General features: G+C 51.5%; 3 pseudogenes; 2 read left to right on the top strand and 1 right to left on the bottom strand.

The window, feature by feature from the left end:
- The first annotated feature begins 35,213 nt into the window (after window positions 1–35,213).
- Window positions 35,214–36,488, top strand: LOC143386914 (ubiquitin-like protein ISG15 pseudogene; annotated as a pseudogene).
- Window positions 36,489–38,486: 1,998 nt separating this feature from the next.
- Window positions 38,487–41,723, top strand: LOC143386911 (agrin-like; annotated as a pseudogene).
- Window positions 41,724–48,103: 6,380 nt separating this feature from the next.
- On the bottom strand, window positions 48,104–51,331 carry LOC143388184 (serine/threonine-protein kinase ULK1 pseudogene; annotated as a pseudogene).
- Window positions 51,332–63,034: the final 11,703 nt, after the last annotated feature.

Here is a 63,034-nt window from a genome sequence, read left to right as displayed (position 1 = left end):
GGGGTGGGCAGGGAGTGCCGAGGAGGTCTCTTGTTGGCCATGGGGCAACACTGGACTGGGCCGGGCATACAGAGGAGGTCTTTTGGGGGCCATGGGACATCAGTGGGCTGGGCAGGGAGTGCCGAGGAGGTCTTCTGGGGGCCATGGGACAGCACTGGGCTGGTCAGGGAGTGCAGAGGAGGTCTCCTGTGGGACATGTGGCAGCACTGGGCTGGGCAGGGATTGTACAGAAGGTCACCTGGGTTCATGGGTCACCACTGGGCTGGGTAGAGAGTGCAGTGTAGGTCTCCTGGGGACATGGGTCACCACTGGGCTGAGCAGAATGTGCACAGAAGGTCATTGGTGTCATGGGTCACTACTGGGCTGGGTAGAGAGGGCAGAGAAGGTCTCCTGGGGGCCATAGGACAGCGCTGGGTTGGGCAGGGAGTGCAGAGGAGGTCTCCTGGGGGACATGAGACAGCACTGGGCTTGGCAGGGAGTGCAGAGGAGGTCTCATGGAGGCCATGGGCAGCACTGGGCTGGCCAGGGAGTACAAGGCAGGTCTTCTGGGGGCCATGAGACAGCACTGGGTTGGCAGGGTGTGCGGAGGAGGTCTCCTGGGACTCATGAGAATGCACTGAGCTGGGCAGAGTATACAGAGGTGGTCTCCTGGGGGCCATGGTACAGCACTGGTCTGGGCGGGGAGTGCAGAGGAGGTTTCCAAATGAGCCATGGGACAGCACTGGGCTGGGCACCGAGTGCAGAGGAGGTCTCCTGGGGGCCGTGGGACAACACTAGGCTGTGCAGGGAGTACAAGGCAGGTCTCCTGGGGGCCATGGGGCAGCAGTGGACTGGGCAAGGAGTGCAGAGGAGGTCTCCTGGGGGCCATGGGACAGCACTGGGCTGAGCAGAGAGTACAGAGGCTGTGTCCTGGGGACCACGGGACAGCACTGGGCTGGGCAGGGAGTAGAAGGCAGGTCTCCAGGGGGCCATGGGACAGCGCTGGGCTGGGCAGGGAGTGCAGAGGAGGTCTCCTAGGGGTCATGGGACAGTACTGTGCTGGGCAGGGAGTGCACAGAAGGTCACCTGGGCTTATTGGTCACCACTGGGCTTGGTAGGGAGTGCAGAGAAGGTGTCCTGGTGGTGATGGGTCACCACTGGGCTGGGCAGAGAGTGCAAAGAAGGTAAACTGGGGTCATGGGTCACCACTGGGCTGGGGAGAGAGTGCAGAGATGGTCTCCTGGGGGCCATAAGACAGCACTGGGCTGGGCAGGGAGTGCACAGAAGGTCACCTGGGGTCATGTGTCACCACTTGGCTGGGCAGGGAGTGCAGAGGAGGTATCCTGGGGGCCATGAGTCATCACTAGTCTAGGCAGGGAGTGCAGAGGAGGTCTCCTTGGGGCCATGGGACAGCACTGGGCTGGGCAGTGAGTGCAGAGGAGGTCTCCAAATGAGCCATGGGACAGCACTGCGCTGGGCAGGGAGTGCACAGAAGGTCTCCTGGGGTCATGGGTCACCACTGGGCTGGGCATGGAGTGCAGAGGAGGTCTCCTGGAGGCCATGGGACAGAACTGGGCTGTGCTGGTAGTGCAGACGAGGTCTCCTGGGGGCCGTGGGACAGCAGTGGGCTGTGCAGGGAGTACAAGGTAGGTCTCCTGGGGGCCATGGGACAGCGCCGGGCTGGGCAGGGAGTGCAGAGGATGTCTCCTGGGGGACAGGGGACAGCACTGGGCTGGGCAGAGAGTATAGAGGAGGTAGCACTAGGCTGGCCAGGGAGTACAATGCAGGTCTCCTGGGGGCCATGGGACAGTGCTGGGTTGGGCAGGGAGTGCAGAGGAGGTCTCCTGGGGGGCATGGGACAGCACTGGGCTTGGCAGGGAGTGCAGAGGAGGTTCATGGGGGCCATGGGACAGCACTGGGCTGGCCAGGGAGTTCAAGGCAGGTCTCCTGGGCTCCATGGGACACCGCTGGGTAGGCAGGGAATGCAGAGGAGGTCTCCTGGGAGTCATGGGACTGCACTGAGCTGGGCAGAGTGTACAGAGGTCGTCTCCTGGGGGCCATGGGACAGCACTGGTCTGGGCAGGGAGTGCAGAGGAGGTTTCCAAATGAGCCATGGGACAGCACTGGGCTGGGCACGGAGTGCAGAGGAGGTCTCATGGGGGCCATGGGACAGCACTGGGCTGTGCAGGGAGTACCAGGCAGTTCTCCTGGGGGCCATGGGGCAGCAGTGGGCTGGGCAGGGAGTGCAGAGGAGGTCTCCTGGGGTCCATGGGACGGCACTGGGCTGAGCAGAGAGTACAGAGGCTGTGTCCTGGGGACCACGGGACAGCACTGGGCTGGGCAGGGAGTAGAAGGCAGGTTTCCTGGGGGCCATGGTACAGCGCCGGGCTGGGCAGGGAGTGCAGAGGACGTCTCCTGGGGACATGGGACAGCACTGGGCTGGGCAGAGTGTGCAGAAGAGGTCACCTGGGGGCCATGGGAAAGCATTGGCCGGGGTAGAGAATTCAGAGGAGGGCTCTTGGGGGCCATGGGACAGGACTGGGCTGGGCAGGGAATGCAGAGGAGGTCTCCTTGGGGCCATGGGAAAGCACTGGGCTGGGCAGGGAGTTCAGATGAGGTCTCCAAATAAGCCATGGGAAAGCACTGGGCTGGGCAGGGAGTGCAGAGGAGGTCTCCTGGGGGCCATGGGCCAGCACTGGGCTGGGCAGGGAGTGCAGAGGATGTCTCCAAATGAGCCATGGGACAGCACTGCGCTGGGCAGGGAGTGCAGAGGAGGTCTCCTGGATGCCATGGGACAGCACTGGGCAGGGCAGAGACTACAGAGGAGTTCTCTTGGGGGCCATGGTACAGCACTGGGGTGGGCAGGGAGTGCCGAGGAGGTCTCTTGGCGGCCATGGGGCAGCACTGGGCTGGGCCGGGAGTACAGAGGAGGTCTCCTGGGGGCCATTGGATAGCAATGGGCTGGGCAGAAAGTACAGAGGAGGTCTCCTGAATGCCACGGGACAGCAAGGGGCTGGGCAGGGAGTACAGAGGAGGTCTCCTGGGGGGCATGGGACAGCACTGGGCTGGGAAGAGAGTATAGAGGAGGTTTATGGGGGCCATGGGACAGCACTAGGCTGGCCATGGAGTACAATGCAGGTCTCCTGGGGGCCATGGAACAGCGCTGGACTGGGCTGGGAGTGCAGAGGAGGTTTCCAAATGAGCCATGGGACAGCACAGGGCTGGGCACGGAGTGCAGAGGAGGTCTCTTGGGGGCCATGGGACAGCACTGGGCTGAGCAGGGAGTACCAGGGAGGTGTCCTGGGGGCCATGGGGCAGCATTGGCTGGGCAGGTATTGCAGAGGATGTCTCCTTGGAGACATGGGACAGCACTGGGCTGGGCACGGAGTGCAGAGGAGGTCTCCAAATAAGCCATGGGAAAGCACTGGGCTGGGCAGGGAGTGCAGAGGAGGTCTCCTGGGGGCCATGGGCCAGCACTGGGCTGGGCAGAGAGTACAGAGGAGGTAGTCTGGGGGCCATGGGACAGCACTGGCCGGGGCAGAGAATACAGAGGAGGTCTCTTGGGGGCCATGGGACAGGACTGGGCTGGGCAGGGAATGCAGAGGAGGTATCCTTGGGGCCATGGGAAAGCACTGGGCTGGGCAGGGAGTTCAGATGAGGTCTCCAAATAAGCCATGGGAAAGCACTGGGCTGGGCAGGGAGTGCAGAGGAGGTCTCCTGGGGGCCATGTGCCAGCATTGGGCTGGGCATGGAGTGCAGAGGAGGTCTCCAAATGAGCCATGGGACAGCACTGCGCTGGGCAGGGAGTGCAGAGGAGGTCTCCTGGACGCCATGGGACAGCACTGGGCAGGGCAGAGACTACAGAGGAGTTCTCTTGGGGGCCATTGTACAGCACTGGGGTGGGCAGGGAGTGCCAAGGAGGTCTCTTGGCGGCCATGGGGCAGCACTGGGCTGGGCCGGGAGTACAGAGGAGGTCTCCTGGGGGCCATTGGATAGCAATGGGCTGGGCAGAAAGTACAGAGGAGGTCTCCTGAATGCCACGGGACAGCACGGGGCTGGGCAGGGAGTGCAGAGAAGGTCTCCTGGGGCCACGTACAGTACTAGGCTGGGCAGGGAGTGCACAGAAGGTCACCTGGGGGCCATGGGACAGCACTGGGCTGGGCAGGGAATACAGAGGAGGTCTCCTGGGGGCCATGGAACAGCACTGGGCTGGGCAGAGAGTGCAGAGGAGGTCTCTTGGCGGCCATGGGACAGCACTCGGCTGGCCAGGGAGTACAAGGCAGGTCTCTTGGGTGCCATGGGACAGCGCTGGAATGGGCAGGGAGGGCAGAGGACGTCTCCAAATGAGCCATGGGACAGCACTGGGATGGGCGGGGAGTGCAGAGGAGGTCTCCTGGGGGCCATGGACAGCACTGGGCTGAGCAGAGAGTACAGAGGAGGTCTCTTGAGGGCCATGGGACAGCACTGGGCTGGGCAGGGAGTGCAGAGGAGGTCTCCAAATAAGCCATGGAAAGGACTGGGCTGGGCTGGGAGTGCAGAGGAAATCTCCTGGGGGCCACGGGACAGCACTGGGCTGGGCAGGGAGTGCAGTGAAGGTCACTTGGGCGCCATGGGACAGCACTGGGCTTGGCAGGGTGTGCAGAGGAGGTTTCCTGGGGGCCATGGGACAGCACTGGGCTGAGCAGGGAGTACAGAGGCGGTGTCCTGGTTGCCATGGGACAGCACTGGGCTGCCAGGGAGTAGAAGGGAGGTCTCCTGGGGGCCATGGGACAGCTCTGGGCTGGGCAGGGAGTGCAGAGGAGGTCTTCAAATAAGCCAAGGGACAGCTCGGGTCTGGGCAGGGAGTTCAGAGGAGGTATCCAAATGAGCCATGGGACACTACTGGGCTGGGCAGGGAGTGCAAAGGAAGTCTCCTGGGGTCCATGGGACAGCACTGGACTGGGCAGGGAGTACAAGGCAGGTCTTCTGGGTGCCATGGGACAGCCCTGGGCTGAGCAGAGAGTACAGAGGAGGTCTCCTGGAGTCCATGGGACAGCACTGGGCTGAGCAGAGAGTACAGAGGAGGTCTCCTGGAGTCCATGGGACAGCACTGGGCTGGGCAGGGAGTGCAGTGAAGGTCACCTGGGCGCCATGGGACAGCACTGGGCTGAGCAGAGAGTACAGAGGAGGTCTCCTTGGGTCCATGGGACAGCACTGGGCTGGGAAGGGAGTGCAGAGGAGGTCTTCTGGGGGCCACGGGACAGCAGTGGGCTGGGCACGGAGTGAAGAGGAGGCCTCCTGGCAGCCATGGGACAGCACTGGGCTGGGCAGAGAGTACAGAGGCGGTCTCCTGGGGGCCATGGTACAGCTCTGGGCAGGGCTGGAGTGCAGAGGAGGTCTCCTGGCGGCCATGGGACTGCACTGGGGTGGCCAGGGAGTACAAGGCAGGTCGCCTGGGTGCCATGGGACAGCGCTGGGATGGGCAGGGAGTGCAGACGAGTTCTCCACATGAGCCATGGGACAACACTGGGATGGGCAGGGAGTGCAGAGGAGGTCTCCTGGGGGCCATGGGACAGCACTGGGCTGGGCAGAGAGTACAGAGGAGGTCTCTTGGGGCAATGGAACAGCAATGGGCTGGGCAGGGAGTTCAGAGGAGGTCTCCAAATAAGCCATGGGAAAGGACCTGGCTGGGCAGGGAGTGCAGAGGAAATCTCCTGGGGACCAGGGGACAGCACTGGGCTGGGCTGGGAGTGCAGTGAAGGTCATCTGGGCGCCAAGGGACAGCACTGGGCTGGGCAGAGAGTACAGAGGAGGTCTTTTGCGGGCCCCGGGACAGTATTGGGCTTGGCAGGGAGTTCTGAGGAGGTCTCCTGGCAGCCATGGGACAGCACAGGGCTGGGCAGAGAGTACAGAGGAGGTCTCCTGGGGGCCATGGGACAGCACTGGGCTAAGCAGCGAGTACAGAGGAGGTCTCCTGGGGTCCATGGGACAGCACTAGGCTGGGCAGGGGCTGCAGAGGAGGTCTTCTGGGGGCCATGGGACAGCACTTGGGTGGGCAGGGAGTTCTGAGGTCTCCTGGCGGCCATGGGACAGCACTGGGCTGGGCATAGAGTACAGAGGAGGTCTCCTGGGGGCCATGGGACAGCACTCCGCTGGGCAGCGAGTGCAGAGGAGGTCTCCTGGCGGCCATGGGACAGCACTGTGGTGGCGACAGAGTACAAGGCAGTTCTCCTGGGTGCCATGGGACAGCGCTGGGATGGGCACGGAGTGCAGAGGATGTCTCTGGGGGCTTTTACACAGCACTGGGCTGGGCAGGGAGTGCAGTGAAGGTCTCCTTGGTGCCATGGGACAGCACTGGGCTGGGCAGGCAGTGCAGAGGAGGTCTCCAGGGGACCATGGGACAGCACTAGGCTGGGCAGAGAGTACTAGGGAGGTCTCCTGGGGGCCATGGGACAGCACTGGGTTGGGCAGGGAGTGCAGAGGATGTCTCCTGGGGGGCATGGGACAGCACTGGGCTTGGCAGGGAGTGCAGAGGAGGTTCATGGGGGCCATGGGACAGCACTGGGCTGGCCAGGGAGTACAAGGCAGGTCTCCTGGGGGCCATGGGACAGCCCTGGGTACGCAGGGAGTGCAGAGGAGGTCTCCAGGGAGTCATGGGACTGCACTGAGCTGGGCAGAGTGTACAGAGGTGGTCTCCTGGGGGCCATGGGACAGCACTGGTCTGGGCAGGGAGTGCAGAGGAGGTTTCCAAATGAGCCATGGGATAGCACTGGGCTGGGCGCGGAGTGCAGAGGAGGTCTCCTGGGGGCCATGGGACAGCAGTGGGCTGGGTAGTCAGTGCAGAGGATGTCTCCTGGCGGCCATGGGACAGCACTCGGCTGTCCAGGGAGTACAAGGCAGGTCTCTTGGGTGCCATGGGACAGCGCTGCAATGGGCAGGGAGTGCAGAGTACGTCTCCAAATGAGCCATGGGACAGCACTGGGCTGGGCAGGGAGTGCAGAGGAGGTCTCCTTGGGCCCATGGACAGCACTGGGCTGGGCAGAGAGTACAGAGGAGGTCTCTTGGGGGCCATGGGACAGCACTGGGCTGGGCAGGGAGTGCAGAGGAAGTCTCCAAGAAGCCATGGGCAAAGACTGGGCTGGGCAGGGAGTGCAGAGGAGATCTCCTGGGGGCCACGGGACAGCACTGGGCTGGGCAGGGAGTGCAGTGAAGGTCACCTGGGCGCCATGGGACAGCACTGGGCTGCGAAGGGAGTGCAGAGGAGGTCTTCTGGGAGCCACGGAACAGCAGTGGGCTGGGCACGGAGTGAAGAGGAGGCCTCCTGGCAGCCATGGGACAGCACTGGGCTGGGCAGAGAGTACAGAGGCGGTCTCCTGGGGGCCATGGTACAGCTCTGGGCAGGGCAGGGAGTGCAGAGGAGGTCTCCTGGCGGCCATGGGACTGCACTGGGGTGGCCAGGGAGTACAAGGCAGGTCACCTGGGTGCCATGGGACAGCGCTGGGGTGGGCAGGGAGTGCAGACGAGTTCTCCACATGAGCCATGGGACAACACTGGGATGGGCAGGGAGTGCAGAGGAGGTCTCCTGGGGGCAATGGGACAGCACTGGGCTGGGCAGAGAATACAGAGGAGGTCTCTTGGGGCAATGGAACAGCAATGGGCTGGGCAGGGAGTGCAGAGGAGGTCCCCAAATGAGCCATGGGAAAGGACCTCGCTGGGCAGGGAGTGCAGAGGAAATCTCCTGGGGACCACGGGACAGCACTGGGATGGGCAGGGAGTGCAGTGAAGGTCACCTGGGTGCCATGGGATAGCACTTGGCTGGGCAGGGAGTGCACAGGAGGTCTAATGGGGCCATGGTACTGCACTGGGCTGGGCATAGAGTACAGAGGTCTCCTGGCGGCCATGGGACAGCACTCGGCTTGGCAGCGAGTGCAGAGGAGGTCTCCTGGCGGCCATGGGACAGCACTGTGGTGGCCACAGAGTACAAGGCAGTTCTCCTGGGTGCCATGGGACAGCGCTGGGATGGGCACGGAGTGCAGAGGATGTCTCTGGGGGCCATTTCACAGCACTGGCCTGGGCAGGGAGTGCCGTGAAGGTCTCCTTGGCGCCATGGGACAGCACTGGGCTGGGCAGGGAGTTCAGAGGAGGTCTCCTGGGGGCCATGGGACAGCACTTGGCTGGGCAGCGAGTGCAGAGGAGGTCTCCTGGCTGCCATGGGACAGCACTGTGGTGGCCACGGAGTACAAGGCAGTTCTCCTGGGTGCCATGGGACAGCGCTGGAATGGGCACAGAATGCAGAGGATGTCTCTGGGGGCCATTACACAGCACTGGGCTGGGCAGGGAGTGCAGTGAAAGTCTCCTTGGCGCCATGGGTCAGCACTGGACTGGGCAGGGAGTGCAGAGGAGGTCTCCTGGGGGCCATGGGACAGCACTGGGCTGGGCAGAGAGTACTAGGGAGGTCTCCTGGGGGCCATGGGACAGCACTGGGCTCGGCACAGAGTACAGAGGAGGTGGTCTGTGTGCCATGGGACAGCACTGGGATGGGCAGGGAGTGCAGAGGAGTTTTCCACATGAGCCATGGGACAGCACTGTGATGGGCAGGGAGTGCAGAGGAGGTCTCCTGGGGGCCATGGGACAGCACTGGGCTTGGCAGAGAGTACAGAGGAGGTCTCTTGCGGGCCATGGGACATCAATGGGCTGGGCAGGGAGTGTAGAGGAGGTCTCCAAATAAGCCATGGGAAAGGACCTGGCTGGGCAGGGAGTGCAGAGGAAATCTCCTGGGGGCCATGGGACAGCACTGGGCTGGGCAGGGAGTGCTGTGAAGGTCTCCTGGGCGCCATGGGATTGTACTGGGCTGGGCAGGGAGTGCAGAGGAGGTCTCATGGGGCCATGGGACAGCACTGGGCTGGGCAGAGAGTACAGAGGAGGTCTCCTCAGGGCCATGGGACAGCACTGGGCTGGGCAGGGAGTGCAGAGGAGGTCTCCTGGGGGCCATGGGACAGCACTGGGTTCGGCAGAGAGTACAGAGGAGGTAGTCTGGGGGCCATGGGACAGCACTGGGCTGGGCAGGGAGTGCAGAGGAGGTCTCCAAATAAGCCTTGGGAAAGGACTGGGGTGGGCAGGGAGTGCAGAAGAAATCACCTGGGGGCCACAGGACAGCAGTGGGCTGGGCAGGGAGTGCAGAGGAAATCTCCTGGGGCCACGGTACAGCACTGGGCTGGGCAGGGAGTGCAGTGAAGGTCACCTGGGTGCCATGGGATAGCACTGGGCTGGGCAGGGAGTGCACAGGAGGTCTAATGGCGCCATGGGACAGCACTGGGCTGGGCAGAGAGTACAGAGGAGGTCTCCTCAGGGCCATGGGACAGCAGTGGGCTGGGTAGGCAGTGCAGAGGATGTCTCCTGGTGGCCATGGGACAGCACTCGGCTGTCCAGGGAGTACAAGGCAGGTCTCTTGGGTGCCATGGGACAGCGCTGGGATGGGCAGGGAGTGCAGAGTACGTCTCCAAATGAGCCATGGGACAGCACTGGGATGGGCAGGGAGTGCAGAGGAGGTCTCCTGGGGCCCATGGACAGCACTGGGCTGGGCAGAGAGTACAGAGGAGGTCTCTTGGGGGCCATGGGACAGCACTGGGCTTTGCAGGGAGTTCTGAGGAGGTCTCCTGGCAGCCATGGGACAGCACTGGGCTAAGCAGCGAGTACAGAGGAGGTCTCCTGGGGTCCATGGGACAGCACTAGGCTGGGCAGGGAGTGCAGAGGAGGTCTTCTGGGGGCCACGGGACAGCACTTGGCTGGGCAGGGAGTTCTGAGGAGGTCTCCTGGCGGCCATGGGACAGCACTGGGCTGGGCATAGAGTACAGAGGAGGTCTCCTGGGGGCCATGGGACAGCACTCGGCTGGGCAGCGAGTGCAGAGGAGGTCTCTTGGCGGCCATGGGACAGCACTGTGGTGGCCACGGAGTACAAGGCAGTTCTCCTGGGTGCCATGGGACAGCGCTGGGATGGGCACGGAGTGCAGAGGATGTCTCTGGGGGCCATTACACAGCACTGGGCTGGCAGGGAGTGCAGTGAAGGTCTCCTTGGCGCCATGGGACAGCACTGGGCTGGGCAAGGAGTGCAGAGGAGGTCTCCTGGGGGCCATGGGACAGCACTGGGCTGGGCAGAGAGTACTAGGGAGGTCTCCTGGGGGCCATGGGACAGCACTGGGCTCGGCAGAGAGTACAGAGGAGGTAGTCTGGGGGCCATGGGACAGCACTGGGCTGGGCAGGGAGTGCAGAGGAGGTCTCCAAATAAGCCTTGGGAAAGGACTGGGCTGGGCAGGGAGTGCAGAGGAAATCACCTGGGGCCATGGGACAGCAGTGGGCTGGGCAGGGAGTGCAGAGGAAATCTCCTGGGGCCACGGGACAGCACTGGGCTGGGCAGGGAGTGCAGGGAAGGTCACCTGGGCGCCATGGGATAGCACTGGGCTGGGCAGGGAGTGCACAGGAGGTCTAATGGGGCCATGGGACAGCACTGGGCTGGGCAGAGTACAGAGGAGTTCTCCTCAGGGCCATGGGACAGCACTGGGCTGGGCAGGCAGTGCAGAGGAGGTCTCCTTGCGGCCATGGGACAGCACTCGGCTGGCCAGGGAGTACAAGGCAGGTCTCTTGGGTGCCATGGGACAGCGCTGGGATGGGCAGGGAGTGCAGAGGACGTCTCCAAATGAGCCATGGGACAGCACTGGGATGGGCAGGGAGTGCAGCGGAGGTCTCCTGGGGGCCATGGACAGCACTGGGCTGGGCAGAGAGTACAGAGGAGGTCTCTTGGGGGCCATGGGACAGCACTGGGCTGGGTAGAGAGTGCACAGAAGGTCCCCTGAGGGCCATGTGACAGCACTGGGCTGGGCAGGGAGTGCACAGAAGGTCACCTGGGGTCATGGGTCACCACTGGGATGGGTAGAGAGTGCAGAGAAGGTCTCCTGGTGGTCATGCGTCACCATTGGACTGGGCAGAGAGTGCACAGAAGGTCACCTGGGGTCATGGGTCACCACTGGGCTAGGTAGATTGTGCAGAGAAGGTCTCCTGGGGGCCTTGGGACAGCACTGGGCTGGGCAGGGAGTGCACAGAAGGTCACCTGGGGTCATGGTTCACCACTGGGCTGGGCACAGAGTGCAGAAGAGGTCTCCTGGGGGTCATGGGACAGCACTGGTTTAGGCAGGGAGTGCAGAGGAGGGTTCCAAATGAGCCATGGGACAGCACTGGGCTGGGCACGGAGTGCAGAGGATGTTTCCAAATGAGCCATAGGACAGCACTGGGCTGGGCAGGGAGAGCAGAGGAGGTCTCCTGGGCGCCATGGGACAGCACTGGGCTGGGCGGGGAGTGCAGAGGAGGTCTCCACAAGAGTCATGCGACAGCACTGGGAAGGGCAGGTAGTGCACAGGACGTCTCCTGCGGACAATGGGACAGCACTGGGCTGGGCAGAGAGTACAGCGGAGGTCTCTTGGGGGCCATGGGACAGCACTAGGCTGGGCAGGGAGTGCAGAGGAGGTCTCCAAATGAGCCATGGGAAAGCACTGGGCTGGGCAGGGAGTGCAGAGGAGATCTCCTGGGGGCAACGGGACAGCACTGGACTGGGCCTGGAGTGCAGAGAATGTCTCCTGAGGGCCATGGGACAGCACTGGGCTGCGCAGGGAGAGCAAAGGAGGTCTCCTGGGGGCCATGGTACTGCACTGGGCTGGGCATAGAGTACAGAGGAGGTCTCCTGTTGGCCATAGGACATCACTGGGCTGGGCAGGGAGTGCAGAGGAGGTCTCCTGGCGGTCATGGGACAGCCTTGAGCTGGCCAGGGAGTACAAGGCAGGTCTCCTGGGTGCCATGGGACAGCGCTGGGATGGGCAGGGAGTGCAGAGGAGGTCTCCAAATGAGCCATGGGACAGCACTCGGATGGGCAGGGAGTGCAGAGGAGGTCTCCTGAGGGCCATGGGACAGCACTGCGCAGGGCAGGGAGTGCACAGGAGGTCTGCTGAGGTCATGGGACACCACTAGGGTGGGTAGGGAGTGCAGAGGAGGTCTCCTGGGGGCCATGGGACAGCACTGGGCTGTGCAGGGTGTGCAGAGGAGGTCTCCTGGGGGCCATGGGACAGCACTGGGCTGGCCAGGGAGTACAAGGTACGTCTTCTGCGTGCCGCGGGCAGCGCTGGGATGGCACGGATTGCAGAGTAGGTGTTTGGGGGCCATGAAACAGCACTGGGCTGGGCAGGGAGTGCAGTGAAGGTCTCCTGGGCACCATGGGACAGCACTGGGCTGGGCAGGGAGTGCAGAGGAGGTCTCCTGGGGGCCATGGGACAGCACTGGGCTGGGCAGAAAGTACAGGGGAGGTCTCCTGGGGGCCATGGGACAGCACTGGGCTCGGCAGAGAGTACAGAGGAGGTCTCCTGGGGGCCATGGGGCAGCACTGGGCAGGGCAGGGAGTGCACAGGAGGTCATTTGTGGCCATGGGACAGCACTGGGCTGCTCAGGGAGTGCAGATTAGGTCTCCTGGGGGCCATGCGACAGCACTGGGCTGGGCAGGGAGTGCAGAGGAGGTCTCCTTGGGGCCATGGGACAGCACTGGGCTGGGAAGGGAGTGCAGAGAAGGTCTCCTGGGGGCCATGCGACAGCACTGCGTGGGCAGGGAGTACAGAGGAGGTCTCCTGATGGTCCACACGACAGCACTGGGCTGGGCAGTGAGTGAAGAGGAGGTCTCCTGGGGGCCATGGGACAGCACTGGGCTGGGCAGAGAGTACACAGAAGATCACCTGGGGTCATGGGTCACCATTGGGCTGAGCAGAGAGTGCACAGAAGGTCACCTGGGGTCATGGGTCACCACCGGGCTGGACAGGGAGTCCAGAGGAGGTCTCCAGATGGTCCATGGTACAGCACTGGGCTTGGCAGGGGATGCTGAGGAGGTCTCGTTGTGGGTCGTTGGACAACAGTGGCTTGGAAGTCAGTGCATCATTGTCTCCTGATGGGCCATGGGATAGCACTGGGTATTGAGTGTAGCCGAAGTCTCCTGGTGGGCTGTGGGTCAGGGTGAGGCTACACAGCATATGCAGGGACACCTCCGGAGGGCTGGTAGCAGCTGAGCATGGTGCAGGGTGGAGCAGAGGGCATAAGTGGCAGGCACAGCATGACACATGTGGCACTTGGACCAGAGAGAGCCAGGCAGAGCTGTGGCCAGGGACTTGGCCTCTGCCCCAGAATAGGGACCTGTGCTTCTGAGTTCATCTCACTCTGCTGAGACCAGCATTCCCGGTGCTGCGCTGCACTTGTTCCACCTCCCTTGCTTGCACATTCATCTGAGTTCAGTCATCTTCCAAGGCTCTTCCTCCCAACCTTGAGGGTAATCTTGAGTTTTCACACTGGATTTCTGAACTGCAGGTGGCAGAGGGGTCCAGATACTGCTGCCATCCATCCCCCACAGCCATCCTTGGCCCCAAGGTGCCTTGAATAACCACCTGTTCTCAGCAGGTCAGGAAGAGAGGAAGCTGGTCTCAGATTCTGAACAAGCTCAAGTGGGTCATGTGTTTGTGGTGTCATGTGGCTTTGGCCAGGAGTGTGCAGGACAATAAAGACCATTGGAAATGCCACACAGACAGGGCCACCCATCTTGTCTGAAGGGGCTGGGGGAGGAGTCCACACTCACTGGGCCCTGTTGTGGGCGAGGCTGAGTAGTGACAGTGCCACGTGTGGCTCACACTCTCACCTCAGAGTCCTCTCCCATATGATCCCAGGAACAGGAAGGCAGTGTGCCAAGCTGCTCTGATGTCACTCACTCTCTCTTTTTTTAGTTGTATATGGACACAATATCTTTGTTTATTTATTTCTATGCAGTGCTGAGGATCGAACCCAGTGCCTCACATATGCAAGGCAGGCGCTGTCTTACTGAGCCACAGCCCAACCCCTGATGTCTGGGAGCAGGAATAAGTTCTCTACTTCAAAATCTGTTTCTGTGATCTGTTAATTGGAAATGCCCCAGTGTCTGCTGGCCCATCTCTCAGACACAGTAGAAGGTAGTCCTCCAACATCCCGAGGGACAGGGACATTGGGGCCAAAGCCCAGATACATCCACAGCAGGACTGGTAGCCCCTTGTGGCATGCTGGAATCCCCTTGTCCCTGGTTCCCACTGCTCTGCTATCCCAGAGGGGATGGCCAAGCTGGCTGGAGGGGCCTCTGTGGTCAGGGCTGCTCCAGGACCACTCGGAGTTCCTCTCCAGCTCAGAAATGGGGTGAGAAGGGGAGGAAGGAGGTGCAAGCTCCACAGCCACAGGGAGCAGCCCTCCCAGCCAGCCCCTGGCCTGTGCCATGTCCAGCCCAGTGGAGGTCACTGTCCACCCTCCGCCTCTCCAGCTTCTCACAGGGAAGGAAAGAAGGTGGGTTGGCAGCAGGTGTTTGTAGGCAACTCAGGACTCTGAAAGTCTCCACCTAGCTCTCAGCTGTTGGCAGACTCCAGAAGCTTGGTGTGTGCCGCCCAGTTCCAGCTTTGCATCACTGAGGCCAGGTACCCAGTGTCCAGCATCACATCCACCCAGCTGCTTCAAGTTAACCAGGATATAGGCGGGAAGTCTGAGGGGCTGATTCCAGTTGCGGGTTCAGAGTTCACCTCTGCAGCTGAGGACCTGAAGCCCCCTCTCTCTCCGTCCTGATTTTCAGGAAAGAGCTGTTGGGGCTGGGCCTCTCTTCACAGCCTTTCTCCACTCTGCTAATGGCGCAGCTCTGCCTGGGTCCGGGGTTCCCCACATGGCTTCCTGGAGGAAAGTCAAGGTTTCTCCTGAGGCCAGCTGGTGCCTCTAGGTGGGAGTAGCTCTGGGGAGAGATTACTTTAGAAGTGATAGCATAGGCAATAAAAACAAAACCTGACAAATTGAATCAGATCAAATTAAACATCTTCTGCCCAACCAAGGAAATATCAACAGAGTAAAGAGACAACTTCCAGAAGGAGAGAAAATGTTTGCAAGCTATTCATCTAACAACTGAATAGCCAAAAAATCTAAAACATGGACCAAAGACCTAAGTAGACATTTCTTAAAAGAAGATACTTGAGTTGTACCACTGTAGGGACCCAGCAAGAGGCAGCCACAGCCACCCACCTCACCAAGGACACCTACCCACAGGACCTGGCCCAAGACCTGCACCCTGCCCAGGCCCCAGTCTCTGTGGCACACACAGGCTGGCAATATTCAAGGCTCAGAAGCTTCTGGGCCCTAAAAGAATAAAAGGAAGAAAACACAAAAGAAATTCTGGGCACAGAAATAGAAGGCTGGGAGCAAGGCCAACTCCTTTGGGGAGAAGTCTCCAGTTACTCATGGGTCCAAGAAGCCAACAGCGACCAAAGAGGAGAAGTATTATGGTGGGATAGAGTGGCAGACTCTCTCTTTGAAAGGGAGGTCCTGCAATAGTGCTATGGGAAAAGATCCAGCAGACCAGGGACCAGGGTAGCCTTAAGAAGCTGCCCACTGCCGTTCTGGATAAAAGGCAACAGAGAAAGGAACGGAACCAAAAAGGGCCTGGTGGAACGGAGAAGGCAACAAAGACAGAGGAGGCAGCCAGTCTTCCCTGGAGATGGCCAGCAAGGGCCACGGGAGCTGGTGTTCATCTGCATTAAGGTGGAGCTGTGTGAGGAGGTGCCGGCCAGCAAGGCCCAGTAGAGGAAAGAGAAGAGCAGAAGAGGAAAGGAGGGCTGGGGCTGGGGGCTCAGAGGTAGAGCGCTCGCCTGTCATGCGTGAGGCACTGGGTTCAATCCTCAGCACCACATAAAAATAAGATGAAGGTATTGTATCCACGTAAACTAAAAATAAATATTAAAAAATGAAGAAGAAGAGGAAAGGAACCCTCACACCAGTGATTCTCAAGAACTCTCTGCAGCATCTCGAGTGTCAGTGGGCACAGCAAGGCCCACTGGAGAGCTACAGAGGGAGAAGACTGCAGGGCAGGTCCAGATCTGGACAAGATGAAGTGGACCACCTCTCTGGGCAAGGTGGTGAAGGTCCACAACAATGCACACCTGGGCAGGCCCCAAAGCCAAGGAGAAGCCCAGGAGCAGACACGGGAGCAGCACCAGTGGAGAAGTGCTCATTTGTGGGGGGAAGCAGCAGCCACAGGATGTGGCCTCTCTGGGCAAGCACTATTGGTATAAATACAAACCTACAGGGCTGAGGTTGCAGCTCAGTGGTAGAGTGCTTGCATAGCACATTTGAGGCACTGGATTTGATTCTCCACACCACATAAAATAAATAAATAAAATAAAGGTATTGTGTCTATCTACAACTAAAAATATTTTTAAATACAAATGTAAATATATCATGTATGCATAAATACATGCAATTTTAAAATACATACAATTTTACAGCCATTTTAGAAAACTAAACTAAAAGAAATAAAGACAGAAAGCCAGTTGCCTGTGGGTGTAGAAATCACCTACAGAGCTGCAGCCCAGCCTTGTCCTCATCCTTGACTTCTCAAAGCTCCTGCCCAAGGGCAGAGGGGCTGCTGCTGCTCCAGCCCCTTCTGGGATGCAGGGAGGGCAGGGATGAGGCTTGACATCTAGTCTGCACAGTTCTCCCTCACCCCACAGCACCACCTGGCTCGACACTCAATGTCTCCTCTGGGTGCCTGGGTCAAAGTGTGTGGCAAAGGAGCCATGCTCACCTCAAAGCCAGGAAGCAGGAAGAGAGGGGTAGGCTGCAGGGAAGATGCACCTTTTCAGGGCAGCCCCCAGGGACTAGTCCCCTCCAGCCACACTCAGTTTCCACCCAGTCAGTCCATTCTGAGAGGGATGGGTTAGGTCACAGCTCTAACAATCCAATCATTTATTTCACCTCTGAACATTCCTGCATTAACACAGGAGCACTGGGGAGACACCTCACATCCAAACCCTGACAGGGGCTAGTGTGTCTGGGCCACCAGTGTATCCCCAGCACCTAGTGATGGACGAAGGAAAGGATGGATAAAAAGAGGAAGGGAATAAAACACAGGAGTCACAGACCTTCCCCAATAGTGGCCATGAGTACACCTATGGTGGCACAGGAGGTGTGCACCTCACAAGGGCCCCCCAGGCAGCAGGCAGGTCCTGCTGGTGAGCCCAGAAAGGACAGTGTGGCTGATGCTGACTGGCAAGTGGCCTCTGCTCACTGACCCATCCACCTGGTTGAAGGCAGGCTGAGCTCTCAGCACTCCCTCGGATGCATGCCTAGCAGAGAACTCTGTAATGGCAGGTGGTCATGGGGCTGGCAGAGGCCAAGAGGGGCAGCCACAGCACATGAGCCACAGGAGAGAAGAGAGGGGTCAGAGTCCTGCGGCCCACCAACCTCTAGAAGTCCCAAGGAGGCAGGAGGGGACAAGAAGACCTGGCTCCTGTGGAAGTGGGCAGTTCTGCAGGACATGGGATTGACTGGGTGACAACAAATGATCCTCCTGCCTCAGCCTCCTGAGTGCTGGGACTATAGGCTGCACCCAGCTAATGAAAAGTCTAACATAAAAAATGATTTCCGGGGCTGGGGATGTGGCTCAAGAGTAGCGCGCTCGCCTGGCATGTGTGTGGCCTGGGTTTGATCCTCAGCACCACATACAATCAAAGATGTTGTGTCTGCCGAAAACTAAAAAAAAAAAAATTAATAAATATTTTTTTAAAAAATGATTTCCTAGCTGGGCATGGTGGCCACACCTGTAATCTGAGCGACTCAGGTGGCTGAAGCAGGAGGTTAACATTTTGAGGCCAGCCTGGGCAACTTAACAAGACCCTGTCTCAAATAAAAATCAAAAGAGCTGAGGACACAGCTCAACAGTAGAATGCCCTTGGGTTCAATTCCCGGACCCCATCCCATACACACACACACACACACACACACACGTTTCCCAGAAAAGAGGAATGGAGAGAAACTCTAGATGTGCAGACATGGCTCCTTTAGAGAGTGGTATGCATGGAAAGGGTGAACCACAAAGGAATTTAGAAGGAAAGAGGAGAGGGACGTGATTGTCCCAAGAACGCAACTCCAGGAACAGAAAAGAAAGGGCAGCGTCCAGCCCTGCAGCAACCCCTCCAGTGCTTGGACTGCTCAGACCTGACCTCACTGCCCTCTTCCTGCTGCTGTCCCCAGGACAAAAGTCAGGAGGAGGCATGGGAGGGGGCTCCTACCTGAATTCCTCCCACCAGCTTGTCTTCTGTGAGGCCCGCCAAGCAAGGTTTTTGTGTACCAAACTTGTGTTTTAAAAATAGGCTCATGTGTTAATGTTCTAAGTAGCAAGTATGATTCTGAAGGCCCTTTCTGCAGGGACGGCCATGTGGTGTTCCCCAGGCAACTGACACGAAACCTCCTTTGCCACACCTGGAAGCCAAGTCACCACTGAAGGGAGACAGTGCTGGCCTCCAGTCCCATGACTCTCCCTTCCTCATGACACCAGAACAAACCAGGTCCCCACCTCTCCTGGATATCATGGGGAGGGGCCAGGTTTCTTCTCTGAAGGATATGCCTCAAGGCCTTGAGAACCCTCACTTCCCAGCCTGTGGAGCTGCTGGAGGGATCTGGGAAGAGCTCCACTGGAAGCCCCTCAGTTCCCAGCCTGTGGAGCTGCTGGAGGGATCTGGGAAGAGCTCCACTGGAAGCCCCTGGTCCCTCTGGGGTGTGGGATGGAGAGAGTCTAGTGAAAGAAGTGTCTGCAGAGCCATGGGGGTCGGGGAGTACTGGGCAGACAAGTCTGTGAGGGAGCAACTGTCCACTGCATAGAGGGAGCTGTCTTGGAGCCAGTGGGGCAGTCAGGTGAGTGTATGATTCTGAGAGGGAGGGGGCTAGGCAGGCAAATCTGTTTACTTGGACATGTCAGGGTATGGTGTATCTCAGGGGGTGCTGGCCCCTGGCCAGATGAAAGTGTCCACAGGTATCTCCTCTGCAGTCCAGTCTTTGTGCTCATCCCTGGTTGAAAAAGGACCACATGTCACTGGGGGGAGGAGCACAGCTTTGGAGGTTAGTCTAAAATGGCTTCCATCTATTGTTATGGGGGCAGATGGCTGAGTTCAAGCACTCAGGCTATAACAGTAGGAGCAGGCAGACCCAGGTGCCTCTTTACCCAGCGTCCTGAGCTGCTGCTGAGAAAAGCCTGGGTCCTGGCAGCCAGCAGAGCAGGTGGGCACTGTCTGGACCACGCTCCCTATAAGGAGAAACTGGGGTTGGCTTCAGATGAAAGAGGGGTAGGTTTGTGGGGTCAAATAAGGATAATAGTGTTCCCTCCCACCTGAGTCCCAGGAGCCTATCTGAAGGGAACCCCTGTGGGATGAGGAAGGGTTGAAGGAAATGCCAGCCCACACCCATGGGCTACAGTCTCGTGCCAACCTAGCAAGGCACCCAGGACAGCAGTTCAAGCAGCAGACACACATCCCTCACGGCCCTGGGGGCTGGAGTCTGAGATGGAGGTGCTACAGGCTGGCTGTCCCTAAGGCCACTCTACAGGGCTTGCAGGTGCCCTCTGTCCCCTATGTCCTCTGTGAGTCTATCCTACTCTCCTCAGGAGGCCTACTGGACTAGGGCCTCACTTAACCTTGATTGCCTCTTTGAAGATCCTGCTCTACATAGCCATATCCTGGAGGACTGGGGATTAGAACTCCAACAAATGAATCTGAGGGAACACAACACATGATACACCAAGCAGAGATTTGAGGGGACAGGTGGGTGCTATGTTTCCCCAAATCCACAGGCTGAAGCCTAACCCCATGGGGCAGCATTTGGAAGTGGGCCCCCTGAGGAGGTGATTAAATGGCCCTTCCAGAAATTGACCCAGCTCACATAGTAGACTTGGACCTCCAGACCCCAGAACCTGGGGGAAATCATTCCTGCTCTGCGCCATCTGTGGCATTTTGTCACAGCAACCTTAGCAAACTAAGACAGTGGTACCCAGAGAAAGCAAGAAGCTGCATGGAACCCTTGGGCTGTGGTGCTCTCCACCCTGGGCTATGGAGCAGGAAACAGGTGGCCTATATGGAGAAGCAGTGGGAACAAGTTTGGACAGGCTGAGCCTGGTTGTCTCTGGGCTCCAGCTGTGACTAGTGATGGAATGGCCATCACAGCAGCTTGAAGGTCACCTCCAGTGCTCAGTCCACAAAGTCCCTCTTGCCCCTACAACAGGCCAGTCCCTGTACATGAAGGCCTGGCTCTGCCCAGAACTTGTCAGAACCCCTTGACTATTGGCACACTGGACTCTTGTTAATGAAACAAGAGGCTGTGGCCTGGGGAGAGAGAGGAGGAGGTGAGAGACAGAACAGATGTGGGCTGTGGACGCTCTAGCCATTACTTCTGCCCCTCAGCAGGGGAAGCCTGAAGCCCAGCAGCATCCTGTGGGGTCCCAACTTTCCTCCTAAATTGTGTCACTCTGGAAAGGGAACAGCAGTGGGTGGCCAGCACCCACTCTGGTACTCAGGAGTTGCCTTCTGGAAATGTCCAGAGGCTCTGGCCCAGGTCTGATGCTTTCGGCTGGGCACCTGCGAGGGCTGGTGTCTGGCCATGGGCAGAGATGACATCCCTGTGGTACTGCAGAGGTATCAATGTGAATGTGGGCAGGGCAATGCCAGAGCCAGGGTGGGCGGGGCCTCATTCTAATAGGCGTGGTCTCATCACCAACTGGTGAGGCTTTGTCTTGAGTGGGCGTGGTCTCACCCTAGTGGGTGGGGCCTTCCTGGGTGGGTGGGGCTCGTTTGGGGTAGAAGGGCCTCTGTCCTGGGCGGGTGAGACTCCTTCTGGGGTCCTTTTGTTCTGGAAACTCCAGGTGAGTTTCTTTTTCTCCATTTGTCACAGGCGGGCTGTCCCACGCACTTCCCCGGTCAGCTGTGTGCTGACCAAGGAAGCCCGCCTCCCCGGTGTCCGCCGGAACCTCTGGCCTTCCTCCCTGGCCTCTGCGAACCTCAGTCAGAGGCCGGGCCTTCTTCCCTCATCCCAGGGGCGGCTTGTTCCCCTGCAGCTCTCTCCTCCGTTTCCCTCAGACCCGGCTTCCTTGGGCTTCTCCCCGACACGCGCCTGGAGCATGTGTTCATGGCTCCCATCCTGCGCCTCCCACTCTCGGGAGCCCCCCAGTGCCGGGGTTCCAGACCAGCTGTCTTCGCAGAGGCATCTTCAGTGCCCACTAAACCCCTCCCCTGGCTTCCCCCATGGAAATGGCGGGCAGGGGTGCAGGTGCTGGACTCCGCTGGAGGTGGCCCACAGGGCCTGCCCTGGTGCTCTGGCCCTGCCCATGTCCCTCGTCCCCACATCCTCTGGCTCTGGCAAACTGTGTCCACAAGCAGAGGGCTCTTCTGAGCCCCTGAGTCTTTTGAGTCCTGCGGTGGTCCGGGGCACCCCCAGCCACACTCAGCTGCTCACACTGCGACCCCTCAGGCTGACTGTACCCACCTGTTGACTTCAATGTTCTCATTCTCCACTCCTGCCCTGCTGACCTCCCTACTGTCTCGGGCACCACTCAGACTTCACATTCACTGTTCCTCTGCAGGCAGCCATGTCCAGAGCGTTTCCACCCACCACCTAGGTTTCCATTCAAATGTTCTTTGTTTGTTTTACTTAGTTATACATGACAGTACAATGATCTTGACATATCATAAATTTGAAGCAGATGGGATATAATTTCTCATTTTTCTGAGTATATAGGTTGCAGAATCACATTGGTCATGCAGTCATATATATTCACACAGTAATAATACTGTCTGTTTCATTCTATATCCTTCTTATCTCCCCCACCCCTTCCATTCAAATGTCACTCCTTCCAAGGAGTTTCCTGACCATCCAACCTCACTTCCCAGGCCCTGCAAACAGCTCCTTGGTATTTCCTTCCCTGCACTATGATCTGAATCTTCCTGTAGGTGGTGGTTTTTGTTCATGGTCTGTTTCCCTCTGGAGCACATGTTCCCCGGCCCAGGAAGGTGCCTGTGTTGTGAAGTGTCAGGAGTTCATGAGCAGCCACCGTCTCACATGCTGCCTCTCATGCCTACACACACCAAGCAGCCTTATGCTCCCAACCAAGTCTTTGCACTGCTCTCATCATCAGGAGCATCCATGCTCCTGGGTGAGTCACCTGGTACCATGCAACCAAGTAGCCCTGTAGGGAAGTTCTTGACTTATTCTTTTCCCTCTCAAGTTTTGATAATTTTAAGATACGAAGGAAATGGAGCAACAGACGGATTAATGGGGAAGTTATGTGGTAATTTAGGCACTATATGCCTAAGCACAGGAGCAGGATGGTGGATGGGGGCTTTGGGTTCCTAGGGCCCAGGCAGTGGTGCTGGCTGCAGAAGCTTGGGGGAGGTGCAGAGGGAGCCAGGGTTGTCCTGTTGTCTGATAACTTCCACAGCACAGCCACATGTGACCACCTCTGACTGGGCAGGTGTCAGAGCCCCATCTTCTTTCTGCAGAAGAAACTTTTCCAGGCAGAAAGGGAATGAGTGTCAAACAGGAAGTCCTATCTGCATCTGCCATTTTTCCTAGTATGGATGGATGTAAATCTCAGTTACAAAATAGCATCTTTTCAGCAGCTTCTCAGTATTTCACCTTGAAATATGCCAAAGACATGCTTCAGGGTGGCATGTTTCTGGCCCCATGCCCGCAAACATAAAACAATAAGCATTGATTATCTTACACCTGCTTTGGATCAGAATATGAGGTGTGGTTTGGCCAGCTACCCAGGCCCGAGGTCTCTGTGGCCAGGGCTGCAGTCTCATTTGAAGGCTAGGCTGGGAACTCCACTTCCAAGCTCCCTCCTGTGGCTGTGGACAGACCTGGGCTGTGGACCAGCCTCTTCTGGGGCTGCCTGAGCACATGGTAAGTGGCTTCCCTGAGGATGAAAGTAAAGCCAGAATGTTTTTACAATGTCAAAGACAAGGTTGGACACTGAGCTGGGGGCTAAGCTGAACAGAGTCAGAGGTCAGGCCTAAGGAGAGGGTCCTCTGCTTCTTTCCCTCAGCCTGCAAGGACAGAACTGGCCACCAGAGGGCACACTGACCCTTCTGTACAGCTTGCAGCAGCTAGACCCAGGATCTGGGAAGTGAGGGCTTCCTTAGGGAGATAGATGGGCTTCCTGCTAGACCACTGCAGCCTGTATTCCTCTCACTTCCATGTCACCAGATAGAACCCAGCCATGGAAATGAGAAAACCTGAATCAACAAAGCAGATGGAGGCTCAGAGAGCAGGGGATACAGCCAAGCAGGGTGCTGGCCTCCAGTCTCAGGGTCTGGTGGTAGGAAACAAGCCCTCCCACCTTTGGAGCCCTCTCTGCCTGTGCCTAGACTCTTCTCTGGAGAAGTGATCACAGTGGCAGAGGGGAGGGCCTGGCAGTTGGAACCAGCACAGCCTCTAGCAGAACACATCTTCTCTGGACACAGGTATCTGTGGTCCTCCAGAGTCAGGGGCTGAGCATCTGAGCGTGGGGTCCCTTCCCACACACCATCAATGAGGTTCACCTGACACCCTCCCATCAGCATCTAGTACAGGAAATGTCCCCACATTGTGTCCTTCCTTCTGCTCACTCCCAGGAGAAATCCAAGAAAGAGCCTGAGGCTTAGGTGCTGGCCCCCAGTGCCACCTGCACGAGAGTGTCCCCCACCATCATGGCCTCCCTAGATGCACAAACTCTTACACAAGGTGACCAAGCCCATGACCCTTTCCAAAGCTGACACCTGCCCGGCTTCCCACACAGCCCCCAGGGGGCAAAAATCCTCCTCCCAGCCCTGTTGCACCTGCCTGAATTCCTGTAGCACTGCCCAAGTGTGTGCAGGAATTCCCAGAGTATGTGTAGAAAGTAAGGGTGAGACAAATGCCTTAACAATAGCAAGGCTCCCAAAGTGTGGGCTTTTTTTCTGGACCCTAATTCCAGACTCATGTTCCGGGAAGGATCTGTCCATAGCTGTTTGGTCAGGACACCTGCCCTGGGTCCCTCCCCACACTCTGGGAGACCATGCATTGACTCTGTGACTCCAGGGTGCAGGTTTGCAGATCTGACCATGTGCACACATCTAGGGACTGACCCAGCTTTGCAGGGACTATGGGGATAGAGGAGGAAGGGCTGTCTCTCATGCTGGTCCAGTAGTGAGTAGCTCCTGTCAACAGCAAGCACCTGGCCTCCTCAGCGTATTGTGTGATCCCCACAGGTCTGTTGTCCTCATCTCACCCCATTCCTGGCAGGACACTTTCATTTCCCACCCCGGTTGTAAACTCCACCTTCTGAAGCCCCTGAATGATGGGAAAAATAAACACAAAACCAACGCGCCAGGTACCACTCCAAATCTGCTAGAATGCTGAATTTTAAAAAGAAAAATAACAGGTGTTGATGAGGATATGGAGAAGTTGGAACCCTCTTGTATGACTGGTGAGGTTATGAAATGTGGAAGGGCAACTTCTCACAAAAGTTAAGCACAGAATCACACAGGACACACAATTCCAGTCTCTGGCACCTGCCAGAAAGGACTGCAACTAGTGCTCAACAACACTTAATGTTGACAACCTCATTGCCCTCAATGGCCATACAGTTGGAGCACTCCAGGGCCATCAGTGGGTGAATGATACAACTGTGGTCCATCCACAGGGTGAATGCTATTCAGCCCCAAAGGGAATAAAGCTTGACACATACTTCAACATGGATGAACTCTGAAAACAGTATGATCAGCAAAAACAGACACCAGAGGGCACCTAGTGCAGGACTCCATCTAGAAAAGAGTCCAGAACAGGCAAATCCATAGAAACGGGAAGTAGAGTTGTGGTTACCCAGTTCGAGGGAAGGAAGAACAGGGGTGACTGCTTGGTGCTACGAAATGTGTCAAGAGTTAGGTGAAATTTCAAGTTGTACAACACTGTGAATGCAAAAAGCACCACTGAATTTTTCACTTTGAGCTTAAATTTATGTTTTGTGAATTTTTAAATATTTTTTTAGTTGTAGTTGAACACAATACCTTTATTTTGTTTATTTATTTTCTGTGGTGCTGAGGATCGAACCCAGGGCCTTACATATGCTAAGCGGGCACTATATGGCTGAGCCACAACCCCAGCCCCTGTAATGTGAATACTATCTCAATAAAATAAAAAATAAGCCATGCAGGCCATATGTGCCCCACACTCAGCCATCTAGCTGTGCCTGAGTGCTAGTACCCAGCTGTCCCTAGAACTCAAGCCCCACCATCCTCAGCCAGATCAGTACTCTCTGGGCTGTGGCTAAGAGCCCTACTCTCCCTCCACCTGCAGCCCCCTTCTGCTGCGTCTCCTCTCTACCTAATCTGCCCTCACCAGCTGCAGACGAGCTCCACCTCCTGACACTATTCCCTGCAGAGATCCCGGTGGCTCACCTCTGCCCACACTGTGGCTTCAGTCACTTAGCAGCAACCTCTGCACCTTTGCACCTTACCAAGCCATTGGCAGAATCCCTGACTCCCTCCCAGCCTTCCTCCTGCTTCACCAACCTTGAACAGACCCCCACCCATCAGGCATTCCTGCCCTTGGCCTGATGCTGGGGGTCCACCTCCCATCTAAGTCTGACCTTGCTTTTGGGGAAACTCTCCTGGATCTTCAGCCCCCACCTCAGCCCCTTGGCCCTTAAACATGTTCAGTCTCTCATCAATCAGGCCAAGGGTCAATTCACCCTGACCCTGACTTTCTTCACTCTGTCTCTCTCTGACCTCCTGGTCAGTTGTATAGGAAGAGAAGTTTGCAAGTATCTCACCCTGCATGGGCAGTGGGCTCCACCGCCTTCAGGAGCAGATCTAGCACTATCCTCTGGGTCAAGGCCCTCCTCACTTGCCAACCCACTCTTGCCAGTTTTAAGGATGTACCACAGCAGTGCATCATAACCCATGGAATCATCCTCATCTACCCGTAGGCTTTGATAGTGGCATAAGATGCAGACCTTGGCTGGGTGCATAGTTGTCCCTCATGGTCAGTATCTTGGACCCCAGCCCCTCCACATGTGCTCACTCTACTGTCCTCCTACTGCAAGAGGTGGCTGTATGCAGCCAGAGGTCCTCCTGGCATGTGACCTGGCTCTCAGAAACCAGTTTCCCATCCTCTTTTCTTTCCTCCTCAGAAAAATGGAGAGAGTTCCCGTACTTCAGTAAATCCAGCTGTCTCCACCTAGGATGATACTGGGTACTGAATCCAAGGTCACAAGTGAGGGGGACACTTGGGGAAATGCTGAGAAATTTAGCCAGCCACCACCCACCTAAAATTCACAGGAGCCAGGAAGATGGTTTGGGACTGCCCTGCAGGTGCTACAGGACTCTGGGTCCCCAGGTATCCCTGCCAACCTGTGGGCCACAGCTGTGCTAAGACCTCCCAAGCCTCAGACAAAGAAACCCAGAGAAAATGGACTGCAACAGTTCTGACCAGGTGAGACTCAACCTCTCCTTGACTGGAGGGGCTGAAGGCCCACGTCCTGTTGCACTCACTTGCTACCCATACCTCAGCCAAGTCATGGGGAACTGAATACGTGTAGTAGAGAGGCTGAGACTGTGGAAACCCTAGAAGCCCTAATTTGGAGCACCTCTCTCTCTCTCCCTTGTCTCCAGTAGTGTGCCCAAGCCTTTTCTGTCATTCTCTGGTTGACCAATGATTTCTGTTCCTTAATGTCTTCTTTTCTTTTGTTTTCCCTGGTGCTGGTTATTGAACCCAGGCCTCATGGTAGAGCATGCTGGGCAGTGCTCTACCACTAAACTACACCTTAACCCCTTAAAGTTCTAGTTTTTGTTGTTTGTTTGTGCTGGGGATTTAATACCGGGTCACTTTACCACATCAACATCCTTAGTCTTCCCTCTCTCTCTCTCTCTCTCTCTCTCTCTCTCTCTCTCTGTGTGTGTGTGTGTGTGTGTGTGTGTGTGTGTGTGTGTGTGTGTGTTTTGTTTTTTGTTTTTGTTTTCTTTTGTTTTTGAGAAAGGGTCTTGCTAAGTAACCAAGGGTGGCCTCAAATTCATTATCCTAATAACTCTGGACCAAGTCTCTGGGATCATAGGCATGTGCCACAGCAGCTGACCTTTACGTTATTTTTAAGGTTCCTATCTATGATTCGAATGCCAATCTCATGTGAGAACTCAAGCTGGCTTTGCAGTGGGCAACAGGGGTTGGTACAATGTCTACCCCTTAGCCCATCCAGAGTCAAGGAGAGGTTGAGTCTCACCTGATTGGAACTGCTGCAGTCCATTTTCTCTGGATTTCATGACTGTGGACTCTTCCTCCTTGAGATCCAAAGATACTCCCACTCCCAGGGATTCATCATCGCAGACCCTCCTCATAGACTCTGAGAATCCAGAGGCCCACCTCCCCACAAGTCCATTTCAATATCTGCACCATCTGCTTGGAGGGAGAAGAGGAAGGGGCAGGGGACAGAAGAGAGGGGAGGGAATGCCTTTAGCCCTGGTGCAGGAGGCAGGATCCAGCTTTACCACTCTGCCAGGGCTGAGCCAAGTCCTGGCCTCTCAAGAGCCTCAGTTTCCTGGGCAGGCTATCTTGACAAGCTTCATGATTTGCACGAAGAGCTGGGTAGGGAGCCCAGCATACTAAAATTTTAGCAGAAATCATCATTATCCAGTGTGTCCTCACTGTATCCCTGTGGTACAAGAGGAAGACAGCAGGCCTGGCTGCAGACCCTGGGGAAAGGGGACAGGTGGGAGGGGCAGTGTCCTCAGTGACCTGGGCCAGCATCTTTCTCCAGCCTGAAGCTTCAGTAGGTGCTGCTCCTGGGCTGCCCACTGGGGCCAACTTAGGCACAGCGGATGTCAGCTAGTCCCTGAGACAGAAGAGTTAGACTAGTGGAGACATAAGGGGTAAGCCAGGCCTGGGCACGAGGGTTAGTCCAGAGAGACTAAGGGTTGAGCCCACAGGGGCAGGCTGGGGGCAGGCCAGGGCCAGTGGCAGCGCGGCTGCCCAGACTTCCCGGACGCGCCTGGCACCGCAGCCACCAGCCTCCAGGGACGCAGCCGGCCGGCTGGGGAGAGCTCCGCCAGCCAGCGCCCCCTCCCGTCGCCGCCCCCGCTTCTCTCTGGGCTCTCAACCATGGTGACTGACAGGGACTGTCACACAGCGAGGCACCCACCATCCACGCTTCTCCGCCAAGATTGAGAGGTCCTGCAGGACTGTCTGACCCATGTCCAGCGTGAGTGGGGGGGTGGCTAACCTGCCTGCCAGAGGGAGGCTGCTGGCTGACCACAGGGGAGGGAAGTCCTGGGTCTGCTCAGCCCTCCCAGACCCCAGAATCTTGCCCACCATAAGCAGTAGGGGTGAACTTGCTCCCTGCCTCCTGTGCCTTCCAGTTTCCACCCACCCAGCCACACACATCCCACCCAGGCTGGGGACCTAGGAGTGGGTGGGCAGGCCAGAACCCCAAATCCCACCAGCAGCAATGCAGGGTCCCTCACCAAACACCTGGAAGAGACCAATGCAAGTGTTACTTTGTTTATTTTTCTTAGTTGTAGATGAACACAATACCTTTTATTTTATTTATTTTTATGTGGTGCTGAGAATCAAACCTACTGCCTCATACATGCTAAGCAAGTGCTCTACCACTGAGCCCCAGATCCAGCCCCAGCCGGCAAATGTTACTTTGAAGTGTGGGTGTGCAGTAGCTGGTGAGATGGGCATTGTTAAAAACACGTGGATTAGCAGGGTTGAGGACAAAGAATCTCAAGTTCAAGGCCAGCCTGGGCAAATTAGCAAGATCCTGTCTCAAAATTAAAAAATGACAAGGGCTGGGGGTGTGGCTCAGTGAGTTCAGTTCATGGTATTGCAAATTAAAAAAAAAGAAAAAGGAAACAAAACAGAAACACGTGGATTCAAAGAGAAGCTGATTGCTGTGGCAATTTTCAGAGGAAAGCATCCCCACTTTTTCAGTTTGGATGCTGGAGTTACACATCTGCCCCTCCATACTCCCACCTGTAGGGCCCTCAGCCTCAGCCCTAGTCAGGGCGTGGGGGATGGCCATGTCCTTGTCCTGCCCTATCTGGACAGGGAGACCTGGTCTGCCTTCCCTGCCTCCTCACTCCCACCTGGCCTGGCCAACCACCCTGATGGGGCTCTTTCCTCCCCAACTGCCAGTCTCCACTTATGGAGAGGCAGGATCCTCCTTCCAACCTCCCTCTGGAGGGGAAGACAGCAAGGCGACCACCTGCCCTGCTCCCTCATGTATCACCCTGAACTGTGCTTCACAATGAAATTACTCATCCTCGGTCAGTGATAAATGAAATCAGTCTAGAGGCAACCACACGGAGTGGGGGTAGGGGCTCCCCATTCAGGGGCTCCAAACCTGGGTGAGGGAAACCCAGCCAGCTGTCTTTGTGTTAATGCACAGCCTGGCCAGGGCCAAGTCAGTGGACTGTGCATGCCTGGTATGCTCCCAGGGGTAAGGGATTCTGTGTGTGAGCTGGGGCTTGGAGGAAGCCATCTGAGGTAGAGGGTGTGGTGTGGTAGCCAGGGAAGTGGCTAGACAGGCCACAGGGGACAAGGAGTAGAGGGACCAGAAAAATGGGGAAGGGCAGACCCCTGCAGGAGCAGCCTTCTGAGAGCCCAGTCTGGGGCTGTGGGAAGCCTGGAGCCTCTAGACCTTCAGATATCAGGCAGATCTCAGCCCTGCCCTGAGCCCTGCCCACAGCCCAGCCAGAAGGACAGTGCCCTTGGTTGGCTGTTCTCTTCTGGTTTCAGTTAAAGAACCATCAGCCAAGAATGCCTGAGTGCCATCCACTGGGGCTCCTGTCCAGTTAGAGGAAGACAGGATTTCTGTGGGAGTCAGAATACCATGGTTTGGGTGTGTTCTGAAACTCAAGGAACAGGATGCTTTCTGACTGGAGGATCCAGGAAGCTTCCTGGTGGAAATGGCATTCAAAACTGGTATCAAGGATTCACAGGGTTAGAAAGAGGGACCCCAGGGCTACTCTGTGTCTCAGGCCCTGATGAGTGGTCTTCAGTGCCAGGTGCAGGGTGGGGGCTTCCTGTTCTGCCACAGCAGGTGGAAGAAAGGCTATGCCCTCAAAGTAGAAAGTAGCCGGACTTGGCTGCTGCAGGGGCTGCAGCCCCTCAGCCCTTGCCCACAGAGCCCCTTCAATCTCTCCCTGGGCAATGTTCAGGAAGTCCCAGACCTAACCAAAACACCATAGCAAAATTGGATTGGCAGGGCTATAGCTCAGTAGCAGAGCGCTTGCCTAGCATGTGTGAGCACTGGGCTTGATCCTTTGTACCACACAAAAATAAACAAATAAAATAAAGGCATTCTATCCATCTGTACTACCAAAAAAAAAGTGGGTTGGCAGCTGTTGGGGCTGAGGGTGTGTTCAGCAGGTTGCAGAGGGCATGGGGTCAGCCATGTTGTGCAGCCCAGGCACTATGAGAGGGCTAGCTCAGAGATGAGGTGTAGCAGGTATGAGGCCCTGGGTTTGATCCTCAGCACCACATAAAGATAAATAAACAAAATAAACATGGAGGGAGGGAGGGAGGGGAAGAGAGAGAGAGAGAGAGAGAGAGAGAGAGAGAGAGAGAGAGAGAGAGAGAGAGAGAATACCCTCACAGGTGTGCAAAGAAGCAGAAAACAGCCCAGCAGGGGAAGAGAAAACCAGTCAATTGAAGGTGACCCAGAAATGACAGAGATGACCTGGGAGGAGACAAGTACATTGGAACATTCACTACAACTCTGTCCAGACGTTAAGAAAACAGAAAGCAGATGGAATGTGGTAAGACTTTTTGAAGCAATGCTGCCTGAAGGATGGGACTGCCCAGCATGCAGGCCTGCAGGGGCCACCCCACTCCACTATGATACCTGCACCCCACGGACACTCAATAAATACTTAATTTTGTCTCCTTTATCCTCATTCCCATTTTACAGACTGAGGTTGGAAGAACTGACAGTCTCTCCAAGGCCACACAGCCAGGAAGTGGTGGGCAAACAGCCCTGGGCGCAATGCCTACCCTCTAGGTTCCACATCCTCACAGAGATGAAGCAGGGCTGCAGTCCAGGAGGCTCCTGGCGGAGCTTGGCAGGCAAGAGGCTGAGGTGAGTGTCAGGTCCCCATTCCTCCCTCACCCTAGCTTTGCCTTAGCCTGGCACTCCCCAGCTTAGCTGGGAGCCTTGCAGGAGGGTGCATGCTTCTGTGACATGTAACCACCTTGTCACCACCTGGGCTGTGGCCTTGAGTTCAGCCCCCAGCCCACACACCTCAGCTGTACTTGGAGGTGCAGACAAAAAGCCCAGGAGACCAGGCACAAAGCCCACAGAAGGCTCCCTGCTACCCCACCCAGACCCCAGCCAGCACCATCCCTTTCCTCAGGGTTTCCTCAAGCCCTGGCTGTCCTGCAGGTGATGGAGCTCTGATCTCAGGCACTGTGGCTCCCAGATGGGACTTCCTCTCCTCTCTGGTCAGGGACTAGGCAGTCTGTGGCCCTTGGAGAGCACACTGATAAGGACCCCACCCTCACTGGGCAAGTGCTTTGCTGGCGTGTGAGGTCTGGCTTCACTTACAGAGAGGATCTGAGGCTCAGAGCACAGCACTGCAGCTCCCATGCCTGTTGCAGCCTCCTGCTCCAGGGGTCACACTCCCAGAGGGGCTGGGTGGGGTAGTGCTGAGCCCCACCGGGAGTCTCCAAGAGAAGCAGCAGCTCAGGGCCAGCAGAGGAGGCAGGGGACCTCCGCCAGCTCCCACCAGGTCCTGGCAGCATGAGCGATGGCGGTCTGAGCGATAAGAAACTAATAATTCATGTTTCCAGCTCCAGAAGCTGGCGCCAAGGGAAGGCTGAGCCGCAGCCACCCCCACACTGGAGCAGCCACAACCCTTTATTGCACAAATTATTAACGACCAGAGAATGAATGGCTGTAATCAGATCAGGGCTGCCAGCCCTTTTCATTTCATTTATTTGTATAAATCCTAAAGTCAGGGTCTGCCCTGGGGCACAGAAAGCCAGCCTCCTGCTGGCCAGGTGCACACCCCAGACAGACCCAACCCTCCTCATACCCCACCCCTGACTCCAGGGGGTGATGAGGACAGAGGGCTCCAGAGGGCTTGGGTGGGAGCCATGGGTTCATGGTCACCCATGGCAACTCAATTTGGCGGTGGGTCCCTGGGCCAGAGCCAGAGCTCTGCTGTGACTGTTCTGAGCCAGGGGCTCGCCCACGGCTGAGGGCCAGGCCTGAGACCAGGCACAAGATCTGCATCCTCAGCACAGATGGTCCAGGCTGGCCCTCTCCAAGACTCCTGCCACAGCCGTGGCCCTGCCCCGACGGAGTCCCTCTCTCTCCCTCTTACACAAACCGGTGTGCCTCTCAGGCAGGGCTCTCCTTTGCGGTCCTTTCCCTCTTGGGCCAGGCTGGAGTTGGGGACAAAGACTGTGAGGTTTCCTTACAGCACCTGGGAGTGAGCCTGCCAGCTCCTCTCACGAGCCCACTTTCAATCTCATTGACCTCTCGTTATACTACGGCACATAAATTCAGATTTGGAGATCTTATGTTCCATCATAAATTGGGCTGGCAGACTTCTGATCAACAAGAAAAAGCTGTCTCCTGTGAGGTGGGTGTTTTATTTACTCTCGGCCTCAGTGCTGCAGGTAGGGGCTGGGGTGGGAGTAGGGACTCTGCACTGTTCAGAAGGCTAGATGGTGCCCAGGGCCCTGAGTTCCTCCTGCCATCACAGGCTAGGTTCTAGGGAACTGGGCAGCCCCTGGACCTGGCCTGCAAATGCCCACACACCCCTGGAGTGAGCAGCCATAGATGAGCCCTGTCTGGGTTCCCAAGGCCCTGTGTTGACCGTTCATGCAGACGGGTGAAGTATGGCTGCAGATGTGTGCACCATTCCTTCCAGGTTGCTGTCATCAGGTCATGAGCCTCTGCATATGGGCTCTGCACAGGGCCTCAACACATCCCCACCTGGGGCCACACCTGGGTCATGGCCATCCAGCAGCAGAGTCCTGGTCCCATGGAACAGCATTCAGGGCTGCCCCACCTGCCCTCACACAGTGCAAGAGATGAGATGGTCCCAGGGGAGCCTGGCTAGTCAGGAATAGGAACTTACACATCCAGAGGGCCTCACAGGACATCCATGCACAAAGCCACCAGTGTACCTCAAACCTGCCCCCCAAGGACTGGGGCTGGGTGGCAATGGGAGCCCGGAGTCAGACTCGGTCTATACATCAGGAAGCCAGGACAGCGATCTCGTCCACCCAAGCTTCCTACCTCCAACACTCTCTGACATGACAAAGACACTAGTGTTGATGAAGGGGCTGCTGGCCCTCCAGGTGGGGCCTCACGTGTCCATTCCTTCTTCTTTTTTTTAATATTTATTTTTCAGTTTTCGGTGGACACAACATCTTTATTTTATTTTTATGTGGGGCTGAGGATCAAATCCAGCGCCCCGTGCATGCCAGGCAAGTGCGTTACTGCTTGAGCCACATCCCCAGCCCCCATGCCCTCTTCTTGATGCAGCTGGTTCAGAGGTGTGACCAGCACAGGGTGACAGTATTATAGCATGAAGAAACACTGAAGGGAGAGCCCCAGACAACTGGGCAGCCTTGGGCTGTGTGAGGGAGCATGCTCCATGTCAGGCACTCTGCATTGAACACCCACTAGTTGTCCCTGGGTCACACACCTGTGTGTGCACCACTGCTCCCTGTCACTCACCTGAGTGTATGCTGCTATTCTGTGTTCTGTTCCTGAACATTTACCACTGCTCCACCCCAATGCCGTGTGCATGCTGACACAGGCCACACCGGGGCAAGGACATGAGACATTGGGGGGCATCTGGTACACCGGCCTGCACCTGGGCTGCCATCAGTGTCAGGCTCTCAGCAGGTGGCCATTAGCTTTTTCTTGTATCCTTCTACCCAGGAGAAGGCCAATGCTGTTACCAGGCAACTCTGACTAGTTTTCTCTATTTTGAGCTTCCATATCTGCTTCTCCTAGGCCTGAATCCTGCCCTGTGGGGCCCCGGATAGCAAAAATTCCCCATGAACCCTCGCTGGTGTACAGAGAAGGCACTTCACAGGAGAGACATGGATAAACATCAGGAGATCTCAGGCAGCCAGCACTTGGGATGCAGGATCTCAGACCCCCTATATGGTGTGACCACTGACTATTCCTGGCTGTGTCCGTGGGCACTCTGCCTCAACCTTGTATCAGTGGCAGGGTCCTCAGAACAGCACCACACCCCATTTATGCACCCTTAGATCTAACCTTACCTTCCAGCTTGGGCAGTGCTTGCTGAAGACCAAGGATGTCTACCCAGGCTGCTTCAGCAGAAGACTTTCAGGTATCTCTCTCTGATGAAGAGGATACCTGTGGCAGTACCCTCTTTTTTCAGTAATGAGGATTGAACCCAGAGGTACTTTACCAATGAGCTACATCCCCAACCCTTTTAATTTTTTTATTTAGAGAGAGGGTCTTGTAAGTTGCTTACATTGCCGGCTATGTTGCTAAGGCTGGCCTGGAACTTGTGATCCTCCTGCCTCAGCCTCCCAGATCTGTAGTCCAACTCTTAATAAGCTTCTGGGGACAGGAAGGTATGTAGATATTCCAGGGCAGGTGGTAGCAGAGCGGAGCAGTCAGGCAATGGTGCTGCCCAGGGACAGGGTAGACATGTCAAGTTAGGAATGGCTCAGAGAGCCCAGAGCCCAGCCTGGTCTGCACCAGATCAGGGTATGAGCTGGATCCACACCCATGGCCACATTGGGATGCCCCATGGACAGTCCTTAAGACACTGGTACCTGCCATGTGCCAGGGTGTGTCAGGAAAGCCACTACCCTAGCACTGAGAATCCACCCTGCAGCCTGAACAGCTGAGGGGGCTCTCAGGTGAGTCAGAGAAGCAGCTGACCACCTGACCCCTTCTAGCCCTTTCCTTTTCCCTCCAGCACCATCCGTGATGATTCAACACATCCCACCCAAGGTTTTCTTTGTGAAGGAACTGCCCAGATGTCCTCTTGTTTCCACCTGGCAGTCTGGCAGAGACCCCACCTGAACCCACTCCCCTCCGCACTTTTGACCTCTGCCCCAAAGCTCTGCAGACAGCATAGCCTAGTGCCTCTATCAGGACTTCCTGGTGGGCTCTGGCCCAAGGGCTCACAGGACCTGTGAATTGTACACAGAGTGAACTCTAACCAGCACTGCTGGGCTGGACCAATGAAGGCCCAGATTCCCAGAGTAATGAACATGGGTCCCTGAGGCCTTCACACAGTATTTGTGCTGAGTGTCAGCTAAAGTGAATGGCAGGAGGACAGGGCAGGCACACATAAGCATACGATCACCCCTCACGCAGCACTGACACACATAAGCACATGGGGCCCCTCACTCCACCCCTGCTGACACACCCTTGGGACGTGGAGTGGGTGAGACTGCACGTAAGGCCTGTGTGCTACTTAGCTCTGGTGGTCCTGAGGGTGCACAACATTTCTACAATAATTTGAGCCATGAAGGAGACCTTACTATGACTTTTGTGCATCTTGTAGGCAGACTGAGTGCTGGACATTTACGAGCTTCTGAATGCACACCCTGGTGGAGCCTTGGGAGGCAGGGACTGGGTCCTGGCCTTCAGGTCCCGTTGAGAGCCAGGCCCTCCAGAGTATCTCCCTGTCATTCTGTCTTGTTTCTTCACTCATGCTGGGGCATGCACTGGGAAAAGGAAACCGAAACTGAAGGCTAGCAGCCACTGGTGAGGGCTGTGGGAGGCACCGCCCTCTGACGTGTGTAGCTTAGACTCATAAATGGACTGTGGAGCAGCTAGAGGGGAGAGGAAGCCAAATCCTGAGCACTTGAGGTGGACCAAGCACTGGAGACCAGGGCCATGGTGAGGCAGATGGCACAGTGGGGCAGCTGGGCTACTCCAGCCCACTTTCCTCCCTGCCCTTGCTGGGGTCTCCCAGCAGCAGAGCACCCACTGCCAAGCCCTGAGCTTGGCCAGGTTCCCAAGTGTGAGGAGAGGGGATGGGCCCACAGGGGGACACGGAGGGTGGTGGGAGGAACGTGGAGGCTGTGGGAGACTGGCCTTCCTGTGCCGAGTGGGTGGAGGAGGCAGCCAGCAGAGAACAGCACCCAGGACCTGTGGCCAGTGTGGGAGCCCAACCTTGGTGATGCCCCCAGGGCTAGAACCTGGAGGTGAAGATGCTGGGGGGTGGGGAGCACCATGTGTCCCTGAGTGAGTCCACGATGCTGTTGGAACTGAAGCAGCAGATTTTCAGAAGACTGGAGTGCCTGCCTTCCAGCAGCACCTGGCCCTGCCCAGTGGCCCAGTGCTGCAGGACAGAGTCCCTCTCATCAGCCAGGGCTTGGCCTCTGGCAGCACAGTCCTGCTGATGGTGCAGAACTGTGACAGCCCCCTGAGCATCCTGGTGAGGAACGACAAGGGCCGCATCAGACCCTACAGCATCAGGCTGACGCAGAAGGTGGCGGAGCTCAAGCAGCAGTTTGGCCAGCAGGAGCACACCCAGGGAGATCTCTTCTGGCTGAGCTTTGAGGGGAGGCCCATGGAAGAGTCGCAGCTGCTGGGGGAGTATGGACTCACCCCTCAGAGCACTGTGTTTCTGAACCTGCACCTGCGCGGGGGCGAGGCCTAGAAGAAGAGAGGAGCCCCAACCAGGATCAAGTGCTAGGAATAAAGATGATGTATAGGATAAACTGCCTTCTGTCTGTCTGCCTGATCTCCCCCTCTCTGCTGATGAATTAGGAGGGACGAGGTTTGAGAGAGAACCAGGCCTGGGTGACAGGCCTGGGCTAGAAGTCAAGGGACTAGGTGTCACAGAGCCTAGTGGTCTCCACTGTGACTCTTCTCCCAGAAATTGAAGGGAGACATACTTCCATGCCTCCTGGGGTCAAGGGGTCATATCTAAAGAATGATAAAGAGACACATTTGCTGGGGCTGCCTGGCCAGGCTGAGCCACAGACTCACAATGGCTCCACTTTCACATTTGGGTGGGCAGAATTAGGGAGGAACAGGTCAGGCCAGGTCAGGTTCCACAGACCACAGTGTGTGGCTCCATGGGATCAGCCCCTCCCAAAGCCCTGGAAGCAGTGAGGGTGGGTCCTTAGACCTGTGGTTGGGAGGGCAAGGGAGCCTCTTGCACAACACTGGGGGCTGCAACCTGCCCACCTGTTTTGTCCTGCCTGTAGTGAGGTGGGGATAGATGAAGGGGGCATGTGTATCCTCCAGAGCTATGCCTAATGAAGAGGCCAAGTGCAGCAGGCCGGGATTTGGTGGTTTACCCTGTCCACCAGGAGAGCATGTCCCAGACCTTCCCGGATGGGCCAATTCACTCCCTTCTTCTGGAAATGCTTCTTTCAGTCTTTTTCTCCTGTTCCAACTTACCCAGTGAGTTCCACAGGAGCCAGGCCGGGCACCTAGGATCCGGGTACGGGGGAAGAATGTGCACCTCTCTAGTCCCTGGACCACTACCTTGGGGGCACTTGGACCTTAACTTTCAAATGCCTCAGGATGATTTGGCTGGAGGCCCAGAAGACCACTTTTGGGTGCGTGGGATGCAGATCTAAGACCGCCCAGGTTCCCCTTTTGCCATGCTGCAACAAAGCAAGTGTAAGTACAGATCCTTGGAGTCACTTTCTCCCGGAATCCCCCACCAGGGCCAAAGTGGGCTGGGGTCCTCCTCTGGGGAGTGTCTACCCCCACCACTCAATGCCTCTGGCTCAGAAACCTGTGCCTCGCACACTGCAGATCCAGTTCTGAGAGGACAGAACGGTGTCCTTTCCCTCCATCTTCAGCTAGGCTGGGCTCTATCTTGGACTCTCTGAGCCTCACCTATCCAGGATAAGCTGGAGAGAGTGGCCTGGAGCGGTGAGGCGGTGTGTCTGGCGCCCAGACGAGACCACCAGCCGATGGACAGCCCGGGCGGGAGGTGGGAGGGTCTGTGCGCCGCTTCCGTCAGTCACCGCCCGCACTGGTCTGCCGTTGCGGGGCACGGCCTGCTGGGGACGCCCCGCGCCCTAGTGAGCAACAGTCTGGACCCCGAAAGCTCTGTCGCGGACCCCAGCTAGAGGGACCACTCCCCCGCCGGGGGAGGGGCAGGCCAGTGGGCCGAGGGGCCGCGGGTCCGGACTCCAGCAGCCTCTCTTTCAGCCCAGTTGTCTCCGCGAACCCCTTGGAAGTCCAGTCACGTCGCCTCTAGATTTTGCATTAACCCGACTTCAGCCGCATTTCCTGGGGGGGATGTCCGCGCAGGCGGGGGAGGGGCGTCCGCAGGGGTGAAGCACAGCAGAAAGTCCTGGGCCCGCCCCGCCCCGCCCCGGGCCTGCCTGTGTCCCCGGACGGTCTCACCGCCACCCGGCGCGACTTAGCGCCCCCACCCCCTGCCTCCGCCCGGCGCCGCAGTCCCGGTGCTTTGTTCGCGGCTGGCACGGGTCGCAGGGCACCGGGCGGGCGGGGCGGCCCCCGTGGGGGAGGGGCAGGGCTGCTTGGCCCCGCTCCCGCCCCGCCCCCGCGCCGCCCGCGCTCCAGCCGCCTGGGGGGGGGGGTGGCTGCGTCCTGTCCTGTCCAGTCTGGTCCCCGGCGCAGCCCAGCCTGCGCGCTCTCCCTGCCGCCTTCCGCTGTCCTCGGCTGCGCCATGGCCAGCCTGCGGCCGTCCGGCCCGTCTCCGATGCGGCCACTGCTGCTGCTCTTGGTGGTGGCCGCGCACACCCTGCCCATCGCCGGCGGGACGTGCCCGGAGCGCGCGCTGGAGCGGCGCAAGGAGGAGGCGAACGTGGTGCTCACCGGCACGGTGGAGGAGATCCTCAACGTGGACCCGGTGAAGCACACGTACTCTTGCAAGGTGGGCCCCGCCGGGACCCCAGCCCCGGGAGGCCCGGGCCGGGGCCTCTTCCCCGCGATGCCGCCCCAAGGCCCTCCCTTCGCTTGCTGGCCGCGCTGCTGGGACCCCTATCCCAGGCCATGGGAATGATCCCGGACGCTCCGCAGCCCCCGCTCGCGCTCCCTTGGCCACCGCCAAGCCTCCGGGTGGGGCGCCTGGTCCAGGAAAACTCTGGAGCGACAGGGAAAGTTCCTGCGGTGTTGCTGCTGTACCGCCGGTGGTGCCCAGGCCGGGCAACCGGGTGTTGGCTTCCCCTCCGCCCAAAGCCCTTTCCCTTATCGAAAACAAGTGCACCTCCCCCCAGGGAGTATGGGGGCTGCCGCGCCCCCTCCCCACCAGCCGAAGAAAAGGGGTAGGGTCAGGGAGGTGACACTCTTTGCCTGGGGTGTGGACGGGAGCTCTAACTGTGATCAGTGCTGTTTCCCCCTTCTCAGAGGCTGATATACCAGTGCTAAAGGGGGTGCCGGGAGAAAGAGGTGCACAGCCTAATTTCCTAACGTAGGGAGACTGCTGAGGGGTGCTGCGGCCATGGTTGTGGGGGGCTGGAGCAGGGAGTGGGTGGGGCAGCTGCTGAACCTCGCGTGCCTGGGCCCAGTGGGGAAAGGGGAGCAGGGGCAGGTGCTCTATCCCGCTCCTGGGAATACTGGAGCTCCCCTGGCCATAGGGAGGGGAATCTTGTCCCACTTCTCCTTCAGCTGGATCTGGGAGCTCCTGGAGTAGGTATGGTGGGTTTCCTCCACAATCTTCCAGGGAGGGCCCTGGGGACCCAAGGTTGGTTCTCCCTCTGGCCCCCCAGACTACCTCACTGGAACAGAAATGGATCATTCTTGTTCCATGGAGATGGGGAGGGTTGCGGCCGGTTTCAGAGTGGTCTGTGCGGGCTACAGCGCGGGGGGGGGGGGGGTCCCCCCCCACCGAACCCCGAAACCCTCCCCTCACCGCTGGGCACCTTGCCAACCCCCTGCAGGATTTTCCCGACTTCCTCCCTTGCTCCTGGGTGTGGCTGGGTGGGGGGAGGCCATGAAACCAGCAGGCCCTCTCCTGCCTGGGTTCTCTCATGCTGGAGCCTACAGATGTGTGGAGGTTAGATGAGGCTGAACCAGCTGATGGAGGGGTCCCTGCAGACTCTGCAGTCCTGAGCTGGCAGGTGGAAAGGCGTCCCATTGTTTTTCACTCCCATTCCAAGAGCCCTGGCCCCCAACAGCTCTTGAAGAAGGGGCCTCTTCCCAGAACTCCATTCGCAGGGAGTAAAAGGATCTGTGGACCTGTTATGTGGGCTACCTTGGGTGGGGGGGCTGTAGCTGTCCCTCCTGCAATAGTGTCAGAGTAGATGCCCTCAGGGTCCCAGGAGGAGAGGTGTAGGGTGGGGCTGCCTAAAGCTGCCTGAACTTGACTTTGTGGCTCATGGCTACCTTGGCTGCCCTGACGCTGGAACTGGAGGAGGGGGCCTTCATTTCCTGGAAGGAAGGTGTCAGCCCACCCACAGGGGTGTAAAGATCCTGGCTGGCCGCTTGCCCCAAAACCCGGCTCCATCCCTGTGTCCCAGTCTTGGCTTTGCCCAGAGTGTGAGCAAGTGGTGGTAGGCAGGTTGGGGGAGAAAAGGAAGGGTGGAGGAGGCAGGCACTCCAGACCAGGTGGGCCCCTCCCCAAATCCAGCTTGAGCTGAGGTGGACATTTTGGAGTTGGGGTGCTGATCTTGGTTAGACCTGGAATAGGAGCTAATTCCTGGGGTGGGCCTGTGTTCATGAGACATCTTATCACATGAAGAGGTTCCATGTCCTCACATGACATAGGGGGGCAGCACCACCCCAGCACTGTGTATGTTTCCCTGCAGCCTCTGCCCAGGGCAGTCCAGAGATCTCTGCCTGGGCCTGGTGTCTACTGTGGCATTCCACCTGAGCAGCTGAGGTCAGAGCCACAAGGGCCCAGGCCATTATCTGGTATCCTTCCCCCAGGAGGAAGAGGACCATTAACACCTGCCCCTGTGTCTACCCAGGTTCGAGTCTGGCGGTACTTGAAGGGCAAAGATGTGGTGTCCCAGGAGAGCCTTCTGGATGGTGGCAACAAGGTAGTCATTGGTGGCTTTGGAGACCCCCTCATCTGTGACAACCAGGTGTCTACCGGGGACACCAGGATCTTCTTTGTGAACCCAGCACCCCCCTACCTGTGACCAGCGCATAAGAATGAGCTGATGCTCAACTCTAGCCTCATGCGGATCACCCTTCGCAACCTGGAGGAGGTGGAGTTTTGTGTAGAAGGTGCGTGGGGGGCTCCGTGTAGGGATCCAGTGGGGTGGGCAGCGGGCTGGCAGGTATGTGTGAAAGGTGGGCTTGGAGGTGAGTGGCAGAGCGTTGGGCCCATGGAGAGTGAAGAGGGGTTTACTTGAAGCTGGAACACATACTGTCTTGCTGCTGGTGCTGCTGGTGCTGCTGGTGCACCTGAGTGGGTCTATCTTGTCTTTGGCTTCCCCAGGTTTCTGGGGCAGTTCTAGGATGGGTGGGGAATGCCCTGGATTCTGTGGGGTGATCTACCTTACACAGGCAAAGGAGGGCAGGATGGAAACAGCTCTTGGCTTTTTCCAGACCCACCCCATTCCCCTAATCCCCACCCAGAGAAGAGCCCCCACTTCCGTCCCCCCCACCCCCCACTGGAAGTGGAAAAGTCTGCTTTGAAGCCAGCCTCCCTCCCTCTCCTGGGCTGCCCCCGTGGGTGCTAGAGGGAGTCTGTTCTGTTGGGGCCTGCCTGCACCTTCACAGCACCCCTGTGGGTGGGAAACTTCGCAGGGGGCTGCATTCAAGGTTAGAGGCCACCTTCTCAGCCCCGGACAGCCATGCAGGTCAGAGGCCAACTTCCCAGCCCCGGAGGCTGAGGTGGATAGACTGGAGGTCAAAATGGGGCTGTTCCCACACTGAAGGTTGCTCCTGCCAGCTCCCTGCCTCTCCCCACCTGGCTGTTCTGCTCCTCTCAGAAGGGCTGATCCCCCAAACCTAGATGATCAAAGCCTACCCCCATCATGGCAGGAGGTGGAGAAAAGAGAAGAGTTGCCCCCCAAACCACCAAATAAGTTATTAGTTTATTATAAAAGTGGAAAGGTACAATGGAATTTTAGATAGTCACAAAAGAGAAAAACATCCAAACATATTCTAATAAAATTTCACAACTGCAAGAATTAAAAGAATAATTCAGAAATTTCAAGACAAGAAAATTACCTACAAAGAATAAAATTCACATCAATAGCTGATTCTCATTTAAAACACAGGAAGCTAAAAATTGGTAAAAAATCATTAGCAAAAAGGACATAAACCCAAGCATGACATTAACTTCTCTGGATGAGACAAAGCTAAGCCTAATTTTCAAGATATCAAACAATAGGTACCATGTATTTGCTCCATCTGAGGGAATGTGTATATAGGAACTCTAGCCCTTAAAAAATAATGTATCCTAAAGGTAGAATCATACCAATGGAATTTTAGATAGTTGCAAAAGAGAAATACATACAAGCTTATTTTAATAAAACAGAACATCTTCCATATATATATATATATATATATATATATATATATATATATATATATATATATATAAAAAATGTGACTCAGCCTTTAAGAAGTATGATATTATGCCATTTGCTGTTAAATGATGGAGCTGGAGATTATCATGCTAAGTGAAATAAGCTAATCACCCCTAACCAAAAGCCCAATGTTTTCTCAGATATGTGGCTGCTAATACACAATGGGGTTCCTTAGATTAGTTAGAGGGGAGTGAAGGAGGGTAGGGTAGGAAGGATCATAGAATGAAACATTCATTATAACCCTATGTGCATATATAATTATATGACTGGTGTGATTCTACATCATGTACAACCAGGACAACGAGAAATTTTACTCCATTATACATGATATAGCAAAGTGTATTCTAAACAAACAAAAAAAGTGCATTATACTGTCATGTATAACTAATTAAAACAAATTTTAAAAAATTTAAAAGCAAACAAATCAGAAATGAAACTTCAAATAGTGGAATAAGAATTGGAAAGCAAACAAGAGTGATAAATTTTTCAATATAATCAAAATACAAGTGGGTAATCAGAGTATGACTAGGATGTGGGATTTAAACACAAAATAAGTATTATTAAACTAGGAAGTACAGAGTGTAGGAGAACCCTAAAATATCACTAAACCAAAAGTACTAAAGGAAGGAAAAAATGAAGAGTTTGAGGAGGCAGATAGAGATAGAACATAAATGCTGGTTTGGGATGGTGTAGTGTGGGGCAGTGTGGAAAAGAAACCAGCTCTACTGGTGTATCTGTTTTGGAGAAAGAGAAATTACTGGGGAAATAGTACATCATGGTCAAGAGAATGGCTCCATCATTTAAAAATAATTAAAATATATCTATGTTATCGAATTCAGGAATAAAACTTAACTATAAATAATGTAAGAGTATTGTGATAATCCTAAACACACAGGTAATGAATAATTGCTTGACTAAGCAAGTAGACATAGGAAAGAGGGACAAGAAGAAAAATGTGAATATTAGTTGGTTAATTGATGTAATGGGAGGGATCATGAGTCTAATTTATCTTGGTAATGTGAGAGTCTAGACCGTGGTGCATGCTGATGCAAAACATTTATTAGTTGAGTGAACAAATGATAAGTGTGGGATATATCTTCTTGGGCAGATTAGTGATATTATAAGCTAACAGCATTTTAAATTAAAAAAAAATACTAACTAAAACCTATGATTACTCAATGGAAGACACTTCTATTGGGCACCCTTTCCTTGAGTCTTCATGCTCAGAATTAAACATCTATGGAATTGATACAAAAATGCATTGGAATAGCAATTTTACATTCCCATGCTGGATAGAGTTGCAATACTTCATTTTTTTACATCCCGATGCTGGTATACTACACCCATCCAATTTTCAAAACAGGCAAGAGAGAAAAGGCTCTCAGACTTATATAGATTAGAATGCAAGTCTGAGCAGAGATTCTTTTCTAGTTGGGTGCCCTTGCCCAAGTCAGTTAACCTCTTGGAGCCTCAATTTAATAATGATCATCCTAACAATGATAAGGTGATAATTAAGAAAATATATTCATCATTTTTGGGCACTTTATGCTAAGCACTTCATAAATGACATTGCATGAAATTTGCTAAAAGTCTGTAAAATGGGTATACTAGTAATACTTTAATGTTGACCTCACATTCTGAAATAATTGCAGGCAACTGAATGAAGAGAACTTAGGGAAATCTACAATTGGAACTGAAGTTCCCTTTACTTTCTTCACTGCATAATTCATCCTTCAGCTGAGTTTCCCATCATATACATCACTTATAGAGCCAACGGATCTCAGGTGGATACTCTCCAGTTATGACTCAGTCCTGAATCTCTAACCAATTACTTTCTACCTTCATTCTGTCTTTTTCTTAACTCACCTGGAATACATTTTTCTGTTTTATTTTCACTTTCCAACTTGGTTTGCCCTATGACTTCTGTGTCCTCTTGGCCTCCTTGCCACAACATTCTATTCCTTTTAAACCTAAAATTAAAAACTTATTTATTTTTACAGAAAAGCATGACACAGTCAAGGGAAAAGGTTCCTGTTAGAATTTGTGCATTTCAAATATATTATTGTGTTTCTTATCACTATTTTTTCTTTGTAATTATATTTTTAAAAAATAGATTTTAGTTTTTGAAATGGTTTTAAATTCACAGAAAAAAATGAGCAGAGATTACAAAGATGGCACACCTTCCCCCTGTATTCCTCATGCTTAGCCTCCCCAATTAGAAACATGCCCCATTAGAATGGTGTATTTGTTATAATCACTGAATCCATATTAACACACAGTGATCACCCAAAGTTCATGGTTTACCTTAGCTTTTTCTCTTGCTCTGGTATGTGCTTTGGGTCTGGCCAAATGTGCATGACCTACACCACCACTGCAGTATTATGTAGAGAAGAATCCCTGCCCTAAAAATCCCTCTGTGCTGGTCTATTCATGTAATGCCATTTAAAAATGATTGCATACTATTCCATTAATGGAACAATTAAAATTTATTTTATCTATCTCATGTTAGAATCTATTTAGAAACTGTTTCCAATGTTTGTTCTTACTGTTGGTGCTGCTCCATTGTGACTAAAGCTTTGTGTCTGTTGAGAGTTAAAAGCCTTAGGATAAATCACTGAGATGATCGAAACTTGGATACATTACTAAAAATATTGAGATGATTAGATTTTATGTTTACACTTTCTCATATCCTAAGACTATACTAAATGTTTTTTTTTTTTTAAAGAGAGAGTGAGAGAGGGAGGGAGGGAGAGAGAGAGAGAATTTTTAATATTTATTTTTTAGTTATCAGCGGTATTGTACGTGGTGCTGAGGATCGAACCTGGGCCGCACGCATGCCAGGCGAGCGCGCTGCTGCTTGAGCCACATCCCCAGCCCCTATACTAAATGTTTTAAATAAATCTTTGCCAACTTCGTAGATGAAAAAAGAATTACATTGTGCAATTTGCATTTTTTGATTAAGACTGAACATTTTAATATTTTTTATCCATTTATTTTTTATTTATTTATTTTTTTTTTTTTTTTGTGTGTGTGTGATTTCTATTGGTATCACTAAATCCTTTCTTCATTAGAGCGTTATTTTTATATGGACTTGAAGAAGATCTTCAAAAATTAAGGATATTGGTCTTTCATGAGTCATAACTTAAAAATAATTTTCCACCTTGTTATCTACCTTTCTTTTTTCAGTTTTATTTGAAGATTACTTTGGATTTATAGAACGTGGAAAAACAATCTAGAAAACTCCTGTCTACTCTATATCCAGCTTCTCATTGTGTTAACATCTTATATAACCCACAAAACAATGATGAAAACTAAAATATTAAATTTGTTGGAATTCTATTAAATAAATAGCAGTGCTTGGATTTTATTCATTTTTCACAAATGTCTTTTTTTGTTTTAATACCAAATCCAGTTCAGGATAACACATGGCACTTAAACCTCATGTCTCCTTGGTCTATTAAAATCTGTGTGGTTCTCAGTCACTCTCTCTCACAAAGGTGACTTCTGACACCTTTAAGATCATGCCTTTAACTTTTAAATGTTAGTTTTAGAGATATTTGCATCTTATGCATTTTTATGTTAAACACATTAATAATCTCCTTTATGGTTTCTGCCTTTGGTATCAGATATGCAACTCTTAAAAAGTATTGTCTTGCCAAAGATCACACAAATATTTAATATTATGGTAGGTGTGCAGTTTCATTTATTTATATTGAATTTTAATTTCTCTGGAATTTATTTTGGAATAAGCCATGAAGTAGAAATGTAAGTTACTCTTTTGTTCCCAGGAGATCAAACATTTGTTCCATTTTTTTGAATAACCTGCCTTATAAAAGAACTTTCACATGCCTTTGTGATTCTTATTCTTTTTAACCACCAATCCTATTCTGTTTTATTTATAAAACATGTTTATAATATGTTTTATTTGTAAATGTTTTATATTTACAATATGTTTTATTTATAAAATGTATTTAGAGTAACATGTTTTAATATTGCTTTTTTTTTTTTTTTTTTTGTAATTCCAAAGTTTACTTCCCTCGAGGCACAGGACACAGGTGAGGGGAGGACTCACACATTCACCCTAACAAGACACAGGCCTGAGCACCACCTCGTGGAGGGCGGCATCCAGTCACAGCACACACAGCCACAGCCATGGGCACCAGGAGGGGCCAGCAGGCAGGGCGTGGCACCACTGGGTTCCGGTTGGCATAAAGCAATAAATACTAACAGGAGACATGCAGAATGGAAGCCAGGGCAACGAGGGAGACAGGGGTGGGGATTTTCTCATACGTCCAAGCACAGTGGCGACATTTCAAGTATTGCAAGGAAAACCACATGTTTCTGTGTATGTGGCACATGACCTCTGAACCTATATTGTGGGCACCACTGACCCACATCTGCCTCCGTGGATGCTCAGGGATACATTCAAGTAAGGCTGGCAAAGCTGAGCCAAGCCAGGGTGGGAAGACTAGGGAGGTCCAGGTAGGGCACCCTGAGGACACCCCACCCTGGGCCCTGGGAGACAGGGCTCAGCCCAGCCCAGAAGATGCCAGGCAAGAAGCCTTGACATCAGGACCGGCTGTGAAGACCCAGGGAGGTTCTGCATATGTTACTTTTCCTGTTGCACAAAATGTCCACCCTCCCCTGCCCACAATGTTCAGGTGGGGATGGAGGCTGGGCACTGCCTATCATGTGGCCACAGGGCAGGACGGTGGGGAGCAGCCAGCCAGAAACACCCACATTGCAGTGGGTGCCTGGCAAGAGAGCCATGCCATACCCTGGCACCTGTCAGGCTCCTCCTGCTCCCCCACAACGTGGCACCTACAGCAAAGCTCAGCCCACACACCTAGAGCAATTCCTCAAACACCTAAAATTCTCGCCTTTGAACAATGAAAAAGAAAGAACTGCAGAAAAATAAGACACATTTTAGGAGTAAAGTGTGAAAGAGGACATCTGTTCTGTGTTTGGGAAACTCAGTGCTTCACACTGTCCCTAAGAGCCTTTCAGCCCACGGACAGAGTCTCCTACAGGGCAGTGGTTCCTCTTCCTCCCAGGACCACACCAAGGGCTGGGGAGGCCGTGCACACACACGCTGGCGGGTCTCCTCGTGTGTATACACCTATGTGCGTATCCAGAGCTCCAGGGTGTCCATGCGTGTCCACACATGTTCACATGCTCCCCACAGAGCAGGAGAGGGTTCTCGCAGTCTGCACCGTCTACACAGCTCTCCAGGCAGTCAGCATAAAGTGCACAGGTGGCCACAGAACTGGGTGGGTGGTTTCAGAGGGACAGTTCCTATAGAGAAGGGCAGAGAACCAAGAATGCACCCTTGTTCCTGGGCAAGCGACTGGGCAGTGAGCCCTGAGGAAGAGCTTGCTTTGGCATGGACACAGCAATGCTGTCTCAGGGCCGCACCTGTCCTCATGGCTGCCCCGGCTTTGGAGGGTGGCAGGTACCACAAACACCACCTGCTACCACTGGGAGCCTGTGCCTGCCATGGGAGGCAGCCACAGGGGACCCATTTGGAAATCCTGCAGAGGGAGGGAACTGTCCCTGGCACCCTGAAATCCACCTCTGGCAAAGACCAGCAGCCTCTGAAGCAGGAGACACACCACATGGTGGGGCTTGAACAACATGGCTCCACTTAATGGCCCTCCCAGGGGCCTGCGGCGCAGACTCAGCACCATCAATCAGCCTTGGCTGGCAGGCCTGTCCTGACAGTCTGGCCAGCACGTGGACCCACCCCACAGGGTTCACAGAGAGGGTCCAGCCCCTCCAGCACAGCACACCAGGCAGTGGGTCAGGCCCAGATGCCAGTTAACAAGGCCGAGAGCCTTCTCTCAATGCCCAGCTTGCACTTGGCCACACTCTCAATGTCTGCCTGGTCCCTGAGTATGCACTGCAGTCCCTCCAGCAGCAGCAACGCCTTGTGGTAGCAAGGTACATAGCCCTCCTGGTGCTGGAAGAACTCATCCAGAGCGGCCAACTGCACCATCTGCACAGCGTGACTGAGGATGAGTCTCTCAGCGGTGACACCATGGATGCCATCCAGAAGCCGCTGCTTTTCCAGGAAGAAGTGCTGCAGCCGCAGGCTCAGGCCCTGACAGGACACCACCACCACGCTGGCCTTGTACAGCTCCTTGAGCCTGCGGACCACCTGCTTCACGGTAGATGAGAAGCAGAGCTTGCCGGCCCAGATCTGGTCAATGGCGGTCTGCAGGCCCGAGGACAGGAGCTCAGCCAGGTTCAAGTACAGCACCAGCTGCTCTGCGAAGCCCCACTCACGGCTCAGTAGGCTGATCTGGTCGGCCACCATGCTCTCCTGAAGCTGGCACTCAGGGCCCTCGGCCCCCTAGCTGGCACTGCCCTTGAGGGCAGTGATCTCCAGGACAAGCTGGAGGAAGGCAAGTGTGAAGCACAGGCTGTGCAGGATCTCCATGTGCTCCTGCTCCATGAACATCTCCTCTGCGAGATCAGGGGCCTCAAAGGTCACAGCCCCATCCAGGTTGACAGAGAGTGGGTCAGCAAAGCTGCAGCAGTGGCCTGGGGCAGGGAGCTCAGGGACAGGCTCATGAAGGCCCCGGGCAGCAGTTGACGGGCAGAGGAGCCAGCAGAGCCCACTGAGAACATTCTTGTGCGGGGTCCTTGGGGCGGTGTGGTCCCACTCAGGGGAGAATCCACAGTGAAGACCACTGGGGAGGGGCTGCTGGCTCCCCTACCCCGGGCTCCTGGGTGCAGCTTCCCTTCGAAGCCAGCAGAGGGTGCAATCTCCATGGGCTTCTCCTGCAGGCTGTCTGTGCTGACAGAGTGGGAGGCCTGGGTCCCAAATGGCAGCCTTGAGCAGCAGGTCGGTGAGGCGGCTGGTGCTGAAGGACTGGCCAAGGGGCCCCTGTTGTCCTCGGCAGGCCGCAGGCCAGAGCCCAGCTGCTGCCCCGGAAAGGGCCCCACCTCTGAGAGATAGGACAGCGTCTGATTCCATGTGTGTGTGTCGGGGGGTCATCAACACATTCTGCCGGGCCAGGAGAGCCAGCAGGTTCCTGAGAGCTGGGGGCCTTAGGAAAGTCTTAGGAGGGCAGGGCCTTGGTGGGAGAGCCCAGGATGGGAGGCAGGGAGTTGTGCTGCATGAAGTCAGGCAGCTTGGGCGAGCCATGCAGGGACCGGCAGGGCTGTGGCAAATGAACTGGCTGGGGAGGGCTGGCTTGTGGTGGGCTGAAAGATGCTCCCAGGAGGTTCGTAGGGGCCTTGGGGAGCTTGGGCCGAACAACGTGCAAGTCGGACAGGTTGGGGGCGGCGCTGTGCAGGTGGCAGCCAAGACCTGGGGCCCAAGGGGAGTGTTTGGGCATGGAGGAGCCTGGACGCAGGGACCTTCCAGGCCGCATCTCGGCTCCCTGTGGGGAGAGTGTCCTGCTCCAGCCCCACCTCTCAGGAATGGCTCCAACTTGAGGAGATGGCATGTAGGGCCAGCCTCCACCCAGGGACAGCTTCCTGGCCAGGACAGCTCCGTCAGGGTGGGATGGAGGAGATGGGCTAGCTCCGGCAAAACCCAGGGGGCTGGTGCTGCCCAACCTGCGGATGGCAGAAGACCAGGGCGTCTGGGGTAGAGTTGGAGAGTGCAGATTCTGCTCAATGCACTGGTAGTTGTGCACCTGGGTGGGGACCGGGATGGGCACCGAGGCTCCACACCGACTGCTAGAGAATGGGCCAGCCAGGCCAGAGGGGCTGGGGGAGCTGCTGCAGGTGGGAGAGGGAGAGGGAGATGGGGTCCGGCCGTGGCTCTCCAGGCCGGCAGAGGCCACCAGGGAACTCCCGCTACACAGCAGACTATCCGGTGGTGGCTTAGCACAGGCCACCTCAGCCACCAGGTCCCCTGGAAACTGGGCTGGGACCATGATGAAGTTGTCTGTGTCACAAGAGTCCTTGCTGCTGCCAGCAGAGTCCCAGGAGCCTTGCAGGAAGCCGGCCTTGTCCGCTGGGGAGGCGAGCGTCTTCTGCATGTGGGGCATCTCCCCTAGGGACGGCGGGAGACAAGATGAGAAGTGGAGCTACTCCTGGAGCTGCTGCCAGACCCTGAGGGCACAGGCACCGGTGGGGACTTAATGGAGGCACTGGCGTCCAAGAAAGGGTGACGAAAAAATTCCTCGAAGTCCATGCGGTCTTTGTGGTTGCTCTGCAGCAGAGCCAGGAGCAGCTGCCTTAGGGGTGCCGACATCTCCGGGGGGATGACAGGCACAAGAGTCTTGTTCTTCTCCTAGAACAGGCGCAGATCCTGAGGGCTGCTGGCCTGGAACGGGGCCTTGCCAGTCAGGCACTGGTACACGAAGGTGCCGCTGCTCCACAGGTCTGCCTTCCCATCGTAGTGCTGGGACATGATGACTTCAGGGGCCATGTACATGGGAGAGCCCCAGAGCGTGGCTGCCATCATGTTGCTCTGGAGGTACCGGGCAAACCCAAAGTCAGGGATCTTGACGCGGATGTGATTGGGATTCGCACGTTGCCCCCCAGGGTTGGACAGCAGGATGTTCTGGGGCTTGAGGTTAAGGTGGATGATGCCCTTGCTGTGCAGCAGCCACATGGCACCTGCAATCTGCTGCAGGAAGAGCCTGATGGTGTCTTCGCTCAAGGTCCCCATGGTGTGCAGGTAGTCAGCCAGGTCCTCACCATTACAGTACTCCATGAACAGGTAGACGGAATTGGCCATCTCCTGGAAGTTATACAAGGCCACAATGTTCTCATGCTTCAGTACCTTGAGTATTTTTATTTCCTTCCCCTGCAGTGTCTGGGACTTGGCCAGATTCTTCTTGTTATTACACTTGACTGCGACCTTCAGGTTGTGCTTGAAGACCACCGCGAAGGCGCTGTGGCCGATCAGGTCCTTGCGGGAGAACTCGAACCTGCCCATGATCTCCCTGCCGCCGCGGGTTCCGGGGAGCGGGCCCCCGGGGCCGGGGCGCTCGGGCTCAGGCAGAGGCGCGGGCTGCGGCCTGAACTCGTGCGCTGGGCTGGGGGCGCGGGCCCGGCGCTGGTGCATCGCCGGGATGCGCGCCCCATCGGGCAGGCAGGGCTGAGTCCCAGCGGGGACTATTACCGGTGCTGCGTGCTCCCTCGGCATCCGCTGTGGCGCCCTCGTGATGCTGGCAATCTAAACCCACTCGGACTCAGACGCGGGTCTGGCTCAGACTCGCGCCTCCACCGCTCTCTGGCGTAGACTAATATTGCTATTTTCAACTTAAAAATCTGCGACCTATTTCGCATTCTCTTCTAGGTAGATGTCAGAATTATTTTGTCAAATTCCAGTATTTCTGTTGATTTTGTAAATTGTATAGCTTTATAGAGGAAATGACATTTATTCTACACTGTGAAACTAGTTTGCAGTTATGTGCAAAACTTTCTAATTGTTCAAATGTGGACTTTCTTCTTTTTAAAAGTTTTCATCTTAGTGGTAACCTTGAGACAATTGACATTCATGACTATTACCAATGTCAAACATGAATTCAGAATCACTGATAATATAACCCACTTCAAACTGCCAATTTAATTAAAAATCAAAAAATAAATATGTACCTTCATAATTTTTCATAGACATTGAACCAAGTATTCTAACATAGCCCACAGAAAATCATAGATGTTCTAACACAATGAATAACATTTTCAAAGTAAATCAAACTTCAGGCCATTACAAATTGTCTTGATAGAATAGAATAAACAGATTACTGACTAAAATGGATAATATTACCTCATTATAGGTTGAAAGTAGCCCAGTGTTTAAACCTTTGGAAGAAAGGAGTGATTGTTACAGTTCTTTCTGTTAGCCATCCCAATTTTGCTTATTCACAAACCTAAATAGGACCAATATGGTGACATGTGTCTAGTTTCAGTGATTCAGAAGGGTGAGGCAGAAATATTTTAAGTTCAGAGCCAGCCTCAGCTACTCAGTGAGAAACTTAGTGAGACCCTGTGTCAATATAAAACAGGGCTGTGCTGAATATGGTGACACATTACTTTAATCCCAGCAACTTCAGAGGCTGAGGCAGGAGCCTCATGAGTTCAAAGCCAGCCTCAGCAAAATTGTAGCCTTAAGCAACTCAGGTAGGCCCTTTCTCTAAATAAAAGACATAATACAGCTGAGGATGTGGCTCAGTGGTCAACTACCCCTGAATTCAATTGGAAGTATAAAAAATAAAGTAAAAAAAATGGGGCTAGAGGTTTAACTTTGTGCTTAAGTGTCCCTTGGTCTAATCCCTGGTTAAATTTTTTTTTAAAAAAAAGTAGTTGTGAGACTTTGCAAATGTTCTTTTACACTGAGTGTCTATTTTAATTTTATCTATTATCTAAAGAAAAATGATACTGAGTGCCATCATGTCAGCAATTCTTTAGTCTTATGTCTATTCAGAAAGTAGACAATGTGCTTTTACTCCCACTCTAGCCAAATGTTGAATGTGATTCCCAAACTTTGGATCTGATCTCTTCTTATTTTTTATGGATTATGTAATAATTTGGTTATGAAAGAATATTAGTCAGGCACTTAGATGGGAAACATTTTGAAGCCTTTTACTTTTGCTTTTATAACACTGTCTTCTCCATGAGAACAAGCCCAAATTATTTTATTTGATTATGACCTCATAGTCGTCCTAGGGAGGAGTATATTAGGGTGCTTTTGTTGGCAGCCAGATTACCCTCTAAAGCTCAGTAAACTTATCTACCATCACATGCAGCACAGATCACAGATGAACCTAGAATAAATTGATGACCAGCTGAAACATGAACTAATAAGATTTAGAGTGAGTTGTTATATAGTGACAGATAACTAATCCACTCACTATAGCCTGGATGCCATAACTCAATCACCTGTTTAACTGAAGTCACATGGAAAACAGCAGTCATCTTAAAGGTAGTGATTTATTTTTTTTCTTCCTTTAATTTAATATTTACTCACTTGATGAGATTCATTGATGTATAAAAAAAATGTGTAGACATATATGCCTTTGATTTGTGCTGATATTCTCATAGCACACCATACCAAAGAAGAAAACAGATATCACAACCCTGCCATTAGGCACAAGGCAAAATTTTGCAATAAATTATCTTTTAATGTGTTCATATCTAAAATCTAAGCTACTGACAGATCTGAAGACCTGACACCCTTCATCTTCTGAGACACAAATTATTTTTGTTTACAGTGTGATATCTGAAATGGGGATGGGTCTGTGCCCAGAATCTAGTTGAGAAACATTGTCCATATTTGTACATTCTGTGTTGGAGATGTTTGCTCTCCCAAAGCACACTGTCTTCCCTGTTGTTTTGCCCTGATGAGAAAATTTTCCAGGAAGTGTACTCCATCACCTAAGACATAAAATGAGTGGTTCAGGCATTTCACCTTACTGAGGTCAAGAAATTCATAGCTCTCAATCGTGGACTTTAGATATGGTGAACAGAGATGTGCCTGAGATTTCAAGTAGAGAAGAAATTTTAAAATTTATTTCAAAAATACATATATTCATTAGTAAATTCATATTGTCAAGCCATAATAATATTCTGGATATAGTGCTTTAAGTTGTTATAATTTATTAAGCTGTTGTTGTTGTTGTTTAATTTAGAGATAGGTTGCTTAGCACCTTGCTTTTTCTGAGGCTGGATTTAAACTTGTGATCCTCTTAATTCAGTTTGAGCCACTGGGATTTCAAGTTTGCATCACCATATCTGACTTTTTTCCATTTTTAATTGAATACTAGAAACTTTGAAATTATATTTTGAGTCACTATTTGGTTGAGAAGCATGAAGACATTGCTGTCTCAGTGAATTGTTTATGAGTTTAAACTTAAACTATTTTCTTATAAGAATAAAAACCAGAAAAGCTAAATAAAATTTTTAAAGTAATTGTGATATAATTTCTGTTTATATGTAGGTATAAATACATACACACACATATTCACAAATGGATTTTACCTTATATACAGTGATAAATGTAAATGTAGTTTTGTTTGGGGTAGATCCAACTATTTGGAGTAAACTCTACCTTAAAAAAACTCCATCCTGAGAAACTTAATACAGTTCACAAAACTAAAAAATAATAAATAAATAAATAAATAAATAATTTAATTCATGGCTGTGGAGTATGCATGGTTGTGAAGCATGCTCATAATACCAGTTACTTGAAGCCTTTGTAGAAGAACATTGAAGTGGTTATAGAGCTCTGTAGTGAAGATGTATTAATCTGATATACATCATTATCTTAATCTTTTTGTTTGTTTATTTGTTTTTAAACCCATGGCCTTATGCATGTAATATGAGTAGCCTACTGACTTAGCTATCTCCCCAGCACTGACCTTAATATTCTAACAACAAATATGGTGCTCCATTCTTGCCAGCAGCCAAGAACCTGGCATTCCGATCTTATTTGGTTCTGGGTTTGATGCATTTTTTTCCTGTTACCCAAACAGCAGACCCACTAGGCTCAATTGATAGGTGGTGCCTGAAGCCTTGTCCAATAACTTTCTTAGGTGAGAACTGTCCAATCCACACCCAGCCAGTGATCAGAGGAGGAGCTTCTACAATCTTCTGTTCCCTTTGTGCCTGGAGCCTGCCTTTGTTTGAATATTTTTCTATGCTTTTTCTCCTAGATCAGGAGCCCCAGATTTCTATGATAACAAGTGCCAAAAAAAACATTAGGAAAAGCATGGAGAACTCTGAAAGCAAGGAAAATGGTAAGTGTGTCTATCTTGAGATTGGGCAGAGAGGCTGTTTGAAGCTAGCAGAACTAGCAATGGCAGGAACTGAAAGGGTGACTTGAGACTCCTCATGATCCTCTCCAGACACTGGTGGCCAGAGGACCTCTCTGTTGCAGCTAAACTTTCAGACCCCTCTGACTATTCTAGTGGAGCTTAAATCAGCAATTGAGACCCCAGTATTCTGTCCCATCACTGTATGGTAGTTTTTTTTTTTTTAAAGAGAGAGTGAGAGAGTGAGTGAGAGAGGGGGGGAGAGAGAGAGAGAGAGAGAGAGAGAGAGAGAGAGAGAGAGAATTTCTTTTTAATATTTATTTTTTAGTCCTCGGCAGACACAACATCTTTGTTTGTATGTGGTGCTGAGGATCGAACCTGGGCCGCACGCATGGCAGGTGAGCACGCTACTGCTTGAGCCACATCCCCAGCCCCACTGTATGGTTTTATCAGCCCCTTCCTGATACCACACATTTTTTACACTACTTTGTATAATAAAAATGTGTGGTAAAATTATCTGTTGTTCAGTGATGGACTTCATGTAACTGTAACATTTAGCTCAAGCATTTGGAAATAACAAAATCTAGGTGTCAGTATTCACTATAAAAAAAGTCTTGTAGAGTGCATTTCTTGCACTATATATACCCATCATTAAATGGGGCACATTTTTTACAGATGCATATATATTACAATTATATATATTTAACATATAATTACTACATCTCTAATTTACCATATCTATTTCAATTTAATCTGTCTTTTGAAAGCACCAATACATGACACTCTGTATATGTATATTTTGCATGTCTTGGAATTTTTCACTTTTAGTTAGGATGTTTTTTTTCTTTACTCTTTTTTTTATGAAATGATCTTTTCCAAATTATTGAGATGAATGAATTTTAGAACTTCTAGTTTAGCTAGTGAAGTCTGTAGAATTAATTTATTTTTTAAAATATTTTGTAGTTGTCAATATTTTTTTATTTACTTATATGCCATGATGAAAATCAAATCCAGTGCCTCACACATGCTAGGTAAGCCCTCTACCACTGAGCCACAAACCTAGCCCTGTATGTTTCTTTTTTAAGCTCAATTTTAGATGCTTTCCCCTTTTTACAGGTTTGTTATAGTATAAATTACTTATAATAACTTGCATATATTTAAGGTAAGCACTTTGATCTTTTGACATCTGTACACTTTTTGAAGCAGTTTAATTATCAACATATTTACTATATGCATTACTTGGTGAGGGGTCATCTTAATTGTTTTCAGAATATGGTTGTCTCCCATTACCAAATGGGTTTATGCTAAGTGTTTTGAAAATTTTGATTCTAAGTATTTCATCCAACCCCCACATTTCCAAGACTATTGAAAGCAAAGAAACAACAATATTCATAACCAATGTATCCCATCCAATGGAAACATAATCTCAGTGTCCAACCTGAAATGAAACCCAGATGCTTCAGTAGTAAGGTGGTGTCAGAACCACCAATTAGATTTTTGGTACCCTATAAAAGCACTATGAACAACTCTGAATCTTTTACTTTCTTTTTAAATAAAATTTCTGAAGCTTCCTTATAAATTAAAGCACTATGTATGAGAAAGGTGAATGAAAATTAAGTCCTATGGAGGCACTGAGGTTGATCATTAATTCTAGTAAATAATTAGTCAAGTCAGGGGTTGGGGGCTTGAAATTTTTTCATCTTTCCCAACTATTTAAATAGAACATTTAGATGTACTGACCTGAAATGACAAAAATGCATTTCAGGGAGGTGACATCACAGAAAATTTCAGGCCAAACATTGAAAATGTGGGAAAAATACATGCACATACATATACAATATAGAGAAAATGATAAATGACAAGTGCATAAATATGAGGGTAAATTTAGTGTGCCACATGCATTGTAGGTGGAAAATGATAAAAACATTCAAAAGATAAAGATAGTAGTAATTGAGGTGCTCCAGGATTCTATAATTGTAGAAAACATTAATATGATTTAGAAAAAAAACTACATTTAATCCCTTTGGTTATGCTTTTTTCCTCTGTTTTTATTCAAATTTGATTCCCTCAAATGAGCTTATTTGGATATGGTGTCCTCTGATTTTAGTTGTTGTTGTTGTTGTAGTTGTTTGTTTTATTTTGATTTCAGAATTTCATGACCTGTGTCCTGCAATGCCCTATCCCAAACTCACTATTGTGACTCTTTTTTGACATATTCTGGTTTGCAGAGGAAGACATCCACTTAACTTATTCTGTTGAAAGAACTGAATATTGTCTATGTTTGCAAACAATGTCCTAAAGAACAAGACTATTGGGGGTCTTTTATATCATATAAAATGGTACCCAGACCTTGTGGGGTTTGAGGATTACTCTCTGCTGGTTTACCACCATCTTCCCTATGAGAGGGGCTTATCTGTCTTTGTCTGAGGGCTCCATTAACATATATGTGAAGCATTTGCAGTCACAAGCTAAGGATTACCAGAGATTTGAGAAAATGCAAGGGATAATTCTCTTGTAGAGCCTGTGTGCATTGTATGATCTTTGCATCACTTTGATGAGTCCATTTATAGTCACTCACACTGAAAGTCTTCTATTAAAGTTATCCATAATGGTAAGAGAATAATTTATGGTTATTTTATTCCAATAAGTGTCTAATATTTTTAGGTGTATTAGAAATCAGACATTATTGCAAATTAAACATGTGATCAAATTTTCATCATGATAATGTTATCAGTATTAAGTAGTAATTATCAGTACATTGGAAAAAGCTTCTCAAAAACATGATAGAAACCTTGCTGACTTTTCTGATTGTCAGAAACAACTTGATCAGAAAGCTAGTAATTTCTAAATTATATGTAAGTGTATTTGTGATTCTTTTATTAGTACCAGTTTCCTTGTGACGTAAATTATTGATTTTCCTTGGGAAACTATTCTGTTCATGTTAGACATAAAGATGTTCCCTTTGCTTTCAGTTATTTCTGATAACTTCTACCTTAAAAATTATGTCATTTTGAACCTAATGGAGATACATTTTATTATTTGTAACTAAGAATACTGATTTTCACAAAAGGAGGTTTTCTACTATTATAGATTTCCTGATCACTCCTGTTTTACATTTTGGAGATTGGCTGTTGTTGTTTCAGCTCTTAAACCTAGTTTAAACCTGGTCAATTTGATTGCTGTTTTTCTATCATCTATTGTATTGAGTAAATGTAATTTGGTAAATTTTGGTGTCCTATTCTCTATTTTTTTTTTTTTGCTCATTGTTATTGGTGCCTTCAAAGTCTGAATTTTTTGATGAGGGTAACTGGGGATTAACTCAAGGGTATTGGACTACTGAGTCTCATCCCCAGCCCTATTTTTATTTTATTCAGAGACAGGGTCTCATTAAATTACTTAGTGCCTTGTGTTTTTTAGGCTTACTTTGAACGTGCAATCCTCCATCCTCCACCTCCCAAGCTGCTGGAATTATAGGTGTGTGCCAACTTGTCCAGCTATATATTGCATCTTTTAATTTGATATTATGGATAACTTGCACATAAAACCATATTGTACTTACAGAAATATATTTTCTTTCAGTGCATCTACTAATGTGTCAGCAAAATTTCTGTGTAATGTGTTTCTCTGATTTTTCAGTATTACCTTCTAAATTAAATATATGACATATCATTATGTTAGAGTCATGTTGTTGATAGTGTTTTAAAAAAATTAGTATTTCTGTACCTATGCTGTAACAAAAAAATAAATAAGCTTATTTCTCCAATCTTATGTGACCCCAATTTAGTTTCTTTTACACACAGTTTTCAGTATTTGTACTCATACTTGTCATTTTATGATGAGGAAAATAATTACAAAGGTTGAATTCCCAAAAAAATTCAATTTCATTTATCCAGCTCATGAATCACTCTGACAAGCCTATAAAGAACAATGTAGTGTGACTTTGTAAGTTGTTTCAGTTCAGTGCTGCTTAGTAGTTTGTGTGTTACTTCAGTGTGTCTATTATAAGCATAGCTCATAATTCATTCAGTATACATTCATTAAACATATCAATTTTTGAGTGAATCTTAGCATGACAGGAAAAGAAATCCATGAAAGTTCAGCCCAGCAAAATTAATGAACAGAAAAACAATACCAACATAATTCCTTCTATTTATACCTTCTGGTCCCGAAATATAGAGCGAGAAAATGAAAAAGTAATGGTAAAAACAAAATTATAAAAGGCTATAGAAATACACATTTTTCTTCTTTCCTAATGGATATTTAATGTAACATATAAAACTGCATATGTGGGCTATATATCCTTAGTACCAGAAAAATAAAAAGCCCTCACATCATGTTGAAACGATTCTCAGGATTCTTCCTGATCTTCTTTGACAGGTATTTTGGGGTTTCTGAAGAAATCTGTGTAAAAGAATAGGGACTGTGTGCAGACGGAAGTTTATAATATTTTAATTCATCACCCACACACAACAAACATTTGTCTTGGTTCAAAAATTCTGACTTCATTTTACCCAATTTACACTTTTTTTTATAAAAATCAAAAGCTTCAGAATGTGTCTCTTGCAGGTCACATTTACCAGTCGAAATCAGTTCTTTTATGGGCTGAAGAAAAAGTATTAGTCATTTTCATTTTATTTAACTTTTTCTTGTTGAATGTGTAGGAGTAACTCTCACTTGTAAATTCTGTGTATCTACCAACTAAATTAAGGAACTAATTTAAAAAAAAATTATTGTAAACATGACGTTAGTAAATTAATAGTTCTCTCCCTACTCTAGATAGATTATCTTATATATTTTCCATGGTTTTATGTCTTTATCTCCATTACAAAACAATTTTTATTTTCTTCTTCTTCTTCTTGTTCTTCTGAGTACTGGGATTAAAATCTAGAAGTGTTCTATAATTGCACAATATTATCTCTGCCTAAGTTGCCCAGTTGGATTTGTACTTTGATTAGTACCAGGGATTAAACCGAGTAGCCCTAACCACCAAGTCACATCCAAACCATTTTTTGTTGTTGCTGTTAATTTATTTTTTTGTACCAGGTACTGAAACAACATGTGCTGCATATCAACTAAGCCACATCCCCAGGTTTTTTATGTTTTAATTTGAGATAGGGTCTCACAAGGTTTTTATATCTTTTCTAAATTGCTGATGTTGGATTTGAACATAAAATCTTCATGGCTCAATCTCCTAAACCACTGAAATTATAGTCATGCACCACCATGCAGTTTATTATTCATTTTTGTGACAGGGAATGGCTAAGTTGCTTAAGCACTTACTAAATTGCTGGGGTTGCCTTTAAACTTGCGAATTTTCTGCCTTACCTTCTGAGCTGCTGGAATTATAAAAATTTACCCTCATGATCAGGGGTCTTCGTTGGACACACCATTCTAACTTACAAAAATTATAGATATACACCATCATGCATTGTCCTTGCTGAGCATGTGTAAGGTACTGAGTTCGATTCTCAGCACCACATATACATATATAAATAAAAATAAAGGTTCACACGAACCTAATACATATATGTTATAAGGAGACTGTTCAGAAAACACTCAAAGACCAAATTTGAAGCAAATTAGAGAGTTTTATTACCTGGCCAAGGGATGCTTCTCTTATGCCCCAATGGCTTTCTGACAGAACTACACCAGGCTGTTCATGGTTTCAATACTTAAGGAATAAAACTACATCCTATGGGATCTGCCAATTGCAAGCAAGCAGAGTATAGGGGCTGAAAAAAGAAGTTATCAGACCATAGACAAACAACCACATCCTGAGTCGGAGCACAGTTGTGGTTTTATATCCTGGGTTCAAGTACATTTTCAGATGTATGAGGCACAGTAACTTTATAATATATATTTATATATATATATATATATATATATATATATATATATATATATATATTTCTTAAAAGCACCTTATATATCAGTTTCACATGGGAAACATAAAGATGAAGTCACTTTGGCTATACTTACTATTTTATTAATTAATATTTTAAAATCTATTAAAATCTATATTCTATAACTTATTAATTGTATTGATTAATTCAGACCATAATATTACATGTGAGTGTATATATATATATATATATATATATATATATATATATATATATATTATATATTTATATATTTATATATATATATTTATATTTATATATATATATCTGAAGCAATATACATACTTCAAATTTGTTACTTATTTTACTAGCAAATTAACATTTGTTAATAACACTTATTCACATTTATTAATAACACTTGTTATGACCCCCATGTTATTATAATTAGGCTGTATGAAACTAGATAATAAACTAAAAGAAATGTGTATGTTCTGGTCTCAGGGGAGTATAATTCTCCCATTATTTACAATATATACCATATACCTGTGATTTGCAACTTTAAGTTATTACCTTCAAACAGAAACTAAATGTAAGGCTAATAAAGAAGTAGGTCAGATTTTTCACCTAAGAATTGAGTGCCGATTATTTAATTTAAAGTACAATTAGACAATTCATTAATTTATTTTTAGTAAATTGCAGGTATTAGATTTTTCTGGGTTTTGGTGATTGAACCCATTGACACTTTACCAATGAGTCACAGCCTGAATCCTTTTAATTTAAAAAGGATCTCCCTAAACTGCTTAGTGCCTTGCTAAGTTGCTGAAATTGAACTCCAGCTTGCAATCTTCCTGCCTCAGTCTCCAACATTGTTGTGATTGCAGAAATGTGCCACTGCACCCCTAGAGATAATAGATTTTAAGAGATCTCAGTTGGGAATACAGTGACCTTGTATAGATGGCTTTGTATTTGTAATCCTCTTGTCTCAGCCTCCAAAATTGCCAGTATTGCAGATATATGATAAATTGTGTAATTTGGATTTTTGTAAAGTATTCATATAACCATTGTGTAAATAACATATCATGGATTTTTATGCTCAGGATCTTATTTCTCAGGTTTCTTTTTGTCTTTTACTAAATACTATGTGCCTCTATTTTCATACATCTGACTGTTCTTTGCATAATTTCTTCTGTTTGAAAATTGGCTTTGAGATGAAGATAGATTTTTTTTCTTTAACAAAGACTTTTGCCTTGCTATGTTAGAGTAAGAACCAGGACCTATTCACTAGCATAGGTAAGAGAGATTGCCAATATTGCCGGAGGAAGAAAAAGCAGGAGTGAGGACATTGAGGTGTCCAGAGAATTGAGGAGTGTGTGAGACTGAGCATACTCAAAAGCAGGGAGATCAAGTTTATATTTTGTATAAAATAAATAGGCAATACAAGAAGGCACAAATGTGAAGTAGTACAAGACTGTGATTAATCATGTGGAGTTTTCATTCATTCATAAAATAGCAACTACAATCCAAAAATAGTAACAGAATGTTAATTAGAATATGCTAGAAGTTCATTTTAACAATAAGAATTATATATATATATATATATATATATATATATATATATATATATATATATAGAGAGAGAGAGAGAGAGAGAGAGAGAGAGATAGATAGATAGATAGATATAGATATAGATATAGATATATAGATATAGATATATAGATATATACATTAAACTTTTAAAACTTGGCATTAGCTATACTTTAAAATAGAGATAAATAGACAGATTTGTTGGGACATGTCTGTAATACCAGGATTGGGGAATGGGTGAAACAGGAGGATTATAAATTAGAGGACAGCATAATAAACTTTGAAAGACCCTGTGTCATAATTTAAAAAAATAGAACTAGGAATATAGCTTAGGGGTAAGATTTCCCTGGGTGCTATCTGTGTTCCAAATATACAAAAGAGAGAGAATGAGAGTTATGGAAAGAGAGAGAAAAAGAGAGAGAGAGAAAAAGAAGGGAGAGAGAGAGAGAGAGAGAGAGAGAGAGAGAGAGAGAGAGAGAGAGACACCAAGACTAGAAATGAACATTTGTTCTTGGGTTGTGGCAAGAGAATAAAAAATGTGCTGTGCTTGTGCAAGATCTTGGGTTGGATCGCAAGCACTGCATGGAC

Source organism: Callospermophilus lateralis, unplaced genomic scaffold (assembly GCF_048772815.1).
Source record: "Callospermophilus lateralis isolate mCalLat2 unplaced genomic scaffold, mCalLat2.hap1 Scaffold_1167, whole genome shotgun sequence".
Classification (NCBI taxonomy): Eukaryota; Metazoa; Chordata; class Mammalia; order Rodentia; family Sciuridae; genus Callospermophilus; species Callospermophilus lateralis.
This window is presented reverse-complemented; position numbering and strand designations above follow the sequence as displayed.